General features: G+C 37.7%; 2 protein-coding genes across 2 annotated transcripts; one reads left to right on the top strand and one right to left on the bottom strand.

Annotated features, from left to right (window-relative positions):
• Positions 1 to 26,543: 26,543 nt before the first annotated feature.
• On the bottom strand, positions 26,544 to 28,811 carry mis12 (MIS12, kinetochore complex component). The gene is made up of 2 exons (XM_005804237.2): positions 28,361 to 28,811; positions 26,544 to 27,043 (listed from the first exon to the last, which is right to left on the bottom strand). The coding sequence occupies exons 1-2, from the start codon at positions 28,763 to 28,765 to the stop codon at positions 26,756 to 26,758; spliced, it is 693 nt and encodes a 230-aa protein (XP_005804294.1). The 5' UTR covers positions 28,766 to 28,811; the 3' UTR covers positions 26,544 to 26,755.
• Positions 28,812 to 30,636: 1,825 nt separating this feature from the next.
• On the top strand, positions 30,637 to 43,618 carry ppm1g (protein phosphatase, Mg2+/Mn2+ dependent 1G). Its single transcript, XM_005804209.3, has 14 exons — positions 30,637 to 30,773; positions 31,031 to 31,159; positions 32,656 to 32,725; positions 33,373 to 33,458; positions 34,437 to 34,566; positions 34,646 to 34,760; positions 34,847 to 35,037; positions 36,554 to 36,738; positions 36,835 to 36,960; positions 38,131 to 38,233; positions 39,709 to 39,840; positions 39,952 to 40,081; positions 40,163 to 40,262; positions 42,111 to 43,618. The coding sequence occupies exons 2-14, from the start codon at positions 31,049 to 31,051 to the stop codon at positions 42,279 to 42,281; spliced, it is 1,650 nt and encodes a 549-aa protein (XP_005804266.1). The 5' UTR covers positions 30,637 to 30,773; positions 31,031 to 31,048; the 3' UTR covers positions 42,282 to 43,618.
• Positions 43,619 to 57,479: the final 13,861 nt, after the last annotated feature.

Raw genomic sequence — 57,479 nt, 5'->3', positions numbered from 1 at the left:
CGCTTAGCAAGCCTCCTCTGAGGCCAAAGTCATTTCTCTGTGCGGATCCGAATGTTAGTCCAAATGTGTGTGTTTCATTTCCTTAATGTGTTTGTGACTGGATCTCTTTTTGTCTATGAGCCTCTTTATTTGCGTACAAGTTCATGTGTGTGATCTTGTTTAAGAAGAGGGGTATTTATAGCTGGAGATAGAAACCACCAGTCTGGATTTAGTCCCAGTTGCCCCTGCCTGACTACACTCTGTATATAAATGTGTGTGTAAGTGTGTGTGTGTCCCATTTAGCGACCACTGAGAGAGTAGAGGCAGCCATCAAAGAAACTCATATGGTTTGAATTCTTTTATAAACACACACCAGATAGGCTTTAAAACTGGATGACGGATGATCAGAACTTTTAAAAAAAGATGAACGGGATTAAGTGTTGACATTCGTCACATTAACACAGAGACACAGAGGTCATAATGATCTGATCTCAAAATAAGAAATAGAAGAAATTAAGGGCAACTCTTTAACATCGCTTTGCATTATTTTTGCCAGCAACATAAAAAATAAGTCAACCTTGTGTTGCTCGCAAATATTTTTACATTTTTATGCACTGTACATACTGATGTGACATGTAGTTTACATTTATTCTTTCCTCATTTCATGTCCTAAAAGTCTTCTTTTATATTACAGTTTGTGTCTCACACTTTTAAATGTGAATGCAGAAGGCCTGATAAGACTCAGAGTCATATAATTTCTCATTGTTTTCAAACTGAATCAGTGTAAATCACATTAAAATTAACAAAAGCTTCAAAGTTCTGGCTCATTTTTGAAGTGGGGTTTCAAGCAACTAATATTTTATCTTCTCTAGATAACTTTAAGAACCTGGATGATGTAGCTAACTGCAAGTCTGTAGGGTCCAAAGACCAAAGACCGAACCTACCAACCCCCCAAAAAATATTTTTTAAAACAATTATAAACAGACACTTCAATAAGTACAGCTGGCTAATTTGAGATTGGACCACATTTTGCCTTCACCATGCCTTAAATCCTCATGTTATAGACTCAACAAGGTGCTGAGAAGGTGACAAATTATGCAAAGGTCACATTTTGCAGGTTTTATACTTTCATTTGGTTCTGCTTCTAAAACCAACCAAAGTATTTTTTTTTAAAAAGAAAAAAACATAAAACCATTGTTGGCCATTAAGTCAATTTCTTTGGTGTGCGAGCAATTAGTTGTTTCAAAAGTCTCCTCATTATTAAGTCACATTTAACAGGCAACTCCAGCAGAGCTCAGCTCTCCACCTAGAAATCCAAGCTGAGCTCCAGCACGTTTGGTCAGACGGTATTACCGCTGTATTCGCTCTACAATGGCTACGGGAAAAGACAAGTGTTTGGTTGGACCCACCAGAAACCACTTGTTGCATTCTTGTTGGTTGTGTATGAGGCTCCACTTCTGCTTTTCAAAGATGTACAGTTGTATAATTGTGCATCTGTTTGCAGGCATTTTCACAAGGCAGTGTAAACATGAAGTCAGTGGGTGTGGCCAACTGCAGCTTATTTGGATTTAAAGTGACAAGAGATCATAAAAGAGCTCATTATGAGGAGCTCAAAATAGGCAGAACTGAGCAGATTGATTTTGTGCAAAAAAAAAAATTAATGAAATTAATGTTTTGTACAGCTCATAGACCCATACTAACTTGTTCTAGGATGCATAATAGGTCACCATTAAATACATGTTCTCAGAGATGACCTGAGATATTTTTCCAGTGTTGACTGGTACCTTGGTATGGCCATAATTTACTCTTCTTCTGACTGAAGGGCCATATGTTGAGCTTATGTTGATCCTGGAAACTATGGGTGTAGCTGAGGGATGGAAATGAGAAAATCTAACTATGACTCCAATAAATTGTTCAGGGTTCATTGGAGTTACCGTAGTTCATGGTGTCAGCTCAAGAAGACCAAACATTTACATGTTATTATTTACATAATAATAATATCATGGTATCATGTGAAATTCTTTCACAGCAAAGAATTTATTCAATAGTGTACACACTTATGCATGTAAGTTATTTCAGGTCTTTAATTCCTATTCTCCCCCCTAACAGCTTTGTTTGTTTTGTAGCTAAATTCTACTGAACTAGTGTCACAAGTTATATGGAAAAAGTTTGGAAATGTCTCCCATCAAGTCTCAAAAAGCCGTAATTTTGACGGGGGTTTGCAGCTTTTTCAGCGCCTCCTTAACCGAACCGTCCATGCAGCCCATCAGGCTCTGGAGACCAGAACGTTGAACCAGTGACCTGCACACCGGCTGCAGACACGGTGACGGTTACCCTTCTAAAGACTGCCACTGTGGCTGCTCAGAAAGTATTTGCTTGTATTACATGAGCAGCAGGCAGTTGTTAGCACATACCATGCTAAGCTTTTTAACTTAACTTTTTTTCAGTGCCACAATAGCTTTTCGCTGAGTTGGAAAATCACAGGAGACAGGCTTAAAGCTGGCCCTTTGTTGTTGTCAGGCTGTCCTCCGGCCCCCGAAACAGTCGCAAACACTCGTGTCCTCCCTCACGGCATCTATCTGGTGTCAGTAGTCAGACAAAGCCCTGGTCACTGGCTGCCATATGCTGCCCTGCTGCACATAAAGAGCAGCACTCTTTGAACTTCTGGGGTGAAATCGAAACTTCTTCATGGTCAAATATATAGAGAAGTACTCATTCACTCAACAGAGCTTGCTTCTAATTTTCATCTGCTGCTAATATTTAGCAAGAGCTGAGCTTTTCCCAATGTCCAGGCTGTGGCTTTATTTAAATTGTAGGACATGGAACAAAAACAAAACTAAAACATGGGTAATACTTCAAATAAATCAGACAAGTTTAAAAGTTTTAATATATATTTTGTGTGATGATCTGATCTCTCCTCTTGCACTTTTCATTGTGGTGAAGTGTAGGCAGGACCGTGGCTAATCCAGAGAACAGCCTGTTTAAGTGTGTCACTGCTATAATCTGATTAATTTGTCCATTCATGCACCCCTCTCCACTCCTCTCTTGTTGCAGATCTTTTAGAAAATCTAAGTGTGTGTATATGTGTGTGTGTTTGCTGGTGCAATCTGAAATCCCATGTGTAAAAATCCACGTTAATGCCTGCTGGTGTGTTTGACAGGTAACCAGACAAAAGGACAGTCACTGGCCAAGTGGGAACTTCTTTCCTCCTCCCTTGTTACACTCCCAAACAATCTCTTTGTGTCTCTCCCTCACACACATACACACACACACACACACACATACAAAATACCATGATGAAAGTTTTGTTGAAACTGGATTATGGTTCTGTAATGACAGAAGAAGATTTCTGTGTCTCATACTGTCAAGCAGCATCTGTAGTGACCATGAACCCCAGTTAAATCTGACCTTTCACACACATTTAACTGATTGCTTCTAGCGTTTAGAAAACACATTCTTGCAGGATTCTTAGTCAAAACAACCTGTAATCCCAAGTGACCAGCATCTGTGAGATATTGGTATTAAAAGAAGTCGAAATGCATTTCAAAATACAATTTCCAGTTGATTTCTGGGCGCCGATTTTCTTAATTTTGGCGGATCGTTATTGGCCGATACTTACATGTGAAGCCGATCTCATCCCCTAATCTTATCTTTGTCAGCAAAGGTTTAAAATCAGTCTCTGTCCTCGTCTGCTCTGCAGTGAGAGGTTTGACTGAGATTTTATACTGTATTTTATTTTATTCTGGAGTAACCTCACAACATTGGAAGCTCAAAACACTGTCCTGAGCCATATGCAACGAAATTTCGTTCTGTATACACCCTGTGCATGCAAAATGACAATAAAGTCAGTCTAAGTCTAAGTCTAAGACTGACAGACCGACCCACCAGGTCAGGTCTGAACATTTACAGTTAACAATATTCACCCCATTGTTGCCAACTCAGTGACTTTCTTTCTATATTTAGCAACATTTCAGACAAAAAAATTCATATCACTCAAAATCAAAATTGGCAGGTCAGGCTTTTTAAAGATTGGTAACCAGGTATCTGCAAGAAAAATGCAATCGGTGCAACCCTACACACATATTCATGACATTCTTTGATTAAATTAATTTCTCTTAAGCGTTACTCCAATGGCTAAAAATGTAATTTTTACCAGGTGAGTTTTTCTCCCCTGAGAATGTGGACCAGTACCGGTACTGGACTGATTCTGAGCTTTCAAATGATTTTCACATAAGTTATAACTTAGTTGATTTGAAAATAATGTTTGTTTTAGCCACAAAATGATTTTGCTCAGTAGCAAACAAAATATCCCCAACTACAGCATCGGTGTAGCAGCCATGTAGCCTGACGTAGAAACATTTTGCTAAACAATGTTAAACATTGAGAAGTTTTAATTATTATCAAACGTTATCAAACATCATTGAAGCCAAAATACCTCAGAAATATACAGCAGGAGAATCAATTCATTTAAAGTTTAAACTCAGTCTCACACAAACACAAAGACCCTAGCAAGATCTTTGTGTTTGGACCTGGAACTGGACAGTTCCAGGTCGCTATCAAGCTAATTTTCTATTAGCAGCTTCACAAATCTTTTACGTTACATTACCAAGGCAGATTAAAACAAACCTTTTTCTTGGCTTTTTTCTATTCTTCCTCTTTCTTTTCTCCTTCCCTGAAGGATAAGTTGTTTCTTGAGACATTGATTTGCTAACTTAACTTCTGACTGGAGCTTTGGATGTTTGGATGCTCTGACAGCAGCTCATGTTACTGGCGAAGCATGCGGTACCTACCGCGACCACCAGGGGGCCCCAAGAGCAATTTTCTTTTTCTTTTTATCAGTAAAATAATAATTTCTACATACATTATCAAATATATATTATTGTAAAAACAAATCACTTCATAGTGAAATTGTGTGTTTTTGACATTATAATGACATAGAAATTATTACAAAAAAATAAATAAATAAATCAGCTCCACTGAGGGGGCCCCTTACTGGCCCTGGGATCCTAAGCGGCTGCTTAGTTTGCTTATGCCTTGGGCCGGCCCTGCAAGACAGCTGCGACGTAACGTAGGACTCAGCGCTCAATGACGCATCTACGTATTAATATCTATGGTTCCGCCACTACAATTTAGCTGACCTTGATATTTCCTGTGTTTTATTTTGGTCATTATTGTTTTACTCAGTGTTGATATGTGTTTGATAGGCGTGTGTATCGGACATTTATAGAAATACGGAACAAATCGTATCGGTTCACGCAACATTTAACAGCCAAATACGATTCCATATTTTAGGGCAGTGGTTCTCAAATGGGGGTACGCGTACCCCTGGGGGTACGTGGAGGTACTGCAGGGGGTATGTGAAGCTTTTCAAAATAGCTTTAAAAAAATCAGTAGGCTCCTCCATAATAAGTCTTGGGAAAAATTATTTTGTAAAAAGTTCGATAAAATATAAATGTGTGTTCATGCACTGAATGTTATATTCAGTATTTACGGGGTATTTACAGCACTGTACCTCTGTTTTATTCCAAAAATGTTTTGCCCGTGTCAGGGGGTACTTGACTAAAAATATATTTTTAAGGGGGTACATCACTGATAAAAGTTTGAGAACCACTGTTTTAGGGGACGGGTGGCAGCACCATGCCCTCATGCTAACATTAGCCTTGTAAATAAAATACAAGGCATTTTACATAATTTCATATGTATTAGCTATGTTTATCATACTGAATGGATTAAGTCACTGTAAATTAACATGCTGGTGCCACACATGTTACAGACAGCATTTAAGCTAACCTTAGCATTTTGAATAATTTTAATTTATACACTAATATTAGCATACTGAGTGATGTCAGTAGCATGTGTGATGTCACCAGCATGTTTACTTACATTGACTTAATCCATTTAGTATGGTAAATATTGCTATTAAATATAAACTTATGTAAAATGCTTATTTTAGGTACAAGGCTAATGTTAGCAGGATGGCTATCATTAGCATATTGAGTCACCAGCATGTCGATATTGCATCAATTAAGCTAAATTTAGCATTTTGAATCATTTTAATTTATACACTGTTAGCATACTGAATGGAGTAATTTTGTGTTAGTTAACCTGCTAGCGATAACCCTCATCCATATGGTAGTATCAACATGCTAGTGACTCAATATACTAATTATAGCCCGTATGCTAACATTAGCCTTGTGCCTAAAATAAGCATTTTGGCTCATTTTTTATTAATTAGCTATCTTTATCATACTGAATAGATTAAGTCTTGTTAAAAACAAACAAGTTTAAAATAACTACTAAACAGTTTTAAAATGACCTAACTAACTACTAAACAACTACCCAACTACTTGTCATTTTAAACAGTGAGTTCTGAGACGTCCTGGTACACAGGCTAAAGCCAAGGATAAAAGAGAAATGGTCAAAAAGTGTAATAGAAAATACATATCTAAATCTTTCACATTCAGAAAAAACGTATATTTTCAGCATGTTTTGGCTCGTAGCATCTTTATAGTTAAATACTGACATTGTGAAGCTGAGCTGTGAAACAGAAGAACAGCAGCTCTGATCCTGACTGACCTTTCCTCACAAAATCCCCTGATCTTTAATGCACTTTCCCTCTAACAGTGGTTTCTCATTAGCTCTCTCATTAGAAAACACAGTATGAAAACGTTAGCTACGCTAACAGTCAGTGGTTACTTTGGGCCAATTTAGCTACATAGGAAATATTTCTCTGTTGTTTAGAAGCGAGTTTCTGACTGCAAAGTCAAGTAATTCTGCTCGTAAAATTTTTTATTTTCTTTCATCCTGTGAAAGGTAATGCCAATGAATCCAGTTTGTATTGTAAAAAACAAGTCTGCACAGCACATGACTTAGGGAGCTCTGATCGCTCTACTGCCACATTCAAGATGGCATTGGATACGCATCAGATATCCAGGTGGTCTGGGTCGCATTCGAAAAAAATCCCACCTGTGTTGTTCAGTCTGTCATGAAAAAATCAGATACAGGTGACATTACGGCAAACAAAAACAGAAGTCAGAATTAGGTCATTCAGGCTGCAGTGTGAACACAGAGGTTGGGTGGTTTTTAAGTGCTTGGACTGTTTTTACAAGCAGTTGGATTTTATACATCCAAATAGATCTATAAAATCCATTTGGATGGATTTTTAGAAATGGGCAAAATAAGAATTTTGCATTATAGATCCACTTGAATAATTTTTAATTATGGTGTCTATCTCCAGCAGTCATTTGGCCATCCTGGACAGGTCGCCAGTCCATCGCAGGACAACATAGAGACACACAGAACAAACAAGCATCCATGCACACACTCACTGGATCGTAGGAGGAGGCCAGCGAACCTGGAGAGAACCCAACTACCCAAATAGATCACACCATGAGGAAAGAATATTATGTGGAAATGTTGGAGTAACAATTCATGCTAGGAAGTTGAAGATGGGCAGAAATTGGTTTCCAAGTTGATAAATGGAACCCAATAAATCAGAAAGTAAGTTATACAGATTACACAAGATGCTAAAGTCACTGTTTTGGAGTGGCCGTCATAAAGCTGTGGTCTCAGTTCAGCAGAAAACGTGTTGAAAGAGCTGAAAAAGTGTGCCGGTTACACGAGTTCTGCCAGGAGGAACGGGCTAAAATTAGACTAAACTATTATGAGAAGCTTGAATGTTTGACTCAAGCCATAAAAACTAAAAGGAAACAATAAAGGTTTTGTTCTGGCAATCCCACCTGAACTAAAACAGAAAAGGTCTAGTCTGTTTTAATGTCAGACGGAGAAGAAAACAAACTTTGTTTGCATATTAATAATACAAATATCACCATAAGAGATCAAGTTTATAAAATATATGTATACCTAAAAGTGATGTAAGTAATTCAATATGGCTGAGCATAAATAAATGAATGAATAACAAGCATGCACATGGAATATGTTAATCTAAAATAATCTATAAATGAGTGCAGAGAAAACTAGATTTAAGTTACTCAGTGAGATATTAGCCAACATGTTCTGAAATACGTTTAACTATTAGGATGTAAAATGTTTGTTTTAATTTATCTGCTCTGTCATCACCAAAATACAATGAATGTTTGTTCACTTATCTTTGAGATATTAATTACAGAATCACTGTAGGAATCAAAACAAACCAATCCAACTCAATCAACTATGAACACAGAACAACTGCACTGAAGAGATTATGGGTTTTTTAATGAAGTGCTTCAACCTCAAAAGTTGTTTCCATTACAAATCTGTTTGTTAATATTCTGCAAATGCCAAAAAAGATACACAATTTTACAAATGCAATTAAAATCACATGTGAATAAGTTTGTGATCCTCCAAACTGTTTCCTGTCATTTTCTTCTTCGTGGTTTGTGAAAGTGGCAACATCCGGGTGTTGATCATGTGATGCGAAAAACAGTGTTTCCATTGATTGCAAAACTGTACATCAAAAAATTTGAGTTTTTTCAAAATTGGCATGTTTCCATTAAGTGAATTAATTTTCGTAACTATGTAGTCAATGTAAATGTATCTAGTGACTTCATACTTCTCGCCATTCTTGTCTATTATTAGCATTTCGATTTACTATCAGAACAAATCCCTACACACACTCAGCATCCCTGACTAGAGATTTTCTAGGCTAAATCTTGTGGGAAAACAGAGGTTTCTCTCTCAGCCATCCTCCATTGTTGAGTCTGAACAAACGAAGTGACCACAGCAGTCCAAGTCACACAATGACAGACAGCTTATTCAGCTACTTCATCTGTCGCTGCTCCCCAGGGACGAGGCTCTGATCTTTTCCCAGAGCTCCATCTCCTTCACGATTGTCTCTGTTAATATTCACACAATATAATATTCCACTCCCACTTCTCTTACAGTCAAGCGTTTTCTTTTTAAATTACAGGTTGTGGTGTGGTTAATTAGCAATTAGAGCCTTCCTCGTTCCTCTGCTGTCTTTGGGAGAACTGTTTTTGTTTATGTTTTGTTTTTTGTCTCCTCTCCCTTGGGGGCTAAAACGCTTTGCAAAGGACACAGTCATTCCTTCAGAGACACCAGCTCCCATCAGCACCTTCTGGTCATTACTGGTGCATCGTGGGAACAGCTTTTGGAGGACAATGATTGGCTAGAACAATGAAGCTTGGGGGGCAACACAAAGGACACGCCCACTGCATGATGGGAAAGAGCAGCGGAGGAAGCAGATGTTGCTACCGAGGAGGAGGGGACAGAGAGATAGCGGGACGGCAGATGTCTCTCTATCTCTCCCTGATGAGTTTGAATTGTATTCAGCTCTGCTCTTTAGCAGCAGGTGAGCAGAGACAGAAGCCTTACCTGCCTTTCACTGGTCCACAGCACAGCAGGCTACTGGTCAGTCGCTTTCTTTTTGCTGCTTTGAGATCAAATTTCTTTTGCACGGTCCAATCTCCAGAGGTCTCTTTTACAGGTCCTGTCAGACATCAAGCTTGTGACAAATAAAATAGGCTTAACTGATAAATTATTAAACAAGAAAAGGCTGGGATACAGGAGGACAGAGACAAGAGGGGTATTCTCCTGTACTCTTAAAAGATAGTTGAAATCAGATATTTACATACACCGAATAAAAACAAAAGACTCGTTATTTTAGGGTGCATTCATACCAGCCCTGTTTAATCCGCTTTAATAAAACTCTAGTTCGTTTGCATACAAAGTCCGGTTCGTTCGTGAAGGTGTGAATGTGCAACCGAACTTTAATGCAGATCAAACAAATGAACTCTGATCTGCCTGAAAACTTCGGCTGAAGTGAACTCTGACGCGGTTTGAATGCAGTGTGAATGCAACCGGACTGGAGACGGCTCCAAAAGCAGGAAGCTCCCTGAATTGCAGGGCCTTCTGGGATATTACTCTTTGCTCTTTGGGTTAGTGGAGATGTTATGCTTGCTGCCATGGCAACGAGTCTACATAAAGCCAACACAGAGAGCGTGGAAAAGCAGAATATAAGTGGTTTACTGTTGTTTTTCACCTGTTTACCACTTTATTATCCCACTACAGCTGTTGTAACTTTTAAACCTTCAATAAACAACAAACTGGACTAATTGCCTCCTTTGTAGAACGTGGCAGTAGTCCTAACTATCATCAAACAGAATGAAATATTTCATAAAGTATAGGAGGTTTGTTACATTTTAATTAGTTTTAACAGCGGGAATTGTGTAATACTAAATTATTGACCGATACTGTATAAGAGAAATTTGCTTAGTTCTCTCTTGCATCTTGACAGAAACCAAACTGCTTGTAGATTTATATCAAGGGAGAATACATATTTTACATATCAAAACATCAGCAATTTCCTCAGCTTTAATTTAAGTCATATTTATAGAAAACGGGTAAGAAATGAGGGCGCTACGATCATTTTTGTGACAGATTCCTGCTCAACCCTCATCGGAACAGTCTGGTTTTCTGGACAGACTCACCGCGTAGTAATGGCGCCTGCAGGAGCGTCGCTAGCATTAGCGTCGCTAGCATTAGCGGCTAACACGCAATGTTCAAACCAATAATGTATATCAAATCCTACAACCGCTAACATATGACACCGCTCCATTTTTGTTTACATTTTGTGAAGAAGGAAGTTGGCTGGTCTTCTTCAGAGGTTTTGTGTGGATTCCTTCAGTGGTTCTTGGTACAGCGCCACCACAGGCGACGGGGGGAACAGCTTTTTCAGTTAGTTTGGGTCGTTTGACACAATGCAGTGAGAATGCGAACCACAGCAGCTGAAAATGTAATAAATGTGGCAACTTTGGCCCCCAATCAGTCATGTTTTGCCATGTTTTGTAAGTTAATGTTGATGTGTTTTGTGAAAGTTTACATCTTTGATGAACATGACTGAACCTAAAACAACATTGGTGAAAAACCAAATGATTTTGTTTTGCTCACTTCTTCCATCTTTTTCTTTTTTTTTTGAAGTTTTATTTCATAGATCATAGAGCCTAGAACACAATCTGTAAATGTATTTATTTTCAAAGCAGCACAATTCAAGTGATTTCTGTCTGTAACTCTGTTACCTCGCCCGTCTGTCTTTGCTGCTCTCTCCTGCTGCTAGTTCATGGGAATCGTTCTTCTCATCAATGTGGCCATTCATGATCCCCCAGACAAATTAGACAGCAAATTCCCACAATAATACTTGCCAATTCAACCTATGAAGACAAAGGAGAAAACAGCTGATGGGAACAAATCTTCCTGTGTTCGCTCAGAGTGCCACGAGGGAGCAGTCATCACTGGACGGAAAGAGGCGATTGAGACATCACAGGGACGGCAGATTTGATGGACAAAAATTCGGGTTGCCAGGTCTGATCCGCTGAGACGAGAGGAGTGGTCGAGATCAAGCAAAGTGTGCTCTGGGATATGTGTGTGATTAAGGGCTGGGTGTGTGTGAGCTCTGGCTTTTGTCTTGGTGTGTGTGGCGTGTATGTGTGGGAATGGACCCTGGTCTGACTTGTTGATTAATGGCCAGTGTGTGTATGTGTGAAAACGCTCCTGGTCCTGTTTCCATGCTAATGAGCAGCGGCAGATGGGAGAGAGGAGTTTGGAGCAACAATGAACAAACACACCAGCAGACGTACAATTAAATTAGAAAAAAAAAAAAAAAAAACACAACAAACAGAAGCTCCAGTATGGTGAGCTTCCTTTCAGACAATATACTCCAATATTATGTCCTTTCTTCCTGTCTGTGGCAGCATGTAAACCTCGTACTATTTCATGTAGAATATGACGATGACTAGCTGGTCTTCAGTTCTACATGGAGAAAACGTCTTAAATTAACATATACCGTTAAAAACAGATATTTGTACGCACCACATGAAAAAAAAAACATTTTTCTCACTGTTTGAAGCTAAATCTAACTAAACTGTTGCTGTTTTAAGTCAAATAGGATTATTTTTGCTAAATAGCATGATAATTAATGGAAAAAATGCTTATTTTCTTTATGTCAATGTTTTCTATACATTTGTGTTTGGTAAATTTAACTTTTATTCTGTTTGACTTCAGATGTTTTGGTTTTCTTATGTTTCATGTTTGTTGAAAGTTTGTCCTATTCCTCCTGACAGATATGATGAAATTGCATGAGGTTTGCGCAGCTTTTCAGTTCTGCTCACAAGTTTTCTGTTTGTTTTGGTACAGTGACGGAGCTGATCCTGATGCGTACCACAGGTACAAATAGCAACAGAAAAAGGGGGGAGGAGCTGTCAGTTACCGGTTGCTATGGTAACCACCAACTACAAACTTCACATCTATAATATTGTTAAAATAAAACCCTGTTACATACGTAGTTAAAGGTACAGAAGTTGAGAGCTGTCGCATGTCTTGACGAAATATATACAATATATGACATAAGGTGATATTACGCTTCAGTTTCACATTTCATTTAATTTTATTCTTTATTTCATCCATCCATTTTCTTACACCCTTATCCCTTCGTGGGGTCGGGAGGTGCTGGAGCCGATCTCCAGCTAACGTTCCGGGCGAGAGGCGGGGTCACCCTGGACAGGTCGCCAGTCTGTCGCAGGGCAACACAGAGACAGACAGGACAAACAACCACACACACACTCACACCTAGGGAGAATTTAGAGAGACCAATTTACCTACAGTCATGTTTTTGAACTGTGGGAGGAAGCCGGAGTACCCGGAGAGAATCCACAATGCACAGGGAGAACATGCAAACTCCATGCAGAAAGATCCCGGGAATCGAACCCAGGACCTTCTTGCTGTAAAGCAACAGTGCTACCCACTGCGCAGCCTTCTTTATTTCATTCACTCAATAATAAATATGGATAGCTTATGTAACAACTAAAAGAAATCTTTTTGGAAAAGTAGGAGAAATAAGTATAAACTTGTAACATGTGGCAAAAAAAAAAAAGCCACAATTGTGTTTTTACGCTAGATAAAGACACAGACTAAGCAGTGAATTTATATTTTATTTCATTCTGTGAAACTTGTGATTTTTAAACCTTTCCTTAGGTAAAGCAAAACAATAAATCATGACAAAAACAACCAACGACTTTGCACTTCTTTGGTAAGGTTTATGCTGCTCGATTTGAAGTTCAAACGTTTTTAACCGCATCCTGCACACAATAAAGACTGAAATGGTTTCAAAACAATAACAGGGGGTAGAAATGTGGAATTTGACTGCTTTTAAGTAAACAGATATTTTTTACACATATAAACACACACACATATTTTATTCCCTTGTTTCTAATTTTACAAATCACAACCATGTAACATTGTCCCCAATAACAAGTGTTTACTCTTAGCTGTAGAGAATATTTAAATGTGGAAGACATAAACATAATGTTTCCATAAACTGCAGTTTATTTATATGCATGAAGACAGTTTCTACATACATTTATAGAAGAATGTGTTACTCTTAGAAGCTCGGTGTATACGATGCCATCTGTCAAATATCTATCCTTTCATGATTCTTTTTTCTTGCTGCTAAATATTCTGCAGCACGAAATATTGCTTTTGAACAAACTTTATGGCACAATAAAGTTGTTAGCAGCACTGCAGCAAAATCACAAACTTTATACAGAGGCAAAGGTTCATACCTCCAAACTTTATGCTGCCTTTAGATTAGCTAAAACTCATTTGGTGGTTGCCAGGGAAACAGTAGTTTGGTGGAAGGAAGATCATTTTTGCTTGTTTAACAGGGGTTAGCAGAGAATGCAATATACCAAGATATTTTTGATAATTTCATGCTCCAGTTTAGAGGTGACCCCGTGTAGTTGGAATAGGACTGCGCCAGTCCTGAAGTCTATAGAGCTATATTGGTGCCATAAAGTTTGTTGAAACAAAACAATAAAATAAAACTGAAAAAAATATATCTCTAATTGAAAAGGTATTCTGAAACTGAAAATAAAGATTGAGACTGGAAAGAAAAAAGATTTGAAATTGAAGAAAAAGTCATGAAACTGGAAGAAAAATCTGAAACTAAAAAAAAGCCTTGAATCTGAGAAGTAGCTTTGAACATTTTTCCAAGTTGCACATTTTATTTCAGATTCAAAAAGTTTTGTTTCAGTTCAAATATTTATTTTGAGTTTCAAACATTTTTCAGTTTCAATTTTCTTTCTTTTGAACAAACTTTATGGCCCCAATTTAGCTCCATAGAAAGCAGGGTCCTCAAAGACATGCATGAGTGTCTGGTGTTGAGGAACGTGACTGATCTCTGACCTCAACTTAACAGAACGTCTTTGGGATAAATTGGAGCGATGATTGGGGATTAGGCCATCTTGTCCAACATCAGTGTCTGACCTCACGACTTTCTCCTGAAAGAACAGTTTAAAAAATCCCATAAACACTTGTAGGCACAGAATATGGAGCAGAACCATTCTCTCAGACCAAAGTAAGACTTTTGTGCCTCACCCCTAAAAACAACAATAAGACAAAGTAAAGTTTCCTGTCAGACCTCCCAATCAGTCTAAAATTAGATTTAGACCTACAGTCTTTTGCATCTTTTGTAAAATCAGCAGCTTAAGGGAAATGTGGGCAGAGTTGACAGTTTGTCACCTTTACAAATGCAGGGAATACTGCTTCCTGTCCTGGTACAGTGGATTTATGTCGCAGTGAGTCGATCCCTGTCAGAGATGATTCTGTGTGCTGATCGATAATGCTCTGTGTGTCATTTGCAGCACTGCATGGTGGTCCGGCCTTTAAGACAAATATAAACACTTCCCCCTCTGCAAGTCCAGATAACACTGCCACTGATTAGCTACAGGCATATGTGTGTGTGTGTGTGTGTGTTGGGGATCTCCTCTGTCATGCAGGCTTGTGGTATTAACATCACAGGAAACCGTGCCTGTTTCCTGCCAAGAACTTTATATTTTTCATTCTTACTTCCCTTATCTTCACTCCTTCCCCTGTGATTCACCACCGTTCATTTAGAGCCGACATTTTATTAGCAAAACCGTTTGTGCTCAGTTTAAGATTACAAAATATAAAAAAGCAAAAGAAACTAAAATTTTGAGAAAAATAAATCATGCTCTCGAATCCATAAAAAGTCTCAGATATTTTGATTTTCACATTTGTTAAGCTTCTTATTATACATTCATAATTATTAACAAGTAAAACAATCCCAACATTTTTACTAATGAACAGTGAGCCGTTGTGAAAGTGAGTAAAAAAAGGCTGAAATTCCTGAGAAAAGCTGTGATATCTGTGAGCAGGAAATGGATTTCCAGCGCCAGGAAGTGACTTCGGGGAGAGAGGAAGTGTTTGGCAGCATCCGCCTTCTGTCTGCAGGAGGGGGAAGGAAGGACAGGGTGGTGGAGGAGAGAGCAGCGGGAGAATGAAACAGAGAGTTGATTTTAGGGAGTGTGTGCGTGTGCAGGTGCATCTGAACACCTTTTAAAGAAACAAGCAGTTAGTGTTCTTGCCCCATGATAAAATTGTTTCCCGTTTTTTCAAAAATCTTCAATCATCTCCTTTATTTTGTAATTTCTTAAGATGAAATAATTTTTCCCACTGCAGGGGATTTGTTTGGGTCTGACTAACTTTTTGTCCAAATCCCCGCAGAACTTTTAATCCTGACAATTTACAAACTAAATCAGGTTTTGCTTGTGCATTTCATCAAACCTGCCATCTTTAAAAATAGAAAACTTTTTCCTTTTGCCATCTGTGTCGTGCCTGACTGAAAAAATGGCAGCCAGATTTACACGCAAATATTTACTTTTTAAGTTGATAAACTTACAAATGTGAGCAAAATCTTTGTCAACATTCTGCTAATGTTGAAAAAACTAAATTTTGCAATTGCGACGTTCCTATGAAATAAACGCAATAAAAATCACACGTGAATAAGTATGTTCACATGATAATTAAAAAACATGCAGCTTCATTGTCGTCCTGCCACTTCCTGCCGTCTTCTTCGTCTTTTCCGCCAGTAGTGACATCTAGCTGTTGATCACATGACTCGTGTGACGCAAAAAAAAAAAACAAAATCTTTTTATCAAACATGTTTGTTTTATTTCAGAATTGGCCTGTTTCCATTAAGCTAATTGATTTTTTTATGATTCCAGTTTGTGCAATTTTAAGGTCAATGGAAAAGCAGAAAGTGTCCACAAATTTTACTCAAGTAACAGCAGCAATTCTTTATAATAATAAAATTACTCACGTAAAAATTAAAAGTACAGCATAGTAATAAATACTCCTAAAAGTACATTTTTTCCAAAAGTTTCAACCCAACTCTGGTGCTAACCTTTGCGAACATAGAGAGAAGACAATAAACTATTACAGAATACAAAGACATCAAAGCAAATGGTCAATATTTTAATTTTAACACTAGAAGGGCCGAAGGTAGCCCTCGTAGACAACACTCCTATTCAGCCATCTTATATTTTGTCATAATCAAAAAAGAACAAAAAAAAGCCACAAAAAGTAACTTTTTCTACTATTTGTGCTACAACCACGAACTTCAAATGTCTTTACTTGGCTTGTGTAAAACAGGCCAACACAAAGACAAAGCTAGTACAAAGTTTTCAACGTTTTACAAAAATAAATCTGAACAGTGTGGAGTGCTTGTTTTCAGCCCGCAGAGTCAGGAAGGTTTTACAATGAGTCTATAGTGAACACTTCAGATACTGTTAAAATTCAAATGAAATAAAATTTAAATAACATAAAACTATCAGCATTGATTGAATAATAAAGCCAATTGTGTGTATGGATTATAAGCTAAAAAAGATATTTTCTAAGACAAAGTAATCATTTTTAAAAAGTACAATTACGTAGATAAAAAAAATATGTTTTGTTAAAACCTGCATTTGTATATTTAAAATTTTTTTATGCTAAAAAATTATTAAAATTTACTACTTACCCATTACTGCAACTACATAAATTCCTTAAGAGATAAATATTAAAATTCAAGACTTCTTGCGTGTACCACACTCATATTTTAACATCATTCCAGATGTAAATAAAGTGATTACCTAAGAAAAAGTTAAAGTCATTTCAGTAAATGTAACTGAGTAAATGTAACTAGTTACTCCCCAGCTCTGGTCTTTCTCCAGAGATCAGTCGCTGCATGTGTGAAGTTTTAACATGTGTCGTCCCAGCGCTGCTCACACTCTTAAAAAACTCCCCAGAGAGAGATTGTTGGAGGTGAAAGGTCGGGGGTCAGTACGGTGTGTGTGCATGCGCTCAAGTCTTTCTTGGTAAGTATTTGAGGCACTTGAGTTCAGAGGAGAAGCAGCATACCACTCACACACACACACACGCCCACACACCCTGCCTGTTTTGTCATCATGGTGGCATCTCCTGCTCTCGCTCTGGGCCATCAGCAGGACTTTGTCGGCGGTTCCCTGCTGAGGTGAAGCCACAAATCATCCGAAGCTGGATCTCAGCTAACACAGTGAATCAAACACACTTTGATGATTAAACTTATTCGACCAAAACAAAAGCAACAAACAGGAAGGACAGATAAAGCCGTGTGGAAGCATCTTTATTGATTTAAAGAAGAAAGTTTAACGTAGCGTGTGTGTTGGGGGAGATGGCACTCGATGGACAGATGGTCCTTTGTGACTCCTGACACCTGACAGCTGCTGCTTTTCTCCTCCTTACCTCTTTTTTCTCCCCCACCTCTCCTCTCACCTCACTCTTCTGCTTTTCTTCTCGCTGCTCCTCTCTTTATCTTCTTTTGTCCTCACTATTCACTGCAAAGGCATTTAGAAGACAATGGAAAACAACTGCAGCGTGAGGAAGGAGGTGTGGCGCATTGATAGGTGAAAACTCTGATCGTTGACTCCTTTGTCTCTGCACTTGTTACAAATAGGGGACAGGGCAGCATCAGGACATCTGGCAGATACAGCACTCATCCTAAATATTGATTATGACATGCTTCAATGCTGTGTTGAATCATGATTTACCCAAAATACAGCTCTGGAAAAAAAAAACTCTAGGTTTGTGATCTTGTCTGGTTAAAACATGTTTGTTGTTTTTACAGTGAAGTTACTTGCTGTGGGTAAAGTATTCAGAAACTTTACTGAAGTAAGAGTAGCGATACTTCATATTAATATAACTCAAGAAAAAGTAAAAAATACTGTTAATATCGGACAATAAAGACTTAAATGTCAGTTAGAAGGTTGGTGGCTTCAACTCACTCACTCTCTGGTTACCTAGCAACTCACTCATTCTTTGGTTACCTAGCGACAACCTGCTGAGTAACTTGCACAGGTTTGGCCACTGTGCCTTACTTATAACTGCTTAAAAAAAAAAAAAACAACAGTGTGGCGTGAAAACTGGATAAAACAGGAAAGGTTACGTCACCCGTTTGGGAGTGTTTCAGATATTTAAAACAAAAGAAATACTCAATAATGACTGATATGAAATATTTTTTCAGATATATTGTTCAAACCTATACTGTGTTTTAAAACTACTGCTAAAGGAACATTTTTCTAAAAAAGATTACTCATGTAAATGTAACTAGTTACTACCATCTCTGTTTACAACAGATATCTCTGGAAAAAAATTAAGAGTCCACGTAAAATGATCATTTTCTCGGTTTTTACTCTTTATAGGTATATAATCTTTTACCTAATTTATAGGAATCAGATTCTTCCAGATAAAGCGGAAAAAAATGGATGGATGGATGGATGGATGGATGGGTATATGTTTGAGTAAAATGAACATTGTTCTTTTAATTCTATGAACTACTGACAACTTGTCTCTGAAATGCAAAGCAAAAATTTAGTATTTATGTGCAGAAAATGAGAAATGGTCAAAATAACGAAAAAAGATGCAGAGCTTTTAAACCTCAAATAATGCAAAGAAAACAAGTTCATATTCATTTCGAAACAACAATATTAATATTTTAACTCGGGAAGAGTTCAGAAACCAATATTTGGTGGAATGAATATAAAGGTGGGCATATCTCAGCTTTTTAGAACCTGGGTCACAATAGTTTTATTATAGTTTAATTTCATTGTGACTTTTTGTTTGTCTAATTCATTTAGCTTTAATTCGTTTTTAGAGTGTTTGCTAGCTTTTATTGGTTATTATTAATTATATAAGCCCCTTCACCGTCCATTTTTAAAACCTGGTTGAAAACATATTTTTACTCATTGCCCTTCAATTCAACTGAACCTTTGTTTTACTTGATTTTTATTGGTATTTCTGTTTAACTCTGCCATTTTATTGTGTTCTTTATCATCTCTCTTTAATCTTATTACTGATATGCAGCACTTTATTTCAGCTGTGGCTGGTGTTAGAGCTCTTCATAAATAAAGCTGATGAAAGTTTCAGTTTGGTTTTGAATTTTTATTAATTAGAGCAGTAGTTTTAGTTTTTGTTAGATACATTGGTTAATTTATGGGTGCAGAATTTAAAAATGCCAAAATATTGTTCTGTCATTATTTATATATCAGTTGGGTAAAGAATACCTGGCAGAAGATATTTAAAAAAAAAAAAAAGAACAATTATTCAGTTATTGATGAACAACCAACTGACGTGTTTTGTGCCAACTTTTGCTGCCGCCATTTTGTGGACTACCATGAAGTGCCACCAGGGGGAGTAAAGAGAGCTGTAATTTGTGGACAGCTGACGTAAACTGTTTAGTGGTGGGCAAATCAATTTCACATCAGTTCTAACCTAATGAAAAGATTCATAAACATGAAAAAGAATAATAATATATCTATAAGTTCAGTATGTCTAGTATAATCTTGTCAAAAAATGTCTGTTCTGCCTTTATTTCAATGCTGAAGGGATGTAAAAATTATTTGGATAAAACTTTGGTCGGTCTGAAGGGGTTAAAATGTTTTTGTTTGTTTATTTGCGCGTCTAAGATAAAAGTAATTCAATTTTAAGAATATTCTAAAGAAAGACAAGTCCCTATGCCCGATTGTTTTCAAGTTATCTTTTAATTTCCACAAACCAAAGTTCCTGGAGGGTTTTTTTCTTCTTTCCAGTCAACTTGTGATCATCCAGATCTGTTTTTTCTTCTTTACTGGTGACATCTCATCGAGCAACATGTGTTTAAAGAAGGAAAAGAGGTTCTGCTGCGGTGTGTTGGTTTTCCTGCTGGGTGACACGTGGGCTAAAGAAAGTCACAGTGGATTCCTGAGTCGCTCTCCCTCTCGGCCTAAGCAAACAGCCGCTCTCCCCTCCTCTCTGCGCAGGACGCGCTGGCGGTGGGGACAGCTGGCCGGCTGGGAGTGGACATATATCTGAGGACGTATGTGTAGGTATCTGGGTCTCCGTGTGTGCATGCCGTTTTCTTTGTGTGATCCCGAGAGGTCAAAGGTGAGGCTGTGGTTCACAGAGAGCCACGCTCGTCCCCTCCCAACAGGAAGGAGGGCACTGTCCATATGTTGTCTTCACTCAGACACTAATGTTGATTCACACGCTCAGTCACTCTGCGGCCCGCAGGTACAAGCTCACGATTAGGATGAAGACACGCCGCAGCTCACACTTTCTGCACACACTCACTGAAAAAATGTGCAGATAAACTCATGGTCACTCAGTGAAGCTTGCTGATGCTGCATATAATTATCACCGTCTCTGCACAAACGGCCAAGACTAACAATGTGAGGATTCTCCTCCTCCGTCAATACTTTCAGTTTTAATACAGGAAAACCTGAAGAGTCCACTGCACTGAGCCCCATTGAAAGCCTCCTGGTTTTTACACCAAATATTGATTTCTGAACTCTTCCTGAGTTAAAACATTAGTATTAAATGAACATATTACTAAATGAACATGAACGTGTTTTCCTTGCATTATTTGGCGTCTGAAAGCTCTGCATCTTTTTCCTTATTTTGACCGTTTCTCATTTTCTGCAAATGAATACTTAGGTTGCAATAAGGTTATGTTTTAGTGAACCGAGCAGATATTTGAGACTTACACACTTACATTGTCGCCTAAAAACGTTGTACAAAATCACGTGTCACTTAAAGTGTAATGTAACAAAATAATTTGTCACTCTTCGCCGCTATTGTCGCTCTCCCGGAACGCCCGGTTTGGACCCGCAATGAATTATGGGATATGGTGGGTCGTGAAGGATACACCAGACCCATCCTTCAAATCTGGGGAAAAGAAGGACACATTTGGAGGCCGCATGTGAAGGAGTCTTCGAATTCGGACAGGCCTTGTCGCCACGCTATGACGTAATCGGCCTACAAATCCGTCCTTCGAAGGATGTAGACCCCGGATTCGGACACAGCTTATATTAAAGTGTGACCTGTTTGTTGAAATCTGCTGAATTTGCTATTTTGTACAAATTTATTTGTCCTATTTTTTTCCATTTCAGTCTTTAAAATATCAGAATTTGTGCATCATTTTAGATTTTCCTCCGACATTTTTAAATGAAGCATAGAATCAGGTATTTTAATCAAATAATCAATCAAGTAGCCTTTTTATAAAATACTTTTTACTATAACTTGAGTAATTTCTTGGATGGTTACTTGAGAACAAGATTTGAGTTCTCTACCATGTCTGATTGTATATTAAGACTCTATAACAAAAGAGTCTTTTTACAACTAAAACTTTTGTGGGCTTTAATTAAACTGTATGTGATAGGCGGATATAACAGTGAAATACAAGGAAAATATTGTGTGGTTTTCACATTTTCACACATAAAAATGTAAATAAATGTCTCAATAAAATGGCACAAGATCAGATTCAAGTAAATACAGCAAAGAATGTGCTCTTCTAAATGTTGCTGGACCAAAGGTGAACTTTTTAGCCTACATAAAAAATGTTATGGTTGAACACAGCAATCCTCATCTGAAACATGGTGGTGGCTGCATCATGCTGTGAGGAAGCTTTTCTAATCAGAGTAATGGCTGAGAACAGCTTTCTAGAGGGTACAAAAGATTTGAGCTTGTCTTCCAGCAGCACAACGACCCAAAACATACAATCAGGAGAGGAAAATAATGGTTCAGATCAAATTATATTCATGTTTGAGAATGGTCCAGTCAAAGTCTACAATCTCTAGATGTACAAAGTTGGTACAGAAAACCCCCAAAAGATGAAGCTAAGTGTAGTGAAAATCTAACATTTTCTTGAACGTCACTGTCACATAAAACGTTTGTGGTTGTGACATGACAGAATGGGGAACATTTATGGGGTATAAAATAAATTTAATACCATTGAAATAGCAGACACAAAGATTAAAGAACGACAACTAGTCTAGACTGTGAGGTAATTTTTTTTTTTTTTTTACCAAACAGCAGCTTGTCTGGATAAAAAGTCTTCATGGCTGGGCAGCAAGACAAGAATTTTGATCAAGAGGTTGGAGCGTCATGTAAAAAAATTTACGGGAATCAGAGGATCATCAAAAAGACGCAGGACAAAAATAAAACCTTACAGAATAAGAAGAAAATCTCTGGAACAATTAGATAAAAATCAACAGAAACAGAGAGGAGGCAGAGCTTATTTCTACTTTTACTTGTAAAACATGTTGACAGCTCTGCTGCTGTATGACTGAATCTAAACCAGAAATTATGACTGGATTTCACCGCTGCTGAAAGACACTACAGCATGCATGAATATTTCACCCATTTCTTTTTAAATCAAAGAATGACATTTCATAAACTATCAACTGGCTGAATAAATTTTTACTTGGAGATTTCACGTCTGAAGAAGAAAAAACAGGGCGTTTAATATGAGCAGTACCGACTCTGAACGCAGCTCTGTGGATTTTACATCCATTAGAGTTGATTTTAAAAGAGTAAAATTAAGCACAACAATTAGTATATTTTAAACAGTTTATTTTAAATGCCTGCTGCTTGTATTAGAGGTTATTTCCAGACAGTCACTTTTGAATGAGCGATCGTTAGGATGCAGAAAGCTCTAAAAACAGAAAGTGGTTCTCGCACCTCTCCATTTGGACTGATCATTTTTCATGTCAGCCACAACTGGCAAACACACAAACAGACCTGAAGAACGCTACAACAAATGCTGCCTGTTTGCATTCGACCTGTTGTTGTTTCGCCACTAAGTTAGTTCTGCTTTACTTGGTTTAGACAGAAAACATGCTCCATCCGCTTTACTAGTCTAACTATCCTTCAGTATTCGCTCAACATAAGATTAAAAGTTTATCATTAAGTTTGACCATAGCGTTTGCTTGGCTTTATTTTTCCACAAAGATGTGACACCGCAGCATTAAATTAAAATAAGAGACATGAAACATACTTCAGTTTTAACTGTAGAAGCTTTCATTAAATGAACAAAATTCCCCCGTGCATAAGACATACTACCTTATTTCAAGTCTATTTATTTACATTGAAAAATATAATTAGACAAATAATCATTCCCATTGACATGTCATTTGACATAATTTGTTCAAAAAAATTTCAAATAAGTGCTTTTATAGCCTGAATTTCAATATTTTACTACTATGTGTACAATGGATAGAGTACGCAAATGCTGCCCCCTACTGATGAAAACGTATATATGGTTATTCATAGCTGTTGAATTTTTCCACACTGTGGAGGATCTCTGCATCTCCTCCAGAGTTACCATGGGTTTCTCTTTCCATTTCGGTGAATTAAACATTGCTCTGAGATGTTCAAAGCTTTGTGGTATTGTTTTGTAAGTTTACCCTTAAACTTTACCTCAAATCTTTAACAAGTGGATAAATTTCACTAGAATTCAAAACCTTGTATCCCTTACACTACATTGTGTTTGTCTACTTTTTAATTTGAGCATCTATTTGGGGACAGATCCAGACCATCTAATACCTGCATCACAGAGTTTATAGCTAATCTGCAACACCCATCACCTGGAATCTTTAAAAGTTGGAAATATCAACACTAAATATGATTTTTTTTTTTTTATTTCAAAATGCATTAAAGTTTGTGATGAATAATGGACTCTTTTGCAAGGCACTGTCTTGTATAAAGGATATTATGGCACAAAAACTCTAACCTAACATCTACAGTATTATTACTAGTATTGCTATTACTATTATTATCTTCACTTATGATATACCTGAACGACACTTTGTTTTTGTTTTTTTAAAACGCTTCATAAATAAACAATAATGACGATCCTTTCTGGATGTAAAAAAAATTTTTCAAATAAATGGTAATATAAAATTAATAAATATTCTTCTGTTATGCACACATTAAGGTCTACGGAGCCCTCTAGGGGACATGGGGAATTTTTTTTCTTTTGCGTTACCTCGCAATACTTTTGCGTTACCTCGCAAAACTTTTGCGTTACCTCGCAAAACCTTTTGCGTTACCTCGCAATACTTTTGCGTTACCTCGCAAATGTTTTGCGTTACCTCGCAATACTGTACTGGTCAGTTATGCAGCATAACTGAATACTGTAAGCCTTTCTTACGGTGGGCGCCGTACTTTATGCTTTAATATAAGGTTATGTGAGGTATTTCCATGAATTTTAATATCTTTTTGTGAAATATCTGAAGTTTTATATCTTTCTTTAGAAAGGCACCACAAACCTACGATATAAACAGAAACCTTCCGTAAGTAGGAAAGAAATAAAAATACATTATAATTTGGACTATTTCTGAGTTATTATCGCGGTTAATAAATCATCTGACAGTTTTGATTGTGTCTCTGCTGTGTTCGTAGTCTGAATGGTTTAAAGAGCTGCTTTCAGTTCCATCTTGACCTTAACAGACATAAACATCAGTAATAAATGAATCGATTTTCAATCAGTGTTTTGCACCAAACAGTTAATAATAATAAACAAGTTTTCACTGAGGCTCTGTAAGAGCCATATGAATGAAATAAATAATTATTGATATGACAGGAGCAGCGGCTTTGACACTTAGGTGTGTCGACGTGGGAGTGACGTCACCAGGTATGAATGGGAAGGATACTGGCTTTGTGTGTTTTAGGAAGCGGTGAGCGGGGCGGTCAGTCCTTGCAAAGTTTGGAGCATAATCATCAAAATGGAATAAATCGATAATTGTGACAGAACAAAGAAAAGGTTTGGAGTTGATTGATACACGGACAGATGAGATTCCCAGAGTTAACCTAGTGCGGCCCTTTACCATCATTAGTTTGTCGTGTTTTTAATAATAAAAACTTGTTAACAGTAAAAACTGCTTGGTGCAAAACACTGATTGAAAATCGATTTATTACTGCATGTTTATGTCTGTTAAGGCTAAGATGGAGCGGCACTGAAAGCAGCTCTTTAAACCATTCAGAACACAACAGAGACACAATCAAAACTGTCAGATGATTTATTAACCGCGATAATAACTCAGAAATAGTCCAAATTATAATGTGTTTTTATTTCTTTCCTACTTACGGAAAGTTTCTGTTTATATCGTAGGTTTGTGGCGCCTTTCTATCCTAAGGAAAGATATAAAACTTCAGATATTTCACAAAAAGATACTAAAATTCATGGAAATACCTCACATAACCTTATATTAAAGCATAAAGTACGGCGCCCACCGTAGGAAAGGCTTACAGTATTCAATTATGCTGCATAACTGACCAGTACAGTATTGCGAGGTAACGCAAAACATTTGCGAGGGAACGCAAAAGTTTTTGCGAGGTAACGCAAAAGGTTTGCGAGGTAACGCAAAAGTATTGCGAGGTAACGCAAAAGTTTTGCGAGGTAACGCAAAAGGTTTGCGAGGTAACGCAAAAGTATTGCGAGGTAACGCAAAAGTTTTGCGAGGTAACGCAAAAGGTTTGCGAGGTAACGCAAAAGTATTGCGAGGTAACGCAAAAGTTTTGCGAGGGAACGCAAAAGAAAAAAAAATCCCCATGTCCCCTAGAGGGCTCCGTACTCCGTAGTACCGTACACCTGGTTGGGTTTCAAGGACGGCGGTATTTACAAACGTATCAAACAGCTAGCTTAGAAACCGACCCATACTTCCTCCCTCCTGACGTCTTGATCAAATTACCAGCTTTGTCTGAATTCCCAAAATATGATTTATATCATTAAGTTATAAACGGGGCAGACTTAAAAACGTACAAAAGAAGAGATGCTAACCAGTTTTTTCCATATATGCTAGGCTACCTGACAGTGCGGAACTGTCTCCATAGTAACTGTTGTTTAGCCACGTAACTTCTCCATAGTGCGATATTTGATATATTTGCAATCATACTTATAAACGCTTATCTTCTTACCTTGTGAAAATGTTCACTGCAGATCCGCGGTTACGCCAAGGGCTGGCTGCCAGTCATTATCATTAACGGCTGCTATCCGTCACCGCCATACTTTTCCTCATTAAAAGTTATAAAATGACAAGTTTGGTTTTGCACCCTTGTCTTTTTCAACACCCGACCGCGCATCAGCCTATGACCATTTTTAAAGTGAAATCAATAGAAGCCATATTAGGATACAGATGTGTTTTCAGACTAGCTTTAAAGGAGCTCAGGTTGTTTTGACGGCCGTCATGGCGGAGTGGGCGGCATTCTGGAGAGCGTGACGTCACGTGCAAAGGAACAATAGTTATGTCATACTGATGCAATAGTGTATGGGAAAAAAATGCAATTAAATAAATTGTTAAAGGAGAGGGCTGTGAACCAGTTTGTAAAATGTAAAAAAAAAAAAAATTCAAATCATCAAAATGACGGTCATTTAACTGTAAAATCCAAGTAATTACAACATATTGACTAATTAAGCAACATTCTGGGTCAACTGGTAAAGTTCATTTATTTGACACAGATGCATTTCTCCAAACTGAGTAACACATGGACACGGCGCCCCCTACTGGAGAACAATGGCATTTCTTCTTGTGAAAAAATTGACTCAGAAATCAGTGAGCTTCTGCGTCTGTCATTTTATTGTGTACATATATAGCCCTCTAAACATTAAAAAAAACATCCCCTCAATGTTCTATTATTTACATTGCAGCTCAGTGTTTCTGCTGTGGACCAGAACCTCATTGACGGCCTTCTGCAGTTTCTTGACGGACTGCATGACGAGGCGGAAGCTTTCCTGGAAGTTTCCGTTCCCTTCCTTCGCCCAGGCTGCCTGCGTCTCTCTGACCCAGGACAGGATGTCGTCCAGCTGCTGCTGAACCTCCCTCTGCTCCTCCAGCTCGGCCAGCAGAGCTTGTCTGGCACAGACCTCTGCCTCGTAGGCTCTGTGGAGGTCTGCCAGCGACGACTCGAGCTTCAGCACTTCCTGGATGGAGCAGCACCAACAGAGAAGTTAGATTTATCACGTAGAAACGATTGAGACACAAAACAACTACAGATGTTGTCATTATTTGTTGCTGAACAAGGTGCTAGATAAGACTAGAGCTGGGCAAAAAGTATATTTTATCAATTAATCAAAGTTTTGGTTTTTGAAGATTTAATTTTTGGAAAATCTGGAATTTTTTTCCATACTAATGCACTTTTTGAGTTTCCATCAATCAGAGTGATGTCAGCATGCACAGGGCCACCATCTTGTTTGTCAAGCATGTTTTAAAACTTTTATTTTAAATTTAGGTAAACTCTACAATGGAATATTATGACCAGGCTAAAAATTACTGCTGTGTTAAAAGATTAATACTTAATCTTTTAACACATCAGTATCAAATTATTATCAGTAGCATGATTTGAAATGATCACACAAACAACTATTTCAAAGAAATAACCACATGAATTGAGTGGATTATGTCAGATCATGTTAACTAATGTTTGTTCTCGTAAAAAAAAAAAAACATCTTATAATCTCAATAAGCTTTTTCTGTTAGAATTATAACTGTATTCTTGCAATTAAACAAAAATTATTGTAGTCTGGCCCTAATAATCCATTGTACAGAAGGATGATTTTAGAAACCAAGCAAAACAAAAATTGTCCCTTTAAGGCACAGCTTCACCTGCCAGCATAACAACAAACCTTCACACACAGCCAGAGCTGCAATTAAATGGTTTTATATTTTTCAAAACAACCCAAAAGCAAGACTAAAGTTATTAATAGCATAAAATCACAATAGACTAACAAAATGTGAAAAGTATTTATCTAAATTAGTCCAACTTAGGCCTGCCACAATGACAGATATTGTGGATGATATTGTTGTTGCGATAAATGATACTATTGTTGCTTTAAGATATTTTTTAGTAATATACCAATGATGGCTTAACGATACAAGAGAACGCATTCTCAGAGATCAATAATCTTTAAATTCTAGTCAACATTTAATACTGGAACTGGAAGACATTTTAAATATTAAAAATCAATAAAGAAAACAACAGAAACAACAAATATAATGAATTATGAAGTCTCTGTAAACAAAATTGTCCTTCAAAAAAAAGGTCTAGTTCAGATCGAAGCACCAGACTGAAAACTTTTGTCATCTAATTTTTGACCAAGTGAAAAAACGATAAATCGTGCAAAAGGAAATTACTGAGCTGGTTTTAATCATGCGATTAATCGACTTATTGCGACAGGCCTAGACTCCCATTCACTGTTGTGAAACAGAGACGGTATTTATTAACCCTTCCGTTCCCTCACCTGTACATCCTGGGGGTATTTCTCATGGGGCTGGTCCTCGGGCAGCAGGACATTCGGTGGTATGGTGAAACATCGGCTCATTAGCAGCGCCTCCATCCGCTCCGACAGCTGCTTGAAGCGCTTCTCCAGGAACTGCTGCAGCTGGCGGGTGCACTCTCTGGCCCGGGTCCGGAGCAGCTCCTCGGGCACATCCGTCCCGCTCTTCCCCAGCTCCCTGACACACACCTTCTCCACCAAGGCTAAAGTGTCGCACAGGCTTTCGTGGAAGGAGCTGTGGATCCGAACCATGCAGGTCTGAGGGGTGAAGCAGAAAAACTGCGTTTCGTAGAGTTTTAGTGCCGAAGAAGAGAAGCGGTCACTTTCTTCCTCGTCAGTTTTCATATCTGACTCCGTTTCCCGCGCCATATTGAACTAGCGACGACGCTTCTTCTTCTTCTTCTTCTTTAGACGTTAGCGGCAGTTTACATCCATTATTGTAGCACTACTGCCATCTGTTGAATCCCCAAATTGTCCCAATGAGCCCAGTATTTTAAAAAAAATAAAAATCTTCTCTTTCCCCTCATTACTATTTATCTGATCAACCACATTCTCAAATTTCAATCCCCTATTAAAACCTATTTCGTTTTCAGTAATCTTCTTTGATTCACATATTTCCTACAACTAATAAAAACATGTTCCAGTGTTTCTACAGTATTACACCAACTACATAAACCAGTAAGGTGTTTCCCCATCTTAAAAAGAGTGCCATTCAAAAAACTTTGACCAGTTTTTATTCTATTTATAATTATCTCCTGCCTCCTGTTTATTCCTCTAATTCTTACAACACCAACTGTATTTTGTATCCTATGTAAATGACTTTCCATTCATTTCATTGTCCCACCTAATTTTCCATAGCTTCTTACTTTCTTTCCAAACTATACTTTTGCCTTTAGATTTAGATAACGTTACTGGCATATCAATATCTTATTTTTTTAACAACCTCCTGAGCCAACCTGTCTGCTCCTTTATTACCCAAAATACCTACACAAGCAGCAGATAAGGAATCACTACAAACTATTATTTTACTTATTTTAGTATCCTCCACCCATTCTAAAGCTAGTAATATAGTACATAAATCTACTGCATATGGACTCAGATAATTAGATGTTATTTTTGAAATATTAATCTTTAATTCAGAAACCACTTCAGGTTTTTGATCTTTTGAATCATCAGTATAAATTTTTAAATAACAATTATATTTAGTCTGTATTCAATTATAAAATTCTTGGCCAATATTTTTGATATTTATTTTCTTAATATTTGATAATGTATTTCCATGTCCATGTAGGTCTCAAAGGCCTTAATGTGAAGTAAATTCTTTGTTATATACATTAAATCCCCAACTCATCCAAAACTATTGACTTGTTCATTTCCTCTCTCCCAAAACTTTTCTGATACTTTCTTAACTGGATGATCTTCATTAAATTTATCCAATAATTAACTATTATCTGCTGTCTTCTGATACATAATGACATTTCTCCTGATTCTAATTGTAAAGTACTGGAGTTGACTCATCAGAAATTTCACTCAAGAGTAATACTTCATAATAAAATTACTCAAGTAAAAATATAAAAGAAGTACTGAATAGTAAAAATACTTCTAAAAGTAAATTATAATGGCACAAATGTAACAAGTTACTACCCAACTCTGCCAGTCTATGGTTTGACTTGTTGGAAAAAGGAATCTGTTTGGAACAACTGATCAATTTATTACAATGGTGTATTAGTGCCATTAAAAGAAGAAGAGTAAATTCCCCCAAGAAAACTCAGCAGATTTTTCGATTAAATTCAGAAATTTTCTAGAAAAACAAGGAAATTTCAGAGTTTGAACAGTCAAAAATGTGAAACTCAGAAAGGCCCATGCTTTTTCTAGAAAGTTTCTTAGATTAATCTCAAAATACCTTAGTGTTTTCTAGCACATTTTTGACTTTGTACTCATAAATTTCTTTTTTTTTTTTCTTGAAGAATTTCTGAGACAAATCTCAACATTTCAGAGATTTTTTTCTAGCACATTTTCGACTTTTGGAGCTCAGAAATTTCCAATTTCTTTCTAGAAAATTTCTCAGTTATTTTGGTCTGAAATGTACTCATTTTTTCTATCTACAATGGTTCTAATACTGCATCATAATTTATGAATATTTTCCAGAGGTACGTCAGTACATTGCGTATTTCACAGTCAGTCCGGTAGGTGGCGGTAATGCGCCTTTCAAATGGTTTACCAACCAGCTCGAGGTGAACAGAAGAGGAAGTAAAAGTAGCAGTAGCAGAAGGAGAGGGAGGAGAAGACAGCGGCTTTTATCGCCACACGTGTAATAATTTCTATGTGAATCTACCCTCTTCACCTTTTATAAGCTAAACCTGCTCGGACAGAAAAGGTAGGTTTGCTGCGGCTCAGCGTGCCGCCTCTCGGAGGCTGCTTTCGGGTCCCACTGGAAGTTGAGCCGGTTTGGCTGCTGTTAGCACCGAGCTGGTGCCTTTTTACTTTTTGTTGTGCAGTTGCTAACTGCAGCTAGCTGGTTAGCGGCGGTAACCTGCGGAGCTGCTCAAATAAGACCAAACTTCACCCACTGATACTCCCGTGTCTTTACTAAAGGAACTAACTTGTGCTGTCACCCTCTCTCCCGGTGGGAAGCCACTGTAGACGAAGACCATGGGGGCATATCTGTCGCAGCCGAACACGACCAAGACCTCCTCCGACGGCGGCAACACCAGCATGAGCTACGGCTTCTCTGCCATGCAGGGCTGGCGGGTCTCCATGGAGGTGAGGCAGAGTCGTTCACCCCTCAACCATCATGGCAGCTCGTTCACTGAACGACGAGAAATCTGCCTTCAGTGATTAAAAAACCAGCGCATCAAAAACATGTTAAACGCCTGTTTGATTATATCGAGGAGAGGTGTTTTAAAAATAAACCCAGGAAAACAACATTTATGCAGACATTTCACTAAACCATCTGACCTCGTGTGACATCCCATCCTCTTAATATCCTCTGTTAGCCGGCATTCATGGACATCAGTCATTCCTGTAACTGGGATCCATCTATTAGACATGAAACATTAGTTATTGGGTTATCTTTACATGCCAACTTACATTTAAAAGAATATTGTTGGCAAATCAAAGCAAAATGTCTGTATATCATTTAATTACTTCAAACAAGATGTTTGAATCTTGAATTTTGCATTTGCAAACATAATTCTCAAAATGTATTAATTTATAGCATAAGAGATGCATTTAAAAAATTTTAATCATTCCTAAAAGTATTTTATTGTCAAATATTAATGAATCACAGACACTTAACATATTATGAAATCACCAGCCTGTCTGGAGAGTTTAAAATATCTCACAGGGTTTCCCCCAGTGTAATATAAGCCTGGTGGGCCACCAGACTATACGTTCCCCCCCCACCAGGCTTAGCATTACTTAAGTCTTTTTAAAAGGTTTGCATTCTTTAAGACAGTGTTATAGTTAGTGTTAATCTTCCAATCTTTCAATAACACATAATTATCAAGTGATATTTTGAAATTTCCTGTCAACTTTAAACATTTTTTAACTCAAAAAAAAAATTTTTTTGAGTTGAATGAATGACTGTACTAGCACCCAACCGGCAGTCTGGTGTCTGGTGGTTCATGCCCTATGATTGTTTACTTAATCATGGGGCATTTGTTCCATCACTTGCTTTGTATTACAGTGAGCATAAATTTATGTAGAAATGCCAGTTCTTTCGTCGCATCACCATCTCTAGGTGTGCAATGGAAGAGGAAATTGATCCATACTTGATCATGGACCCCCATCTAGCAAAACATTGTTAGACTGAATGAGCTCCTTTGTTTGGGTTGTCCTTCACAAAGAATGTTATAATGTTTCCCCATATTGAGCACATGTTTTGCTCTTTGCTGTTCTTGTGGTATGCAGAGAAAAAGTAAGGAAACCGTTATAATGGAAGAGAGCGTGCATTTAATGAATCACATGGAGCAAACGCTAGCAAAACAAACATATGAACCTAAGAGTTGCGCAACTGGGTGAGTTGCAGTCTTGCTGTAGAGATAAACGGTCAATACAATGAAGAAAGTTGACCCTAAATTTGATGTAATTTTCATATTTATTTCTGAAGGCTTATGAAATTTAGATTGAGTCTTAAACTATTAGCTCTGTTTTTGTTTTTATTATTTGTAAAATGTATTTGTCACTTCTGAACATAAAATTGACCCCTTTTCCCCACCAGCCTTTTCTTGATGTTTTGATTCATTTCATTTTTTCAGGACGCTCACAACTGCATCCCAGACTTTGATGAAGAGACGGCCATGTTTGCTGTGTATGATGGCCATGGAGGTAATTAAATTTAAATATTGTTTTTTAAGTGAAATCGAAGTTTATACAGATTATATCTCAGTTTTCTTCATTTTGAATGCGGCTACATTTTCTATTTAATTTTATGAAGTTGCTCATTTATTGATGTTGGTTAGTTGTGTGTTTATTTTAACTTGTGAATGTTGTTTGGATAACTTCTACTGGCATGTTTCCATCTCAAATGTGACGCACAATAAACCATGTTTATACCATTGAGTTAATAATTTTTTAAAATCTTGTATATTGAAACCACAGGTGCTGCAGATGCTTCAGGTTTTACTCATGTGACAAAGATTCATCGTTAGACCAAACAATATAGAAGTGTTATGCGTTTCCTTATTTACAGCTAGTTTTCACTTCCTAAGCCATTGTAAAAACATTTGGTGTGAATTTATACATAATAAATGTTTTTATTATCTGAAACAAAGAAATCTGAAGAAGTGTTGTTCTAAAATGGAATCGGGGAAACTCGTGCAAATTTTATTGTCTGATTAGCAAACTTTGTTTTAGTCTGTTTACTTTATGACAGCTCAGCTGTTTTTCTGTAGTTTCCATGGCGATCTGATTTGTTTGCTTTACATGCCACTCTCCTATCCTGAGGGTTTATACCGCCTGCTGCTGTCATTTAGGTGAAGAGGTGGCTCTGTATTGTTCAAAGTATCTTCCTGACATCATCAAGGAGCAGAGGACATACAAAGACGGGAAGCTGCAGAAGGTGAAGAGCTGATAAATTGGAAACCAATTAAAAAGTTGTTTAATCTCAAATGAGAACTCGTATCACTTTAAAGTTAAAAACTTGACTTTTTAATCCAGGGTTTGTACTGGTCCTTGAAATACTTGAAAATGCTAAAAGATTAGTTGTTGTAAATGTTTGGAAAATGTTTGATATTTAAATCTTAAAGTTGGAAAACATTAGGTATTTTCATAAATCTAATACACATTTTTTTCTCACTGTCTGAAGTTAAATCAGATTAAACTTTTCTTATTTATAGAATTACCAAAATTATTTCTATTTGCTAAATACCAAATAACTTAACAAGAACATTTTTAGAGATTTTTTTAAACTTTCTTTGTATTTTTTTAAACATTTAATTTGAACATGAAAGTTGTTTACCTTTACATGATTATTTTGGAATATTTTATTGTAATTAATATTTGAGTCAATAACTTACTAATCTGTGTAACTGTTGGCTAATATTTCATATATCAAACAACGTTATTGAAATTGTGAAAAGATAAATCTCTTCCAATGCCTTCTCTGTGTTGCCAATGAAGAGATGCAAAAACAACCAATCAGAGCCGAGGGGAGGGTCTTAGCGCTGTCAATCAACATCTTGAACACGCTGCTAAATGTACATACGTCGAACAAACAGCTCTTCGTTACAGAAAAACAGCGATGCTAACTAACCTTAGCATCCACAACAAGCTATGATAGGTGCAGCTTAGGAGAGGGGGTTGATTGACAGCAATAAGACCCGCCTCCTGGCTCTGATTGGTTGTTTCTAGATGGCACTGGTAGAAGAGGAGTTCAAATAAAAAATTTTTAAAAATCCAGCAGATTATCTCTCGCTAACAAGTTATGCTTGTTACGCTAACAAGTTTCAACAAATTTGTAAAAAACAAAAAATTTATAACGGACACATACTGCAGCTTTAAGGACACTTTCCAAAGCGGACATTATTCATGCTTTCAGGCGCTGGAAGACGCATTTCTAGCCATTGATGGCAGAATAACCACAGAGGAGGTCATCAAGGAGCTGGTGCAGATCTCCGGTCGCCCCGTCGAGGAGCCGCCGTCTGAGAAGGTGGCAGAGGAGGACGACTGTAAGCTCATAAAACCTCTGATGTCTATAAGTGCAACATCAACACAGTTTGACTGTGATCCTGTTTCTCCTTATGTCAGTGGACAACGAGGAGGCAGCGTTGCTCCATGAAGAGGCCACCATGACCATAGAGGAGCTGCTGGTTCGCTACGGCCAGAACCTCAACGCCGTCAAACACGCAGCGGCAGCCGCCAGGTACTCCAGAAACGACATTCACAGGTTTTACTGCAGCAGAGGGAAGGGAGTCCCTGAAGTTCAGTGTTCTTTTCCATTTTCCTCAGCGGTGCAGCTAAGAAGGCCTCCGCCCAGAACGCAGAGGTCTCAAAGGATAAAGGGGAAGATGCTGAGAAGAAAGGAGTGAATGGAGAGGTGAACGAAGAGGAGGGTGATGGGAAAGTGAAGGAAGGAGCGGCATGTGGGTCCAAACTGAGAGCCTGTCGGAGAACGGGAGGCAGTGAGGGGAGCAGTTCAGGTAAAATTACATTTCTTCATTCATTCAGGGTTCATACGGGTGCTTCAAAATACTTGAATCTCAATGAGATGTTTGTTTGGAAAGTGCTTAATTTCTGTATGAAGTCCTTGAAAGTGCTTGATATTCAAATTGCACAGTTTTAATAATAAATTGGAATCTGTTAAATATGTTTAGATATTTTCATACACCTAATAAAAAGACACTTTTTTTCTCACTGTCTGAAATCAAATCAGACTTTTGTTTTAGAGAATTACCAAATTTATTTGACTTTGCTAAAAGCCATAAAACTTCACAAGAACTTTTTATTAGACATTTTTTTTGTAACTTTGTATATTGTGTTTAAAAACTTAATTTGAACAGGAAAGTCATTTACATTAGCACAATTAGTCTGGATTGTTTAAATGTAATGAATATTTATTCTTAATAACTCAATGAGTTATTGGTCTGTATATTTAAATAAAGTTTGGCTCTTATTTTATGTTAAACAACATTAATGAAAGTAACATTAATTTTGTGAAATTAGTGTTTTGTAATAGGGTGTGTGAGAGAGACATTTCATTTCCAAACATTTAATTTTATTTTAGTTTACCGTGTCCTTGATGTAGATTCTAAAATACAATTATAAGACATTATTAATAACAGTAACAAATTATATTATGTGTAATTCTTCTATGTTCGTCTCATGTCTAGTAGTTTGACTTCATGACAGAAACATTCAGGTTTAGTGTATTTATTTTAACAAAAGAGGAAATCAAGTTGGTGGTTAACATCAGTCCAGCAGCTTCTGCCTCTACACATTAAATAAAATACAATAAATAACCTTAAACAAACTACAGAGCAATATCTCCCAATGAGCAGTTAGCAGCAGTTAATGTTTGTAAAATTAAACATAGCTAAAATGGACAACATTAATAACAGTTAAAAAACATGCCAAAATTACTCTTGAAACACTGTGTATTGTTAAATTAGTCTAAAATCTATGCTAAAAAATAATATTTGTGACAAAAACAGAGCTGGTTATAATACATATTAGGTACAAATAGCAACAGAAGAAGGGGGGAGGAGCTGTCAGTTACCGGTTGCTATGGTAACCACCAACTGCCAAGAGCAGCCTAACAGAACCTAAAGCACCAATAAATGTCTGAAGAAACAACTTGTTGATTATACAAAATAAAGTCAGAGAATGAATAAACTAATTTTGAGAAACCTCACTTCTTTAATATTGTTAAAATAAAAGCCTATTACATATATAATACTGGACTTTTAGTTGATGATGAACTTAACTTAAAAAGGAACAATACAATTCAAACATTAATGTCAACATTTGATGACAGATTATAGCAAATGCTAATTCACATCTGCAGTTCATTAGTATTTTTTACCTCCAAAGTGTGGTGTTGGGGGAAAAAAACCACACCAAGTGTTTGAATTTTATTGTGAAAGTGTACAAAACCTGTCCAGAGGTCTTCATAAAGTAGAGATTTATTTCTTCTTATTCTTCTTCACTTTGTTGCAGCTGTGAGCGGAGAGTCGGGAAGCTCCAACGGAGAGGAGAAAGCTGGGAAAGCAGAAGGAGACGCCGGGCCTTCCTGCTCCTCTGCGTCGTCAAAAGCTACTGGAGACTCAAAATCCAGATTCTTTGACGACAGTGAAGAGTCTGAGGAGGGAGAAGAGGAGGAGGAGGAGGGGAGCGACGAAGAGGTGAGAAGAGCAGACCAGAATAAACTGCGAAAGTTCACACTGAATCACTTTGTTGAGCTTTGCTTCGACTTTTTCTGTTTTTCTGTTTCCTCTCAGGACGGGAGCGACGAGGAAGAAGCAGACACCAGTGAGCTGGAGGAAGAGGACACAGAGGAGGGAGAGGAAGACTCTGAGGATGAAGAGGAGGAGATGTGTCTACCAGGAATGGATGGAAAAGAAGAGGTCTGTAGAAACATTAGATATTTTGCTCTTGAATTACAATATTTAGGTGGATTCATTACAGATTCACAAATACAGATTGGATAAACTTTGAGGAAGAGTTCATCCACTTCTTAATGAACTCAAATTAGCTACGAAGAGCCTCAGTCTTCTGTACAGACAGATGTTGCTGCACATCTGCTTCCTGATTAGTCCAAGCTGTGATGTTGACGTGTGAGGAGCTGGTGTCTCGTTTTGCCGCCGCTGGGAAGTTACAACATGATGTGCATCACAGAGTCAGAAAATGAAGAAAAAGATGGTGTTTCTGTTCAAGAGGCTAAACTACAAGACCCATAATGCAAAGCAGCAGAAAGCCACGTTGGAGGGATTTATACTCATTCGATCCGTACTGTTGGCTCATTTGCACTGAAGAAATATTTCCAGATTATCCTTAAAAGTTTATCAATTAAAACACTGTTATATGATTACATGTTTCCTTAATTTTCTCGATGAATAGTAATCATCATTAGAATTGTCACAATAAGCAAGAAATCAATTAATTGCATAATAAATTGAAGTAAGCTCAATAATTTTAACTTGGACAACAGTCTTTAAAGAGAGGCTCCCCTTTATTATTGTTGGAAAGCCGCCATTTTGAAAAAGTGAAAACATTTGACACCTAGCACTTGGTTTGCACTACCTGCCTCTTTTGCCTGTTTTCCTTCTCTAAGCTAAATTATTTTTTTAAAATGCTATTTTGGTTACCACGGCTTCATTGTCCATGTTAATTATTATTGTTTTGGATATTTAAAATGTTTTCCAGTTTCAGTGTTAAATATTCTTTAGAAATTAAAGGGTTTTTTTATCTAAGAGTGGGAATACTTGGAAATTATTATGGAAAATCAACATTTTTATTATGAAAAGATTTTTAGCTCGATAAATGTTAAATGAAATCATCCCTATTTGGATAAGAAAAGGCTGTTGAGAATGTCTTCCCAATCTTTTATCAGTTGTAATTTAAACAAACCACATACAGTATCTGTTTCAGCTAAACCTGAATTACACTTTCTTAAAAAAAGCAGATTATTGAAGCAAAACAACTGGTTTAAAATATTTAGATTTTAGTTGACTGGTTAAAATGTTTTTTGTTCTTGTATCTTTAACGGGCCGGCCCGTCCTCCATGTTTGTTTCAGCCCGGCTCGGACAGCGGCACCACAGCCGTTGTGGCTCTGATCCGAGGGAAGCAGCTGATCGTGGCCAACGCCGGCGACTCGCGCTGCGTTGTGTCTGAACGAGGTAAATCCACTCTGCTTTTCAAGTGTTCATGTTGTGAAATGGCGGTTAAATGCAGCAACTTGAGCGTTGCCATGGTGACCCTCACCAACCTAGGCTTCCAACTGCTTCTATATTCTGGATTTTTCTTCATTTCTCCACTGGTTTCTTTTTGTCTGAATGCTATTAGCTGGTTTAGTTGCAAATGTGGAGGGATTGTAACATAAAAATAGATTTTAAGATTACAAATTACACGCAAAGAGCCCTATCCCACATGGAAAACTGATTCCGGCTGTTTAACTCGGAGAAGTCAGACTTAATTTAAAGGTATTGTAATGATTTAAGGTGGTATTACAGAGATAATGGTTAACTGTAGCAAACTTTTTTCTGAAGAAAAGTTGGATAAGAAATCTGATAAATGTTTTAAATGGAACTTATTATGCAAAATTCACATTTTTGTACCGTATTTTCCGGACTAAGAAGTGCATTTAAAAGCCTTTAATTTTATCAGAAAACAACAGTATGCCTTACAATCCGGAGCACCTTACATATTGTTATGGAGTAAAACAGCGCCTTCTAGTGAATTAATATGGATTTATTCTGGTTGTGCTTTAAAAAAAGAACACCCTGAAGTTTTTGTGCAATTAGTTTTTGATGTCTAGAAAACGAGCTGTCTCAAGTCACAGCACTGTGCCGTTGCATAGCAACCCAAGTGGAGTGCTAGCACATTTGATCAGTTGGTTTTACTGCTACATGAGCTCTACAATAGCTGCTGGGAAAGTCAAGTGTTTGGTTGTTGACTTACCTTCCAGAAACCACTTGCTGCTTTCTTTTTCTTAACATTGTTTTTTGTCATTTTGGAAATTTACATAGATTGAACATTTATACCCCTTCTAACAAAACAAATACACAGCATCTAGTTGGACAAAGGCAGTTAAATGATAATAAAAGAAGAGCATAACCTAATATGAGTACATCACCATTAAATGAAGAGATGATTACAATAATCATAAATTTGGTGCCTTTTATTTCTTTGGTCAGCTGGTTTTACTTCTGTATTTGTCGTACAATGGCTGCTGGAAAAGACAAGCGTTTTCTTGTTGATTTACCAAGAAATCACTTGCTGCATTCTTGTTGGTTGTGCAGGATGCTCCACTTCTGCTTTCAGAGATGTATGGTTGCATAGCTGAGCATCATTTTGAAGCCATTTTCATGTGCAAATGGAAATGACTTCTAGTATAAACATTGAGTTGGGACCAACAGCAGCTTATTTGGATTTAAAGTGACAAGACGTCCTAAAACAGCTCAATCTGAGAGGAGCTTCACACAGGCAGAACTGAGCAGAATAAAATCTCATAATCTAAGAATAATTTTGTGCAAAAATGTAATGAACATGTTTTGCATAGACGAAAACTGAACTTGTTCAAGGAAGGATAATAGGTCTCCTTTAAAGACTTCCAGCTGCTTTGTATGAAATAAAAAGAGCTGTGTGTCTCCAGGCAAAGCAGTGGACATGTCCTACGACCACAAGCCAGAGGACGAGGTGGAGCTGACGCGCATCAAGAACGCTGGAGGGAAGGTGACCATGGACGGACGGGTCAACGGAGGACTGAACCTCTCCAGAGCCATCGGTGTGAACCTTTTAGATTCAACTCTGAAATTAATTCAACTCTTCTCAAACTTGTTTTTGCCACCTAAAACAAGCGAGTTGGTCAATGTGGATTCTTCACGTTGACTTTCAGGCGACCACTTCTATAAGAGGAACAAGTCGCTGCCGCCAGAGGACCAGATGATCTCTGCCATGCCCGACGTCAAAGTTCTGACACTGAACGAAGAGCACGACTTCATGGTCATCGCCTGCGACGGCATCTGGTGCGTCAGACGTTACAAATGTGTTTTATAGTTAAAACCTGCTTGGAGGAGCGTCTTTAAGGGCGTTTTCTATGACTGCAGGAATGTGTTGAGCAGTCAGGAGGTGGTGGACTTCATCAGTGAGAGGATCAAACCCGACCAGGACGGAAAAACCCGAGCCCTGTCCTCCATCGTGGAAGAGGTGAGAGCTTCTCACCAACGATTATTTTATCAATTAGATTTTTAAAAATTGGCACGATTTCTCATTTAACCACTTTAAAGATTTGCATCTCTAATAAAATGATTCAATTCAGAAACAATTTTTAAATCACAAACCAATGTCTTTATTGAGGCTGAGATTCTGTTTAAATTATGTGACCCTATATGAAAAGACAGCGTTAACAAATGAAACATTAATTTAAAACAATTAATGTTCCACACTGTATCAAATTCAATCAATTTATGCTCAAACAAAAATAGGTATGTGCTTGAAATTCTGTAGCTTAAATTACCAGTTTTGGGTCAAAGAATTATTAAAAATATAATAAGCAGACTGCGACAGACTGGCAACCTGTCCAGGATTTACCCCACCTCTCACCCAGAACGTTAACTGGAGATATGCAGCATCACCTCCCGACCCTGATGGGGACAAGGTTGTTAGAAAATGGATGGATGGATCATAAGCAGATAAAATGGGTTGACTGTTTTCTTTTTTTTTTTTTAGCATTTTGAATTGATTCAAAATTCCCAGAACTAGGATTTGAAATTTTCTGTAGAACAATTTATTTCCTGCATCGCTTTTTAGAAAATATATTAAAGAATGTAAAAGTTTAATAGCCTAAAATGCATTAACAGAGCATTTTTTTTAGTGAACGTTTGATCATTTCTAGATTTTAATTTTTAAAAAGACGCTCTGTTTATTTTATTTTATTTTATTTTTTTACAGAAATTTAACCAGATGAAATTAAAGTTTTGCCACTTTGGGTAGAACAGATTTACAAAGATATTTTTTAAAATCTTAAATGTATAATATATGTTTTCTTTTGTTTGCTTTTTTATTTCGTCTTAATTACTACTCAGGGTTATTTTTTAGCAAATAGTCTTTTCAGTTTCTATTTAATCTAACAATTATTCAACTATTAAATTAGTTAATGATTACTTCAATAAGCCTTAGTTTTTGTGTCGGGTTCATCTACCTCAGCATTCTCAAACTGAAAAAGAAGAGAGAGACAAGTGAGTTTTAGATTTACTTGCAAGGAGAACAGACAGGAGCGTGCTTCAGTTACAATCTCCTATCCGCTCTGAAGCAGCTCCTCCCGCACCCTTTCTTTTTATTTCCTTAGGGCGGTCCTAGTTACATAGCCTATTTAATTATCTTGAGTTAATCACATAGCATAGCTGCTTCTTCTGTTCTCTTGAGTCACAGGTGTGTTGCACCTACAAGCTGCCGTAATGTAGAGTGCAAAGTTCAGAGTTCTTGTTTACTTCCTTCTGTAGAATCAATGCAGGAACTGATGAACCCACAGAACAATGAGGTGTCCTCTGTATCCGTGGTCTCATGTACAGTTCCTCTGTCTCTGGTTCATAAACTTCGACCCTTAATCGTCCATCGTTTATTCTGCCACGTCAGTCATCACTCTTGCTGCAGACCATCTGGTATCAGCTCCCAATTTGACACGTTTAGATGTCTTCCTGCAAGCATCTCTCACATCACACATTCCAGAAGCAAACAGACAGAGTATTTATATTTGTAATTAATTTAAACATATCATTTTGTTTTGAAACGTTTCTTAATTTTACAGTTTTTGAATTATGCAAACATTGAACATTCAAAGACAAATAGAAAAAAAGTATAGAAATCATGAAAATGTTCAGTCATTTGGCATTTCTTCTAGTATTCCTTGTTTTTATTACCATTATTATTTAATGAAAAACTCCGTCTCTCCATTGTGTGAATTTCCTTAATTATTCCTTCCAGTCCAAAGGTGTTGATGCGTTTCACTATTGGTGCTGGCCGGTTCTTCACATTGCTCATTTAAATCCCAAACAGCTCCTGGACCACTGCTTGGCGCCGGACACGTCTGGAGACGGAACGGGATGCGACAACATGACCTGCATGATCGTGACGTTCAGGGCGCAGTCGGACAACACAAAGAAGAGGATGCTGCCGGAGGGCGGCGAGGAGGCCGGGAACAACAGCAAAAAGGCGAGAAGCGACTAAAGGAAGAGAGGAACTCCCCCAGAGGGAGCCGCTGGTCTCACGCTACCACAGACGCATTCTGTACAAAATGAAATCCTTACCTCACCGACATGATTTCCTCCCCGACGCCACAGAGAGCAACATCAGCTCCCCTGAGATCGTGTGCTTATGTTTTTTATCACTCACGCTCTGTTCTGGGTGGATCTCCACATCGACTCGCAGTGCAGCCGTTTCGTTTTATCAGTTCAGACTCTTTCTCTGGCCAACTCACCTTTCCTGCTTCAAGTAGCTTCAGTTTCCATTAATTTCTCAACTGAAGGCTGCAGTGCAAAGAGGAACCAGTCCACAGAAATAAGATTATTTCTCGACGCTCCAGTCGCTTCCCTGATCGGTTTAGTTCAGACTCGCCTGCGTCTGATTGGTGTGTTACTGTCGGACCTGCCGTTCTTTGTGGCGCTGCACCGTCACAGTGTCCCTGAAGGTGGTGCGGAGTATCCTGTAGCTGCTGTCAGTGAGTGAAGCGCACCATGTTCCGACTTCGGGTCGTTCCGTGTCCGTCTGAATGTGTCGGTTCCGTGTTCCGGGTTCCTCTCTCGTAAAATCCCAACTTGTGGCTCTGGTTTCGCTCATCACAAAGAGAGGGATGGATTATTTGCTCTTGTCCTTCGTATATCTATCTTTCCATTTAAGCATCCATCATTCACTAATAATTTTATTTTGTCTTGCTGATCTTGTAAAATGCCTTTTTCTCATTCCTGGTTTGTTTGTGTTGTTGAAAAGCCTGTAAATGTTCATGTGGGGAAAATTTTGTTGTTTTTGGAGCTCATAAAATTTCCACGGCAGAAAAACCGGCTCGTCTTCAGCACCTTCCTTTGTTCCCACTGTAAAACCTTTTAAGGATAATCTTTAGGACATGTATTTTAAGTAAAAAGAGATTATTTTTTTCATTTTTTTTGATGAAATCAGTTCTGTGGCGAATTTTAAAGAAGGATTTTCTTTTTCGCAAGCACATTCTGATAAAACCTTTGATAAAACCTGCTGGACTGTAGAAAGAAAGCACAAGGTTATTTTTTTGAGATGGAAACATTTTGAGGTTCAGAGCACCGAGGCTGTAACTGTTATTATTTTTCCTTTAGATTTTAATTTTCAGAAGTCTGATTTAAATTGATGTGACTGTAAGTTTCTAGTGTACTCTCTCATCAGCGTAACCTTTTTTCTGTACATAGGTTTTTCAATACTTGCAATCGAAGAAAGAAATGCTTTTTCTTTGTAATTGTGAGTCAGTGTGACATTTTGGTGCATACTCTTTTGACACCAGTATGTAAGTACATACAAATAAATTTTTTTAAATAATCACATTTACTTTGTGTGTTTTATGAATGCCTTAAAAATGCTGGTTGATGTTTCTTGTAGAAAATAAAATGAATATAGTTTTAAATAAGATGTACGGAGGCAAAGAGACCGTGGCTTAACAAAGTAATTGCTTCATTTCTCATTAGAGTTAAAACCTCATAGACTTCAGATGACAAGACCTGTTTTCTGTTGATAAAAAATGTAAAACTTAGCTAACTTTTTATCTGCTATAAGGACAGTCATGGTTATCTTTCCTTCTTGGTCCTTTGGCTCCACACTGTCTGAAGCTTTAGAGCTGCAGGTGTCCAAACTCACAGAACAAAAAATAACACATTTTTTAAAACCTAAAATCACAAAAGGTTTAATTGAGAATTTTTTTCTGCACAACAAATTAAGCATGAAACAAAGCAACAAAATAAATGGGATGTATGTCTTGTAATGTGTGAATTATTGCAGGTCCAAAATTTCAAAAGGGTTTCACGTTTTCATTACTGAAAGAAAGGTAACCAGTTTACGAGTTTATTTTGAGGTCGAGTTTGTCTCAAATGCTTGCAACTCGCTTTCCTAAAGAAACTGATTTTTAATGGTGTCATTACCTGGCAGCAGAGTATCTTTTATACAGCTCTGGAAAAATTAAGAGACCACTTAAAGAGATCAGTTTCTCTAATTTTACTCTTTATAGGTTTATGTTTGAGTAAAATGTACATTGTTCTTTATTCTATGAACTACTAACATGTCTCTGAAATTCCAAGCAAAAATTTAGAATTTATTTGCAGAAAGTGAGAAGTGGATAAAAATTAGGAAAAAGATGCAGAGCTTTCAGACCTCAAATAATGCAAAGAAAACAAGTTCATGTTCATTTAATACTAATGTTTTAACTCGGGGAAGAGTTCAGAAACCAATATTTGGAGGAATAACCAGGAGGTTTTCAATGGAGCTCAGTGCAGTGGGCTCTATTTTCCAGAGCTGTATAATCAACGATGTGCTAATTGGATGCAACAGATCAGTCATTGCTGAGGATTTTTCATTATAGTTCCCAAAAAAGTTTTTTAAAGTAAGTACGTCCTAAAATTGTTCTTGCATGAGAAAAATCAATTGAGATGTCTTAATCCCTTCACTTCTGAAGTAAAATTCACCAAATATTAAAATTTTTCTAATGTCCGGTCAGAGTTGTACTATTAACACTAAATTCATCTAGATAACAGTAAATAGACCATTTTTAGTCATTTGTATTTTTTGTTGTACCTTTACTGTGTATGCATATCTACTTGTATTTAATATATATTTTTACTGCTGCTTTAGTCACCGGTGAGTTACTATGTCCCTTTTCCGCCACCAGGGGGCATCCCCGGCTTAAGCGTCTCCACTCTGCGCTCTATTGCCTGCTGTACCCAGATTGTTCACCAGATGGCGGTATAAAAAAAATCATTTAGTTCGTCCATGAAACGCCAACATGTCGCTATGAAGCGGGCAGAGGTATGCCTGTGGCATGAAGGGTGTAGTCAGCAGGTTTCCACACAGTTAGAGAGCAGCTGTGAAACAAACCAGTCACATCAAACCATTATGAAAAAAACAAATCATGAGTCTCTAAATATCTACTTCCTGTTTCATCAGATATGAAACTATATTATAAAACCATGAGATGTTGGATACACTAACGCTGCTCCCTGAGGATCGCTGTCGTTGCAGGAACAATAGAAAGCCAAACAGGAAGCATCCACTGTCCTTGGGATCTAAAAATGGCTCCCAACACACCCCAACACATTTCCTTTTACACACTTTTACACTTCCTTTGTTGGTTTTCAATGCACGGATGAGCAATTTTGTTGTTTCAGTGGCATTGTTTGTCCCGATTCTTCCTAAAACAGAACTACAGACATATTTTGGCCTAGGTTTCTGCTCCTTTCTATGTAAGAAGGAAGGACCATTGGAGAGAAAACTGGAGTAAATATCTGCCAAAAAAAGTCTCTGAGATTTTCTAGACAAAAAACAAGAACATTTCTGAGTTTGACTTTTGAAACTCAAAAATTTCAAGGTTTGTTTAAGAAATTTTTTTCAGATTAATCTTGAAACTTGAGTTTTTCTATCAAATTTTTTACTTTTCATACTCAAATTTCCTTGTTTTTTTCTAAGATTAGTCTCAAAATGTCTGCGCTTTTTTTCTTGTGGCAGCATCAGCCCTGTTCTGGTCTCCTTTGACTGACTCCCTGTATATACAGTTAGAAGTAGGGCTGGACAATATGGCTGAAAAATGTATCACAATATAATGATTTCATATCAGTCAATATTGATAATTATTTATTTGTTTTTTGTTTTAAATATCTTATTACTGTCCAGCTAGTGATGTGACATTTCCTGTTTTATCCTGTTTTCATTCCACGCCATTATCTTTTATTTTTAAGCAGTTGTGTCAAAACCTTAATTAAACTGCTGCTGCACAAGTTACTCATGAGGCTGTTGCTAGTAGGGGTTGAACCAATTAGTCGACTAGTCGACTAGTCGACTCTAGGACGTCTCGCGAGTTTTTACATTTCATGTCGACTAGTCGCAGTCATGTGATTGCCGGTGGTTACAGCCTGTGCTGATCTGACAGCACAGTATAGGTCACAAGACACAAGAAAAATAAGTTAATACATTAGTTTAAATGATATGTAGATGGATGCATATTTGTGGTTTTACAGTGTTTTTAAAAGGAGATGGAGTTGCAGCTGCAGTCCACTACAAAACACGAGCCGTCTAAAACTCGCCCCCTTCCCGCTAAGGATGTCACTTAGCCGGCTCGTGAGTGTCTTTGTCACGACGATCTAACTAATACATTATGATGTTATGTTGCTGATTAAATAAAGATCTGCGGTAATGACAGCTGTTGATTTAGGTTGAACAGTTTACGATAACTTTAGTCTATAATGTCCAAATGAAGTGAAAATTTATGAACTTAGCGTTATTTATTTTATTTATAGCTGTAGGAGAGGAAGGGGAGGAGGTGGAGGACGTGCCCGATCAGAGCGAGCCGGTGACCGGGAAAAAAGTCACACGTGAAGAAGATTTTTTGCAACTTTTTGGGCCACATTACCAGAGTTACAGGGGATCAGCAGCACACAGCACCACTGCTGCCGAAGAAATCCTTGATTTTTTTTCGCTACCGCAGATCCCCACCATGGCGAACCCGCTGCAGTGGTGGGCCAGCAACCAGGGCAGATTTCCCCGTCTGGCAAACCTCAGCAGAAAATATTTAGCTGTTCCGGCAACCAGCACTCCCAGCGAGAGGATTTTCTCTCTCGCTGGGAATACCATTACGAGAAAGCGGGCAAGCCTTCATCCGGCTCATGTTGATGCCCTTGTTTTCCTACATGTCAACCAAGAAAAAACCCCAACAACTCTTAGCGAAGAGAATATTGACAGCGAGTGAACTTTATTTACCCCCCGTGCCACCTCTTTTTATTGTTTTTACATGCCATCTAAAAGATGTGCGTTTCCTTTTTGAATGTTGGTTTCCCAGCAACTTATTATTTATCATAAACTATCCCGATGTTTTGTTGTTTCACTTGTTGCTGTTCTGTGTAAATGCCGTATTTTTCCGTGAAAACGGGTAATAAAGCCTCTACGTTACTCCAAAGCTTTGCGTCTTGCGTTGCTATGACGTCACAACAACTAGTCAACTCGACATTGACTCGACTTTTATCATGTTGACGTTGACTAGAAAATATCTTAAATCGTTCAATCTGCTGAGTCAGCAGAGCTTCCTGCCGCGCATCGGGCGGAGGAGAAGCAGGTGGTTTCGTTGAATTCAGCTGTAACCAAACGGGATCCGTTCATAACAAGTTTGGCTTGTGATGTTCCAAAAGCTCCATGTAGTCAGTGTGATAATTTGACTCCTATAGTAACTATCCAGAGATCATCAGCATCAGCCGGTGTTTAGAAAAAAAAAAGTCAGACCCGACTTTGTGCAACAAACTTTTCCCCGCTGCTCACGAAGAATCTCCATAATAGACTTAGTAAAAGCAGGAGAAGGGGAGAGTGTGTGTGTGTGTGTGTGTGTGTGGGGGGGGGGGGGGGGGGGGGGAGTGTCAATATTTGCCGTGAAAATAGCTAATAAAGCCTCCAAGTAGTTGTGAAGGGTTTTTGCGCTTACGTCACTATGACGTCACCGCGACTAGTCGACATCGACTCGACTATTATCATGATGTAGTCGACCTTAAAAAATATGTAGTCGTTCAACCCCTAGTTGCTAGGTAACCTAAGAGTGAATACGTTAGTTGTTGCTAGGTAACCAAAGAGTGAGCAAGTTAGCTGATGCCACTTACCTAGTTTAGAGGTGTTTAGTGAGACTATGGAGTAAATTTAAAACTCATGGAGATTTTGCTTTTCAGGTTGTGGCCCTAAGGCTCTGGAAATCTCTACTGCTGTCCCTGTGCTACAGGAACTCCACCATCCAGCAGCTAAAGATATTGTTATTCCCACAGGCCTTTAACTGGGCTGCACCATTTTATTAACTTAATTAGCTTTTTTAAATTGAAGTGGATTCACTCTGGTAGATTTTCTACCGGCCCACTCAGCGAGCAGAAGAGGTTGTGAACGATGACGTCAATTTTCTGCACTGTTTTAGAGTTGTAGTCTGTCTGTAGTTTTAGCAATAGCACCAGAGGAAGTAAACAAAGCCGTTCAGTCTGTGTTGGCCACGCCCCCAAACAATAACGCGAACAATCGCCATGTTCAGATCAACACTACTCTCTCCAGTACACCTCGCTGCAGCAAACAGGAAGGGGCGGGACGGACCACTGTCAGTCTCATACCTTATGGTTGTTCACAGCGCAGGCAATTTCCGGTAAGACGCATACCGTTGAACTGGTGCATCACATACGTCACGGCAAACGTTAGCGACTGGATAAAATTTAAAACTCAAGTAGAGTCCAAGAAGCAATCGTTTTAAACATATAAAGGACCTATAAACTCTTCCCATGAATAACAAGGTTCTGGTTGCTTGTAGTAACATGTAGGCTAGCTAAGCTATCTTTGCTAGTTTGACAGACAGTAAGTGCTACTGTAAATATCACTAACATTTTTGTTAGTATTACACAGGCGGGTAGTGTACTCAAAAATTGTAATGGAGTAATAGTTGTACTTATGTTGTTTATTAGTTAGAAAGGGAGGAGGCCAGAACTAGTACTGAGCTCGTGGCTTTTTTATTGTTGCCATAGCAACTTCCTGCTACGGTTGTCAGTTACAAAGTTCACGTAATGCGTGACGTCACATGAGAACTATGTCTGTACGAAGCAATTAGCATAGAGCAAGGGGCTGGTTTTTACCAGGCTAGCAGTTTTTATATTCTTGTTTTTATGTTTGTCTTTTTGAAGCAGATGTCTGATATGTAAATAAATGTTACTTACTTTTCTATGCTGTTTCTATGGACAAACTCTAAAGAGGTCCAGCTGTGTGTGCAGAGGAATCTGTTCCCGTCTCCAGACTCTTAAACCTGAATGCGGGTCGGGCTGAACCGCAGGAGACCAAACTGGACCCGGAGTTGTTCATATAACTCTGTGTGTTGTCTCGCCAGCGGGTCTCGTATAGAAAGCTGGACCACAATAACAGGTTGTAGTTCAGACACTGAAGGCCTTCATCAAGACTTACAATCTTTTTCTGTCCTTCCTAAAAACTGCACTAACCCTGCTGCCCTCACTCAGCACGGGCGTCAGCAATGCTGCAACCAAGGCACAAGAAACAGACTCATTCCTGTGGTCACACAAGGACAGTCAAAGTAATGACTGGCATTAAGAAGAAGTTTGCGTCCACTCAGCTTCAATCTTCCTGAGTCCTTACTGTCAGGTTTGCATCATTTATGACTGCATGCTGTTTTCCAGTCTTGCATCATTTGGGATTTTCAGAGTCTAGGCACCTCAGGGTCAGCTTTATTTTTATTTCTTATTGAACCAAATGTTTTCACAGGGTGACAGGTCAGGACAACAGGGAGGCTGTTTGGGCCCATGGATTGCATTGTAACGTGACTTAATAATGCTATATATATATATATATATATATATATATATATATATATATATATATATATATATATATATATATATATATATATATATATATATATATATATATTCGTCTCAGGTCCAGTAGTAAGTTGACTTCACGACTGGTACGCTCAGGTTCACTGTATCTATTCTAAGAAAAGAGAAAATCAAGTTATTGGTTAACATCAGTCCAGCAGCTTCTGCCTCTACACATTAAATAAAATACAATAAATAACTCTGAACAAACTACAGAGCAATATCTCCCAATGAGCAGTTAGCAGCAGTTAACGTTTGTCAAATTAAACATAGCTAAAATGGACAACATTAATAATGAAAACAATAAAACAAATATACAAAACATGGCAAAATACTCTTTAAACACTGTATTTTCATTAAATTTGTCGAAAATATATGTTAAAATATTATATTTGTGACAAAAACACAGAGCTGGTTATAATACATATCAGGTACAAACAGCAACAGAAAAAGGGGGGAGGAGCTGTCAGTTACCGGTTGCTATGGTAACCACCAACTGCCAAGAGCAGCGTCACAGAACTTAAAGCACCAATAAATGTCTGAAGAAACAACTTGTTGACAAAACTAAATTAATTCAAAGAATAAATAACACATTTTGACAAACTTCACATCTATGATATTAAAATAAAACATAAAACTACAAGGTTGTGGAATTTTAAAATCTTGAATTATGTTTATTTTTTTAAAAGCACCGTGCTCACACTGAGATTTTCAGAAAGTATCCTGAGTCTCTGCAAAACTTTCTTCCACACTACTCTCCTCTGTGCATGCTACACATATAGCATGTTTCTATACTCCTAAAGCCACATTGTGTTTTCTGATTTTCTCTCTTTCCCCTGTTGTAAATGATCATTTACTTACAGAATATCCACTTGCGTAAGTAACATTTTGTTTATTTTTTGAACATGTACAAAAAAACACTTAACACCCTGAAGCATAATATGAAAACTTTTGTTTTACATATTCAAAGGAGTTGGAAGTCTAAACTTATGTTCCCACTCTGTGTTATCAGTTTGGACCTTATTGCTGATGCTTGAATCTGCAGAGGATTCAGATAGCCGCCGTCAGCCGGACGCATCAGCATCATTCACTTCCTGTTGCTGTGTGTTGTCAGCCTTAGCATGCCAGATAAACTGATAGTTGTGGAAAAACTCCCAGAATGCATTTGATCTTTTCCGCTTTCCCGTCACTTGGTACCATCTTTCAACTTTTTATCCACTTCCTGTCTCCCTTTTCCTTCACCTTCTCATCCTTCCTCTGCGGCCTCTAATTTTTTCTTTCCTTTCTGATAACTTTGTCCTCCCTTCCTGTCCTCATGTTCATCCTCTCCCACCAAATTCATCTGACATTTCAGATCACTATATAAAAATGCACAGAAAAGAAACCTGTGTGAAAATGTAGTTGCTCTTTTGCAGATTTCTTCTGCTCCAATCAGAGACATTGTAAATATCAGACAACAATAACTTGAGTAAATACAAAATGCAGCCAAACAAAGTCCGTGTTTTGATGTTGAGTTAAATGTCAGCTTTATCGATTTGCCTGGTTTTTTCAACTCTTAAAATGTATTAATTTTGTCACATTGGAAGGCTTCAAGTATAAATCTCAATCAGATTTAAGGTCAGACTTTAGCTAGGCCACACCAAAAAAACATGATCTTATTCAAAACTCATCCTGCCTTTCTGCTCTCTAATGTTTACCAGACGTAGCATTTTGCTTGAGGAAACATTTTGATTCATGTATGATTTGATGATACATGATCAAATGTATGATAGATAAAATGTGATAGAAGATCACATTTTATCTTCTATGTGATGAAATGCCTGTAAAAATTGAAATATCGTTGCTTTGTAAACATTTTACTACTCCTTTAAGTTTTTAAGTAAACCTTCGTTCTATTCGTTGAAAGGTGAATTGCTGGTGTGTTTTGAATCATTTTCCTGCTAAATTAGTTTGCTTCAGGGTTTTCTGGAAGACGGTAGAAATGTTTTATTTTAGAAATTACGACAAAGCTTTGGGATCCTGAAGAAGTAAAGCAGCACAGCAGCCACATACCATAATACTGCCACCACCATTTTTGACTATTCATAATATTTGTTTTCATAATATGCTACAAGATACACACCTTTGAAAAGAAGTTTTCTTTTTGTCTCATTAATTAGGGACAATAAATCAATAACAATATATATCACGATCGATACGTACAATATGTATCTGATAAATAGCAGTGTTGTATAGTAACGAAGTAAAAATACTTCACTACTTTACTTAAGTATATTTTGGAGTACTTCATACTTTCCTGGAGTATGAAAATTTTTGATGACTTTCACTTTTACTTCACTATATTTCCGAACTTAATTGCGTACTTTTACTCCGATACATTTTCAATGTGTGGTTTAGTTACTCGTTACAAAAAAGCGAGAGAGAGAAACGCAAGTGTTTTGACCCCACCTACTGATTAGCAAGTAGCAAGCAGGCTACCGAACAAAGTCCGTAGCCTACTTGCCTGGGCTTGTTCATCACCACCAATAGGATACACCTGTTTCGCTTCTCCCATTAAACACAAAGCAAGTCTCGCAATCAGCAGCAGCCACATGGAGGAGGAGACGGAGACCACAACGACTGCAACTACGTCGGACACGGCTCCAGGGGAACCACCAGCTGGTGATGAGAGCCCATGGCCTTATTTAAACACAATACACTCTTTCGTGGGTGTTAAAGATTCGTCGTACCGCATGCAGTTTATGTTATTCCTGCCCGAAGATGTGGAAATTCTATCTTACAAAAACTCCCCGTCCAACTTGAAGAAACACATCGAGGTAACGTCTTATGAAATGGTTATAATCAGCCTGTTTCAGTAACTATAGCTTGGTCACTAGGCACTATTGTGAAACGTTGACCATAAATGAACTTTGTTTGGCATTGTTTCAGTTCCACACGTGGTGTATTTAGCTTAGGCTTAATGTTGATTGTAGCAGGCTACCTAGACTCCTCTGTTCAAGGGGGACAGAAGCCATAGCGATAGCAATTTAGACTCAATTTAACGAATATAGGAAAGGCATGCAAGTTCAAAACCAGGTTTACAGATGCCAATAAGCTGCATTTCCCTCCCAATTCTTTTTTTCTTTTGCATAATGACCAGTTGTGTGCACCACCTACTGACTGTAGCATTGACTGATTCACTGATTTGTGAAGTAGAGTAATCGTAACAGCTCTTTTTCTTCATGTTGGCCGCATTTTCTGTACTATTTATTTTTCTCATTTTCAGCACTGACCTTACTTGAAGGGAAAACTTGAGGCTTACAAAAACTTTGTATTTTCTGTCCTGGAGGGTTTACTAAGAAGCTGGTTCAGTTGTAAAGCAGGTTAAGTTAACCTTGTGCTATAGGTAAAGCACCTAATTTTCTTAACTAAATGATGCCTGCAGGTATATCTATTAGCAGGTTTAATTTTGCCTGCACTTGGTTGTGTACATTATTTTAAGTGTATTTGACAAGTTTACCAAAATATAAAAAATGTCATTCAAACTGCATTTGCCTTGTTTTACTTTTTACTTGTACTTTTCATTACATTACTTGAGTACATCCATTTTTACAGTCATTTCCATACTTAAGTACAAGAAGTTTCAGATACTTTAAGACTTTAACTCAAGTAACATTTCAGTCAGTGACTTGGACTTTTACCAAAGTCATATTTTGGAGAGGTACTTGTACTTTTACTTGACTCTGAGATTTCAGTACTTTATACAACACTGATAAATAGTCACCAAACTCCAATCCAGAACCGCACGGCATTCTGGGAGATGTAGGCAGAGGAAAAACTTTCGCTGCTCAACCTCTCCTGGTGAGTTAAGCTAGGTTGGTGGAATCAACTAACTCACTCACTCTTTGGTTACCTAGCAACAACTTGTTCAGTAACTGACCCAGCAGCCATTTCAGGTTTTGCCCCATGCCTCATAATTCCTTAAAAACAAAAGACTGTGGATAAAACAGGAAAGGTCACGCCACCAGTTCGGCAGCATTCCAGATATTTAAAACAAAATACTAAATCCTTATTGACTAATATGAAACCCTTCTATTGTGATAAGTTTTTCAGCTATATCGTCCAGCCCTATTGTAAATGTTAGACTGACAAATACATAGCATTCATTTCATTGCGTAGTTTTAGATTCCTTGTTGTAATCTTTAGTGGCTTTAAATCAACCATTGTAGAGTTCACCAGTGCAGACCCTAATAAAAACCTAAACCACAAACTTTAGCAAACACCCCTGGACACACACACTCATGCAGTGTATATACTGGAGCTGATGCACTTCCTGTATTGCAGGACAAACCCACACATTCCCGTAATGGTCAGATAAGAGATACTGGGAAACCAGCAGCTGTGTGACGAGTTGACATTGTGTAGCTCTTACATCACGCTACATTTTTCCAGCTTTCCCAGTAAATACTTTACCTGCTACTGCTTTCTGGATCTGAAAACTTTAGCGTGATTCTCAATATAAAAGAATACAGTTTAAAATCATTTTTTATCATTTGTTCCTCACAAGCAAAAGAAAAACAACAATAATTGTGTGACTTTGCAATGTTTTGGGGGTTTTTTGTCATGCCATTCATCACTTCTCCTCATTAAAGCTTTAAATGCATCTCGACATCCAGAGATGTCTAGCAAACATTTATGTAGTTTCCTCATTCCTGTCCACTCTGATCGTTTTGGCACATGATCCTGCTGCAGCTTTATTTTCTGTCACATTTTCGTTTATCTCCTCCATTCAGTCTGTTCACGAGTGTAGAATGTGATCATTTAGTGCCTCAGATATGAACAGAAACAACAAAGAGCCTGGGGGTAATGTTTACATCCTACAACCTTTTAAAAATATGCTAAATGTTGCTGAGATTTACAATTAAAACAGATATCCACTTTATGAGTAGTATTTTATGTAATGTTTTTAGTCTCTAAAAACATTAAATAGAATCTTTAAACAAATATAAATTTTACTTAAAATTTATTTTACATAAAAATAAATTCACTTTTATTTTAAAAAGTTATCTTAATTTGTAGATTGTGTCTAATAATTTAATTTACAAATCTACAATTTGTAGATTAATTATGCAAATTACAGATTTTCACAATTAATTTAAGAGTTAGTTATGCTCACCTAATTTAAACATTTTCAGGAGCAAGCACTTTAACTTTATTACTGAGATTACCTCTCAACAGTGAGGTTTCTTTTGTGGTGAAAATGTCAGTGAAAGACACATTGTTCAGCCGTCATACACATTACCACAGAGAATCACAGCTTCCTCATTCTGCTGCAGGAAGCTGCTCTGACTCCAACGTAGCGCCCAGACAGACCAACACATAACCCATAGACACTCACTTTTACGACTAAAAGACACTTTTTGACTCGAGGACAGGATATTTTAGTCTAAGAAGGTCTTGTGATTTGAAAGGTTTTAATTCTGACTGCGGCTGTTTGTCTTGTGACGTGTTTGGAGAGCATCAGCGACAACTCGGTGGTCTATATGCGGCAAAAACACGATCATATGAATAGCTGTCTCATGACAGATGTGGCTCTGATAACTTTAACACTAAAAGTTTTAGTAATAATCTTCAGTAAATGTAAAAGCCAACTGAGTAGATTTATCTTTTGTTTATTGTAACTATCGTAAGTTTCTTGTTACGGTAGCTATGGTAACGGAACAGAGTTCTACCGCGATAAACAGAAGAAAGTATTTTAGCTTCAGTCATTGGTGATGTTTGATGCCAGCGATTTCCTTTCCGATCCAATATGTAGTAAAATTTAGTAATTTGAAATATTGCTAGAAAACTCTGTGACTGTTGTGTTAATCGAAAGAATTGTCCTAATGTATTGAGCTGTGCATAACAAGAAATGACAAAAACAATCGTAATTATTTTATTTGTTCTTATCTAGCTCTTCCGTTGATAAAATAATCATTTGATCATCAGTTCTGACTTTCTCAAAATTGACTGGATGATACAGTAAAGCTGCTGTTCCATTCTCGGGCGAGACCAAACTAGGCGTGTCTGTAACAAACCGAGGACTCAGCAGAAACACATTAGACTCCCTGTGTTTTCAGGGATGAGCCCAACTCCCCTCATTCTGAGAGTTTCAACATCACTCCCTTCCTCTCCCCAGCTGCATGCTCTGGGTTAAACAAACAGATTTGAACATCTTGTGAGAAACTCAGATCACATTCTCATACAGAACATTTTCTCCTCCGGTGTTTAACTTTGGAGAAAAGTTTCATCTGTAGAACTGAGCTGTTGCCATCTATAGCAAAGATTCACCGCCCATAAAGATGTCTTGAAGCACAGCTGAAACTGGGCCTCCTTCTTCTGGCTCCATTATGAGTCCGCTCGCCCAGCTGAAATAAAAGGACAAAGGTTCTGGCCAAAAGCCTGCTGGTCACTGTGTGTGTTTGTGTGTACCAGCTGGTTACATCTGGTCCAGGAGGCCAGAGAGGGAGGCTGCTTTCACCCACCTCTAAAGATCAGTTACTAGTCCCTGCTTCCCAGAAGTCTGTGTTTATGTCAGAGGGAGAGAGATTTGTAAATGGGATGTCTTCCTTTAATGCAAAATTCACATGTTGAGGGTTTTTATACTTCCATTTGGATGATTTAGCTCTGTGATAAGAGATTTTGTTTTTCACAGTATGTGACTTTTGGGGGGTTGAGAGTTGTTCTATTGCTTTCATTTTAAGTTGGTGGTTTATTCCCTTTGTCTTTTTTCTGTAAGTCTTCTTGTTTTCATTACCGGTCTGACCATGGGGGCATAAATGTCCATCAAAACACAGCTTTGTTTTCTGTCTAAGCAACGCGTAAACAGATTTGAAAAGAAAAAGAGACGATCAAAAGAAGTTGTCAGATATCTGAATATCACTGGAAATCATGACCTCCATCTTCATGAGACTGTCTTAGAAAAACAGAGATTCTTCATTCAGAGGTCTCTTCAAATTCACTGCACTACAGACTGCTACAGGACAACTTTTCTGCCAACAGCCATCAACATCTACAATAACTATTTGAAGAATTTGAATGAAGACATTACAACAATATTTAATTTCCCTTTGGGATCAATTACGTATATTTGAAAATGAACTTTGTTGGAAAGTTATGAGAGCTGATTAGCTAATTTATGACAAATTTTCAGCAAATGTATTTTTTGGTGATGCTGTAGTATCTTTGTCTTGTAGGTATTTCTTGTTTTACCATGTTACCAACATTTAACATACTTTCATAAACGTTTCACTTCTGTTATTTTTTTCTTTCAGTTACGGATGTCTGCCTATTGAGTTTTATTTTGTCGATTTTACATAGTTTGCTTTAATTGAAAGTGAACACTGCTTTGAGGCAGATTCCTGTAACATTAACTCTTATCTTTAAACTGAACAGATTCAGGCTGACAAACCCTTCAGGAATCTTGACTGAGCAAGAGAAACCGCTGCCTAAGTGCTTTATCTCAGTTCAGTCATTCAAACACACTTTATCCTCTGAGTCCTTCCAAATCTTCTCGCCTCTCTTTTTGCATTTCCTCATGAAACCCCGTCCTCTCCGCTCCCTTTTGCGTTGCCTTGTGTTTGCTTTAGGATGCGTGTTCAGAGTTCACATACGGAGTTGTCTGGCTGCAACAGCTTGGGACGCATGCAGAGCGAAGCAACTATTTAACAACAGCTGACTGCTGTGTTTACATTACAGCTGGGGACACAACTCCCTGTCCTACGCGTTTGCTTCAACATAAAAACAAGCTGAGTGAGAATTGTTTTCTGGATCATAACTGCTTTTATTGATT

Source organism: Xiphophorus maculatus, chromosome 4, assembly GCF_002775205.1.
Source record: "Xiphophorus maculatus strain JP 163 A chromosome 4, X_maculatus-5.0-male, whole genome shotgun sequence".
Taxonomy (NCBI): Eukaryota; Metazoa; Chordata; class Actinopteri; order Cyprinodontiformes; family Poeciliidae; genus Xiphophorus; species Xiphophorus maculatus.
The sequence above is the reverse complement of the archived record's forward strand: the minus strand, read 5'-3'. Positions and strand labels throughout refer to the sequence as shown.

Bases quoted from the DNA above. Each gene is read 5' to 3' on its own strand.
- mis12 (XM_005804237.2), bottom strand. From the start codon at position 28,765: ATGGCGCGGGAAACGGAGTCAGATATGAAAACTGACGAGGAAGAAAGT. The intron at 27,044-28,360 runs GTGAGGGAACGG...TGCTCCATCCAG, and splicing joins AATACCCCCAGGATGTACAG to GAAGTGCTGAAGCTCGAGTC.
- ppm1g (XM_005804209.3), top strand. From the start codon at position 31,049: ATGGGGGCATATCTGTCGCAGCCGAACACGACCAAGACCTCCTCCGAC. The intron at 32,726-33,372 runs GTAATTAAATTT...GCTGTCATTTAG, and splicing joins TGTGTATGATGGCCATGGAG to GTGAAGAGGTGGCTCTGTAT. The intron at 34,761-34,846 runs GTACTCCAGAAA...CATTTTCCTCAG, and splicing joins CACGCAGCGGCAGCCGCCAG to CGGTGCAGCTAAGAAGGCCT.